We start from the raw sequence: 69,745 nt of genomic DNA, 5'->3' as shown, positions 1-69,745 counted from the left end.
GGCAATAAAAGCTGAAGAGCCCATCTTTGAGAGTGCTTGCAGGCAGCGTTGCTATTTGGCTGTATGAGTCACACTCTGAAAGTAGAAAACACCCTGAAATCTTTTTCTTGTCCTGTTACTCACTTCTCCGTTATTTCAGATCACCTGTGAAATTAAAACTTCTCTACTTACTTCTGTAAACAATCTGGGGTCACTGATCTTCCATACATTGGCAACCTGAGGCACTTTAATTGCCCAGAACCAAGCACAGTTTAAAGGCTCCAGCTAACAAATGTCTCTGCACAGAACTCAGCAGAAGGGTTGAGTGCATGGAGCTGGCAGCTTTATTTTTAAGTACTGAAACCTTGCAGTCGACTTCTCTGCAGCTTGGAGGAAGGCTGTATGGTTCCCAGGAGCAGGCAGAGGTGGGAAGAGACCTCATGTATTGCACAACAGACAAATGCAGCAAAGATAGCAGAGATGGGGTTTTCTTGCCTGAGTTTGGGGAATGAGGGGTGAGCTCTGCTGAGGTGTTGGGAGCAGTTCTATTCCAACCTGGCTGAATTTGTACTGGGAAAGTCTCTTAACCTCTCTACAGAACGGGAGAAGAACCTTCTTTACATAGAAGTGACTGTTCTGTGTTTCTGGGTCACAACAAGCAAATTCCTCCTTGTATCTAAGCATCAGGTACTGGAAACAACTGTCTCTTATGGAGTGTGGCCTGGCTTAAAGAGAGTAGCAAGACACAGTCGAGTTAGTGGTACCAGCTGTGCTCTGCTCTCTTCAGGGTCCCTTCTTGTGACTATGATCCCTCAATTCAGCCTCCTTTGCCCTCTTGCTGTACAGCCATCAGTATCATAAGGACTTTATAAGCCATCAACATGCCTTTGGATTTTACAGAACTTGAGAAAAGATGCCGTTTTGATAAAGGAGCAGTGAGGGTGAGCCCCAGCACATGCTATGGGCAGCACCAGCTGGTATCAGTACTGGGTAGGCTCACTGCAGCTCAGCAAATGTAGGGTCCTTCCCAGCTCAGCCAGCAGCAGACCTCAACAGCAGACCTGAACAGTGGATGCAGAAGCTGATAAAGTGCAGGGATGAAGCAAGCAGGGAGAAAACCTGTTAATCTGGGTAGAAGGAGAGACTTCAGTTTCCTGATCGGATAGAGCAAGTTATCTTGTGTTCTGGTATGAGCTGAGGGAGTGGGAGGGGGATAAAAAAAAAAAAAAGGCTTGTTTATTGCTTCTGTGCTTGTGCAGATGTTCTCCTCAGCCACCGCAAGCCCCTGGGACAGCGCCGCAGGCAGAGCCGCACAGCGTTGTGTTCCAGCTGTCACTCTGATGCTAGTTTTGCACTGGCTCATCTCACCTGAGACCCTGTGGCTGGGAGGATCAGCCAGGTAGAGGACATAGAGTGGTAGCACTAACAAGGTTTCCACAAAGGACCTTCCCTTCTCCCCCTTGTCTTGGGCTAGCGGCCAGTGATTAGACTCCCCGAGATTAGCGTGTGTGTAATGAGTGTCTTGCACAGTGTCTGTGCTAATCTCTGTGTGCTATCCAGTCAGCCAGAGCTGAGAGGCACTAACAAAGGTTGTATTAAATGTGTTCCAGGCCCACTTGCCGTTTGCAGTGATTGGGAGCACGGAGGAGTTGAAAATAGGAAACAAAATGATGAAAGCTCGTCAGTACCCTTGGGGCACAGTGCAGGGTGAGTCAAGATGTGAAAATTTCATGACATGAATGGTGACATTTCCACTAGGAGGCAGTGGACTCGCTCTTGTAAGAGCAGTAGGGACCTACTGGACTTTAATTTCTCTTGGAGGTTATCCTTTGTGTCCTTGTAATAGTAAATCCTTGCGTCAGGACAGTAGCAGCAGTGTCCTCTGTTCAGAAGGGCTGTTAAATCTACTGGGGGAGTGGCCCAGCGGGGAATGTGAGAAGAGACCTTTGTTTCTATCCCTTTCTTACCTTTAATGTCTTCTTACAGTGGAGAACGAAGCTCACTGTGATTTTGTGAAGCTGCGGGAGATGCTGATCCGTGTGAACATGGAAGACCTTCGTGAGCAGACCCACACACGGCACTACGAGCTGTACCGGAGGTGTAAACTGGAGGAGATGGGTTTCAAGGACACTGATCCAGACAGCAAGCCCTTCAGGTGGGACCCCTGGAGTAGGAAGGAGAGCTTGAGGGAGGAAGCATTGCTGGATGCATTGAGTGTTTGTGTGTGTCCTTGGGAGAGCATATAAAGAACCAATGTGGCAAGAAAGCCTGCCTGGTCAGATAAGTCTAGACTTCAGCAAAGGTGTCGGCTGAGGGGGAGAAGGTGAAAGCACAGAGAGCACGTGCAGGACTTACTGAAATGGCAGACGTAACAGTGTCAGTGCTGCAGGGATACTGAGGTGCCCATCTGAACGAGTGTTTGTTGCCAGCTGGTCTCTCTGAATTGCCCAACATTCAGCATATAGGGAAAGTACAACAGCTTACATACCTTGGAAATGATTGGATAAAGATGACTTTGAGCATACATGGGTGGGTGGTAGGAAAGCAGTATTCATGGTGAAAGCCTGATTTGAGAGACTTGGGGAAAGTAGAGTTTGTCTTCAGTTGTATCACAGGGCTTTTCTTTCTCTTTAGCTTGCAAGAAACTTATGAGGCCAAAAGAAATGAGTTTCTGGGTGAACTGCAGAAAAAGGAAGAGGCAATGAGGCAAATGTTTGTCCAGAGGGTCAAGGAAAAAGAAGCAGAGCTGAAGGAAGCTGAAAAAGAGGTGAGCAGTACAGTACTTGTGTCTTTGTGGCTATGCATGATATACTTCCAAGTAGGCAGCTGCTGCCACATACACTTCCTGCAGTATGGTTTAAGTTTAGTTTATTAAAGTTAGTTTATTAAGAACTAACAAACAAACAAACAAAAACAACTAAAGTTTAATGTGGTACATTAATGTACTTGTCCTGTAAGGTTGCCTTGTACAGCTTAGTGTGCCATGAAAGTGCCATATACTTTGATTCTGACTGACAGCTTTGGCATGCCAAAATTCAAGGAGAGAAACGGAACCCCTGATACAAGCTTGTAATATAAAAATTATACCCATACAACTTTCTTAGAGCTGGGGAGGGACATGAAAACCCACTACTGCATTTTAAAAGAAATAAGGCCAACAACTCTGTTAAGAAAATGAAGCGGATTGATTATTTATTCATTAGTGATTATACTCTCCCAGTCCTCTGCTGTTAGTCTGTGCACTGGTTCCTCACTAGAATAGTGCTTGTTGTGCAGGATGCTTTGGAAGAAGACTTTTCCTGCCCTTTGTCTATGCATTGTTGGTCAGGGTGCAAGAAACAATGTAAAGACCAACAGAGATTTGTGGGCTGAGATCTCATGAGAATCCTCTGCCTTTCTTCTGTGAACAGAGTGGCTGGTAGAGTTCACCTCTCTCTTTTCTCTCTAGCTCCATGAAAAGTTTGATCGTCTGAAGAAGTTACATCAGGATGAAAAAAAGAAGCTGGAGGATAAGAAGAAATCTTTGGATGATGAAGTTAATGCATTTAAACAAAGGAAGACAGCAGCTGAATTGCTCCAATCTCAGGCTCAGCAGGCTGGAGGATCACAAACTCTGAAGAGAGATAAGGAAAGAAAAAAGTAAGTTGTTAACCTGATGGTATTTGCTGCTCTTTTAATATTTTCTGGGTATTCGTATCTCTTTCCCAACCTAGCCAGTCCTTATCAGGGGAAGGTCTGCAGACAGATATAATCCCTAGTAAGTCTGAGTGGTAGCTGGATGTATTTTAGCTCCACATGTCATCCTCAGGAGCAGGGAGCACAGTACCAGCCTCCCTTACTGGTTGCTGACAGCATGGAAGAGAATGAACTTGGTTCAGTTTGCTGGGATTCCCTGCCCTTCCTTTGATCTGTCAGTGTCTCTAAGGAAGTAGGAGGTTAGGTGTGGTTAGCAGGAGTATCCTGCTACCTAGAGATGAGTGTGTCCTATTTTAGGGTCTTGAATAGATTTAGAAGAAGCTTTGGAAATTGTTCAGGGAACATAATAGTATTGAATTCTTGAATCTGCAAAGAGTAAGTCTCTGAAAGCAGTGGTAGTCTCTACAGCCTTATACCAAAATTTGACCTTCCCAGAAGCAGTGAGAGATAATGCACAGGTTTAGAAGAGTTCCCCATGCAAGGGAATGGCGTGACAGGATCTGCAGCCCCTTGTCAGTGTCTCATGCTCTGGGATATCTTAATGTTCTGTGGTTCCTCAATAGCAACCCAGCTGTGCAGCTGATTTACCTAGCAATGAGAAGTGGTACATAATCTGAAACGGAGGGCTGTCCCACTTTAGCATGTGTACAAAGAGCAGCGTGCAGATAGATGAGTGTCTGTTTTTTATACCATTGTTGTATCATCCTCTCTCTGCACATTCGTGAAGCAAATCCATAGTAGATCCTGCCTGTACAAGGCAGTTTTAGTACATGGGGAACTGCTGTTAATATAAAGAATATGGCACATGCCCAGATAGCTGAGAGGACTGCTTGTCAGGAAAAATAACCCATAACTGTTATACTTGGAATCAAGTGAGACAGGAGAGGAAAGACCCAACAACCAGAATCAGATCCTGTTTTAGTCATTTTAGTTTTGAGCTGGAACTGCTACAGTGTCAACATTCTTTTGCAATGAGCAATTAGTGCTCCTGCCCTTTTCTCATTGTCCGTTCCTTTTTCCAGTGCGTATTTTGATTTGCCTTTTTGAATTACCTTCAGGGGTTTTTGATGTGTTTTTGTACTGAGGAGCCTGAGACTAACTGGGCCAGACTTTTCTCCCCAGCCTTTGGGAGGAGTACACAGCTGTGTTTTTTTCATGCTTACAGCTCTCAGATGTCTGCATGCTGAGGACTGCAGACTTCTGAGCTGAGATTAGTCCAGGTCAGGAATGCCCAGAAGGGAGATGACATGCCCTGTACTATGAGCGCTCAGTAGCTGTGGTCCAAGTCACATACTTGTTCCTAGAAGCAGTTCTGGTCTCAGAAGCACTCCTGACATGAAACATACTCCTATGAAAATGCACTGGTACCATCCTTGTTGATTAATGCTGGGGCAGGGTGAACTCTGTGCAAGTGGTAGATCAGTGCTTGATTCAGGCTTGGGAAGAAATTAGGTTGTCTCTCCCTCCTCCTGGAAAGCAACAGTGTTAAAAATGGCAGAGCTTTCTTCACTCTAACCTCTCCAGTTGCCCTTAATGATTCATTTTTGTGTTTAGATCATAAATCTCTGTAACAATCCATGAATTTCACAAGCCAGTAGCTTAACTGTGTCTTGTTCAATAGTGGCTGGCAGTACAGTAGTCTTTTTCTTTCACAGATTAGTCTTTTTGACCAAAGCTCAGTAGTTTGCACTAATCATGGCTTGGTTTCTTTTTATTATTTTTACATCATCATCATCATCATTAGCTCTTACATGTATGCTGTTTTACAGTTAACTGCTGTTTGGCTGCATGGTGCATGAGGCACGTTGTCCTGGTAAGCGTCATTAACATATATAGACCTCACAGTGGGATCAGTTACAGTTCCTGAAAAAGCAGACCCTATGCAACTCCAGAAGCCTCTAAGTGTTATCATCTCTGTCTTATTCTGCTTTCACCTTTACTGTACGGGCTTTTCACTCTGTTTCTATAGAAAGCTGTAGAACAAGGATGCCATGAAGCGTGTCTTCAAAAATGTGGCAGAGTAAAATGCAGATGGAATCAATATCTGGACATTAAATGTGCAAAGATAAGGATTAGGTCCTCTTCCTTATAAATGTTTCCAGCAGTTTGCTGTCTCTATCTTTCTGACTCCCTCAGAAATAAATGAGATTCTTAATCACATAGGCCATGTCGATACTATGGCAACAATTGCTATGGAGATGTGATGATGGAGCCCAGCTAGCCTGCAGATCCCTTTCCTTCCTTCTCCTTCCTTTGCTCCCACCCCTTCAAGTCACAGGGTTAGCTTGGTTACAGTGCAGGATACAAACTAGTTTCTATTTCCTCCACTCCCAACAGATGGTAAAGTCTGCCCAAACTAGAGTTTTCATTTATCCTAAAGCACCAGAGAAAGAGTGTGTGAGTACTGTCGATTGACTGTAGTTGATTTTCTAAAATCATGAGAGATGTGGAGTGTTCAGCAGATAACGGAAAGCTCTGAACATAGACTAAGACACTTTATGACATTTTCAATGCTCCAGCGGGCTGCCCTGTGGATGGATATTCACTTGTAGCAGGCGCATGTCTGGGAGTCATGCCAAGTGTGTGTGGTTTGGGTAAGGCTAGTGGAAGGAGAGGAGAGGGCTGTGCTCAAGCTGTGGCCAGAAAGCCTGCCAGAGCGCTTTGCCTCTGATTGAGGCCAGCATCTGAGTCTCTGATGAGTTTTGCCAGGGCACAGAGGGTTCCCACTGAAGCAGAGCTCTGTCAGCAGGGTCCCACTGTGAGTCTGCCCAGAGTGTCTTTGTCTCCACATTAGTAGGGATATGAAATGACTAGATAGTCATTGGCAGGCTTGTCGAACAGAGAAGGGTGTCTGAAAGGGTTTACAAACATAGCCATAAATAAGCATCTGCAGTGGGAAGTGCAAAGTGAAGGCTAATTTAAACAAAGATGTCTAAGAAATGCACCTGCCTGGCAGGAAAGCATAATTATTAGCTAAACTGCTAATGACAGTGGGTCACTTACAGCTGTGCTGAGTGTTTTTAAATGAGCCTTTTTAATTTGCTGTTGATTCTCTGGTGAGAGGAGAGGGAAAGCTTTTAAGGGAATGTCTTGCTTCTTGACAGAGCAACAGTATCTATTACCCAGTATGAGGACAACAGCATCCCCAGCCTGAGCACAGGTTTCCCTGAGGTGGGATATGTTGGAGCAGCAGCATTTAATTATAAAACATCCTGACAACTCAGCTTCTAGGCCAGCTTTCCCTGCACACAAACCTAGGATTTACGTTTTCTATCAGACAGAATCCTAACTATCTTGTGGTCTGCCCTCAAGTGGGGAACAGCTGATTACCCAATTCCATACCTCTTGTCTCCACCAAGAGAAGTTGAAAAGCGAGTACACGTTATGCTGTCAGTGAGAGGTGTTTGGGTTTAATTTCAATGGGGCAGAAGAGCTTCAGAAGGGTCCTGCACTGCTGTCGTCTTGAGCAGTCTGGTAGAATGAATGCCTCTGCTGCCAGCATAACTGTAATACAATGAAAAGAACAATTCTGTGCCTTCCAGGGTCTGAATGTGGACAAATAAACTCAAAGAACATCAGTGTTCATTCTGGTGCTGAGTATGAAGGCACAGCTAAAGTGGAGTTGAGAGTGAACATTACTGATTTCTGTTGGGATTGGATTGCTTTTGGCAGCCCGTGTAACTGTACACTGTTGTGTGTTAGGCTTGGAATCGAATAAAGATCTTTGTTTCCACTATACAAACGCAGACAGTGCCTTTTTCAATGGGCATTTGTCCTAGTTGAATTAAATATGTATACATGGTACTTTTTCAGAATTCAGAATAATACTCTCAATATTGATCCATACAGTATTGCAGGCCCCAGTGTTTTGCAGGGGTATAAATAAGTCACCATTGAGGAGTTCTGTAGCTTGCAAAAACTGTGAAAGGATTGTTTTAGAGAAGCAATGTGGTTCATCCCACTGCTGAGTGTGTGTGTGTGTCTGCATAAAGCATGTTTTGTAGTCAAATTAAACTTTATTAACACATAGCAACATTTCCTGTTTGTGTGCGTGTGTGTTAGGAAGCATATTTGTGTTTTTTTTGTTGGTGTTTTTTTTTTTTTCATTAATCCATAAAACCATTAATCTGCCTTTTTCTTTCATTTTCAGTTCGGGTTTCCTGTAGAACCTTTCCCTTCGCACCAGAAGCGAATGCCCCCACATTCGGTTAACACGCAGCCATGCCATTGTGCCTGTTTGCTCACCTTTACTCATTGCTCCCTTCCTGTGCTCACCAGTCTGTTCTAAGCCACAGTCCGCACCCTTGGCTGTTCTGGGTTACAGTTGTTTCTGTGAAGAACTCAGCAACAGCCTCTGTGGAACTGGCGAGAGATGCTTGTGGCTGATAACTTCCCCTCTGGTCCATAGCAGCTGCCAGGCGCTTGTAGCATCACCACTTCTCAGTTACGCAGCTTTTTGTCTCTCCCCTGTTTTGTGCGAGGCTGCATGGTGGCAGCAGCTGCTCAGCCGCGTGCTTTTCGTGCCACCAGGGGTCGACTGCAAACGCAACCCGGTGCGGTGGTGTCCAGAGATGGGCTGCCCTCTCACCTTTTTAGTTTGCAGTAGCTAACCTGTCATTGCCCTGCTGCGCTGTCATGTGCAAATCAAATCATCTTAAAGGACTTTTTGCCAAACTTTACGTCCTCGCAGGCGTGACGGCCTGAATCCAATCCTCAGTTCCCAAGCCTGGGGGATTTTTCAGACTTGGATCCATGGTTTGCAACTAAGTGTTCTCTGAATGCTGCAGGGGTCACGAAGGATCTCCTGCCTTGTCTTCTTCTCAGTGTGCTGGGCTGGATGCACATCCTGGATCCAATCTCAGGGAAAGCTGGTCACCTTGCTGTACATACCAGTGCCTGTGAAGAAAGATGATGACGTTTCTTTGCCTTTCTTCTCAGTGATTCCAAAAATTTTTCAGTTTAATGCAAAAAGTATCACCTTTAATTTTTTTTTTTTTTTTACATCTGTTTAGAGGAGTGCAGATGTTGGCAAGTTGCTTCTTATATTTTCTATTCAACAAAAGCCTTGTTCTAATGCAAGATTTGCACTAAAAGAGAAGGTGTTTGCTCTTTGTGGCCAGGAGTTCACCCAGTGGCCGAGTGCAGCTGCAGTTTGCCTGCAGGTGTCTTTGCTGTGTATTTCTGGATGAGTTGTTTGTTTGTTTTTTAAATAAAGCCTTCATCAGACAGTGAATTCTGGTTAACATTTACTTCTTTTGTTTTTCTTTTTTTTTGTTTTCTTTGCCCTTCTTTTACAGTAACCCATGGCTCTGTACTGAGTAATTATCCCTGAATACAATGGGCTGGAATGGACCTTCATTTACTTGTTAAATCACAGGGTCTAATAAAACGTGACAGCATTTCAGCTGTAACCTTTCCATGGTGTTACTCTTGCTCTCTGCTATACTCTTGTTGTGAACTTGTCTTACTATGTACTGGTGGTTATTGCTTTATTAAATAATATAAAATGAGTCCTAACGAGTTTGGGACACTGCAGCTTTAATTTCTCTCTCTCTTTTTTTTAATCCATACAGTTAATAGCCTTCCCCTTTCTCTCAGTCCCTCTCTATCCAGAAAACGTAAAAATAAGTTCTGTGAGATGAGTTATTTTTGCTGGCAAAATAACAACACGGTTTAAGTGTATTTATTGGTGACATTAAGATGACACCACCACCTTAGTTTGATTATCAAATAGTCAAGAGATTAGAAAGTTTTCTTCACGCTTGGGGCCATTTTCATGACATCGTTTATCCTTTACTATTTTTATTTCTGCATAATACTATGTAAAGACTGGCATTTAACGGGTGTTTCCATTTCAGTCTTGCTACTTGTGTCCCTTATCCTCCAGTTGCACTGTGTGCAGGCAGGGGGAATCCACATGTCCTGAAACATCAGGGTGTGTGCTGTTGGAACTGCAACAAAAACCCTCCAAGCCCAGAGGTTTTTGAAAGATAAGCAGGTGTCAGAGCTAGCCAGGATAGGTAATGCAAGCCACTGCTGAGGATTTTTCTAGGAAGGTGTTGTTTGGGATGGTGCTAAAACCTCACAGGCTTCATTTTGTGTTAGCAGGCTGGCTGCTCATGCTAACAGGCTGCAGCCTGGCCTTTCGCTTTGGGGCAATCAAGGCAGCTAGAACTCTTGATTGCAATGTGTTGTCTCAGTTTTGCTATGAATACAGTTTTATTTCCTGTACAACTCGTGTTGGGTTTTTTTTCTTTTAAAGCAAGTTAAACTAATTTGAGTGGTTTGCTTCATTCTTCACTATTGAGTGCCCCCTTCCAAAACCAGTCAGAGGTTTCAAGATTATCTTTTAAAAGAAGCATTTAATGCAGGTTTTTTTCTTTAACCCATACTGCAAGTTGCTGGTTGTTCTTCCTGAACATTTGCCTTATTAGAATGCAATTAAAAGTATTTTAAAAGAAAAAAAGTGTTTTACTTGTGTGATTTCCATGAAGGTGCCATGAGATACATGACCTCACAGAAGGAGGTTCCGCTCTCCTGTCAGCTGTTTTCATGTTGCATCTCTTTTCTCTGCTTTTTGAATGTCTTTCTCTTTTTTGCTAATCTTCTGTTGTTTTTTTTTTCTCTTTTTTCCCCTTTCTCTCTCTGTAGCTTTTTTTAATCTGTCTTCGCCAGCTGCACGGGGTCTGAGGGAGAAGATTGCCACTTCTAGAAGAGGTTAGGGGTCCTCTGGCTGGGGCGGGGGGGACAAATTTCAGTGTTAGTGTCGGGGTAAGAAGCTCTGTACTGACTTGCATGGTATCTAAATGAGGTGTCCTGTGATCTGTGTGACAGGATAGCGGGGGGCTGGTGGGTTACCCGCGGGTTTGGAGAACACAGATGTGATGTTTGGACTAATGATGTAGCTAATACATTTTCAAATACTGTTAGGAGCTTTTTTTTTTTTTCTTCCTAATTATGTCTTTAATAATATAAATGTTGCGGGCTTCCACGGGGCTTGGAGCTGGGGGGTATTTTCAATCCGCTGTCGTTGGGTCGGTTTGGGGAACTGCGCAAATCTAAGGGAAGGTGAAACACGGTGCGACGTGAGATGGTGGCAGCGACAAAGTATTTAATTTTAACAGAGAAATAAAGTCACAGCTGTGTGTTTTCACTGGTGTCCGTGCCCTTTCTGCCCAGCAGCCTTGCTCCCACGTGGGCGGTGGGGTTATCTCACAGCACCGCTGTGGGGCGGTAAGGCCCATTTCGAACAGCAACTACGGCAGCCCGCGCTGTGCTGCGCTCTGCCATCGCGCGGGTAAGCTGCCCGCTGCCCGCTGCCCGCTGCCCGGCTGCCCGCTGCCCGCTGCCCAAGGTGAGCCCGGCGCGGCGCGGCGCGGCGGCTTCCCGACAGGCGGCCGTTCCGTAGGCGCTGCGCACTCTGCGTAGCCGCACGGAGCGCCGCGCGCTTCCCGCCGCCGGGCGGCGCCCTTCCGCCGCGGGGAGGGCTCTACGCTCTCGTGCCGTCTCGCGATGTTTCGCGCGGCCACGTGACACAGAGGCCGCCGGTGCGCTCCGCGAGAGCGGGGCCGGGTTCGGTGTGGAGAAAGGAGGGGGAGGAGGAAGCGCGCTCCCGCCGGGCCGGGCCGTGGGGAGTGGGGCCGGGCCGGGCCGGGCCGGAGCGGGCCGGGTCGGGCCGGGCCGGGCGGCGCTCCCCGGCGTCCGGCGGCGAGGCGCGGCCCGGGCCGCACGTGGGGCCTGCTCACCTCCGGGCCCGGGCCGCCTTCGCCGCCGCCCGGCCCCGTGCCCGGCGGTTGCGTTCCCTCCTCGGCGGGGCGGGGCCGCTGTGCCTGCTGAGCGATGTCCCCGCCGCCGGCGGAGGCGGTGCCCGAAGCGGTGCTGGAGCGGTGGCGGCAGTACAGCGAGAGCGAGCGGCACTGGGCTGCGCGCCGCCGCTTCATCCTCCGCCACCTGCACAGTTATCCCGGCGCCGCCATCGACCGGCTGCTGGCGCTGTCCGTCCTGTGGAGCAACCACGTCTTCCTGGGCTGCAGGTGAGTGGGGCGTTGCTGAGCTGAGGGGTGAGGAGCCGAGGGGAGGGGGCCGCCCGAGGTGAGGCCGTGGGGAGCTGGAGTGGGAGGGGGACCCCGAGGGCTTGGGGAGCTCTGAGAGGTGGGCTGGGGGGGGGTCTGCATGGGGGTGCGATCCTCGGGTGGGATCCCTGCTGAAGGGCGGCGTGCCGGGGCAGCAGGAGGGAGAGCGAGGTGCTGCAAGGTGAGCGTGCGCTTTGGGAGCGGTTCTTGATGTTCTTCTCCCGAGAGCTTTTAAAGCACGCGGTATCGCGTTCTGTGAGTTAGCTGTGCAGGAAGTGTCCCTTTAAGCGTAAATCAGCCTTTGCGCTCCATTCAGAACTCGCAGTTTGTGTTCTCTGCGAGAACGGCCCGGTGAATGGAAAAGTTTTCCAACCTCCGTCTGATCGCTGCTGCCAGCACTGGGACTTGTAGGGCGGGGAGGAGCCTCGGGCACACCCTGACTGATCTGCCTGGTGCTCGGACGTTTTTTCAATGGGACGTGATGCTCTAAAGGCAGGAGCGGCTGCCAAATAACTAACTGCAGTAATCTGTGCTGCGGCCAAAAGGGACTTGTAAACCCTGAGTGGCACGTGGCTTTGCTTTTGTTGGCATTGCTGTCCCAAAGTCTTAAGGGAATATCCTGCATTATCTGTATAGATCCAAGTCAGCTTCTTCAGGTGTAGGCTTGCGTGTTTTCCTCTTTCTTTCGGATCCAAGTACTGAACTGTTATGCTCCGTGAGCATCAAAATTGAGCTTCATTTTGAAGTGGAATTCTAAAGCGTGGATTAGTGTTTCAAAATCAAGGCTGTTGTTCTAGTTTCTCTGGACCGTGTATAAGCTTTTATGCTATCTCAGTAGAGGTGATGGTGCTTTTGGGAATTGCAGTGTTGTAGTATGGATATAAGATGCTGATCATAAGAGCTGTGTGGCGATATCTCCAATCCTAAAAGTGATGTGAGTTATGTCTGTAAGTGCCTGTAGTTTCCCTGATGAACATCTTCAGCAGCACCTCTGAGAGAAGACACAAGCAGCAGATTGAGGCGTGATGTGCAGGGCTCATATTGGTGAGGCTATTTCCCCAAAGCTTGTGTTGTGCTCCAGCATGAGCACGGTGCTGGAGAGCAGTGGGGAGCTTCACACAGAGAAGCTTCCCTGGGAAGGGAAGGGATGTATGGCTCAGCCGCTCTTCGTCTTCCCTTCTGTACCCTTCACCATATTTGTAGCCCTAAAAGTTCCTTTGATGAAACCCACCAGAGTGTTGATTTGGAAGACTGCCTGCAGAACATCCAGAGGCTTAGAGAACATGACATGTGAGGAAGGAGTTAAATAGCAGGGTGTAATTAGTTCAGAGGTTGCTGAGGGAAGATGTGTGTTTCAGATATGTTAAAGGTAGCTGTAAAATGAGGAGGAAATAGTACAGCCTGCTCCACAGCTGCTGGAATCAGAAGAGGTAACAAACTTCAGTTGTAACGAGTGGAGATGTGGGGTCCTCTGCCTTCACAAGCAGCCTCCACGAGGTGAAGTTTCAAAGACCAGGTTAGACAAGCTGATAGCAGGACAGGTTGGCCTTCCTCCAGGCCATACCCCAAACGAGACCATCTGTTGTGAGGAGTGACACTCCCAAAATGCCGTTTGGAAGCCTGCTAGAAGAGGGCAGCACATTTGATGCCGCTGTCCGAGGCAACGTGCTTTTCCCTCTGCAAGATGCAGACAGCCAGCCGGGCTCCCATCCCTGCTGTAGGTGAGGGCTGCCACCACTGCACCGCTCCTCCCATCTGTCCCAGCATTTCTTCCCGCGCTCAGGGGAGTGGCACAGAGCTGGGTGTCAGTGGGTGAAGCAAACACTGTGCTGCTGTGTGCAGATCTCTCAGGATTGCACATGGGTCTCGTTTCTGCCTGGTTCTCAGGAGCAGGAAGGCCATTTCCCGAGTGAACAGTGAACAGATTAACAGAGCCTTTGGAACAGGAGTGTTTAAAAGCTAATTTAGGTTACTGTTTCACTGGCTGCTGTCTTGAAGATGAGCACTTCACTGCACACGTGCAAGATTGCCTTTTCTCCTTTCTGAATCACAGTGCAGAGCTGTCAGAATATCGTTCTGCGCTGTATTTCTAAGTTTTCCTTGCCTTTTTAAGAAAAACTTGCCTTTTTATCATTCAGCTTTGGACTTGCAAATGATTTGAAAACGTGTCAGGTCCCAGGAGCGATGGAAAGCTTAGATGGTCAGGGCTGTACAGCCGAGTCGGATGGGGTCCTGCCCACATGCTTGCAGCCACCTCACCTTCTCCATGGCTCAGGGATTTAAAACCCTCATGCACAACTGCCAAGCTAAAAAGGAGTGTGGCTTTTTTTAGAGAGCAGTCAATAAAGGCAGAGAGCGTCCTTGTCATCTGGTGTCCGTGACTTCACTGCTGGTGACATGTGCCTGTGCCTGCTCTCTTGCTCTTCTGTTGGACCACGTTCTGCATCTCAAACATAAATGACCTGGTTTTATTCTGTGCTTTGTGCGAGGCTGAGTTGTCTGCCTGGGGCGGGCCTGAAGTACTGGAATCCTAGCTGACACAGAGACTGTAGGAGTGATTTAGGCTTGGAACAGGTGCGGGGGGGTTGGTGGTGGGGCCAGGTGCCCCTTGTGGGAGCACTCCTGACAAGGTTTGTTTTTGGATCCACACAGGTATGGCTCGCAGGTCATGGAAAAGGTTCTCAAGATGGCAGAGGGCATCGACATCGGGGAGATGCAGACGTTTGAACTGGTCCCCAGCAAGAAGCTGAAGAGACAGCGGTCCCCACCTGACAGTGAGTGCATTGGTTGTGTGTCATGGGGGTCTGGCCCTGCTGCTGGGTGCAGGCTGGGCTGCAGGGAGCCTGGCAATTGCAGGGTAACGTGGCAGGCTGGGGAGCAGCGGCCACAGTGAGCACTGCAGGACTTCAACTCTTCTCTTCCTGTACCATGTCATCAGGCGTATGTAATTCAGGCAAAGTTCTTTTTTTGCTTAAGTAAACTATAATTGTTGTTTGAAATTGCTATGTAATAGATTTTTGCTAATTACAATGTTAAGGAATTGGACCTGCATTAAATACCACCGTATGTCTGTCCTTCTTTGATGTAGTGAAGTGATGTTCTGAGCTGAGAAGCAGTTATTGTACTGGTTTTCAGATAGGACCTGCCTGGAGCATGGATGTTGGGTGTTTTCCTTTTATTTCCTACTTGGCCTGGAGGAGTCGCACGTAGCTCAGCAGACCCTTGTTCTCAGGGATAGGGGTTCAGCTGCAGCTGTTCCAGAAGAGGAAATGCAGTGGGCAAAGTGGGCTGGCTGTGTGGCAGCTTCCTCCTCTGGCTCTACTCCACTCCAGTTGTCAGAACACTTCTCAGGAGGGAGGGCACAGGGAGCCACTTGTGCCTGGTTGTGGATGTAGCAGCAGGCCTCTGCTCTGTGGGGCAGTGTTGGTTAATAGTGTGGCTTCTTAAAATGCAGGTGCTTGGACGTACAGGACTCCTCCCTGGACCTGGATGCAATCCCTAGCTCTGCCAGAGTTTCTTCTCTTTCTTTGATAATCCAGTCATCTTTCTGGGCTTCCCTGCCCCATCTGCAAAATGAAGAAAAATCTGCTTTATCCCTGCTGTGTATTTCTTTTAGGCAGCAGCTCTGTGGGAAGGGTTCCTTCCCTGTTGTGTGCCACACACAACAAAGAGCTCTTGTGCTGGGAAGAGCCTTTAGATGTTGCTGCAGTGCAGTCATCAAAATACCACGTTGAGCAAGAAATGTAAACTTTGCCATAATTCATCAAAACAGCGACGACTGAAGGATTTAATGCTCATAAGAGCTTTGCCACGTGATTTGAGTGTCTGCATAGGAAGGACTCTTTTTCAACTGCAGTGAACTAGTTCATGATAAATATGCTGATAGTGTGATGACTGGACAGATGTTACCAGACCTGTATTACAGCTGCACGCATTGGCATTGGATCAGGTTCATTCCAAGGTGCTGAGGTGGCCCTTTGCTCCCCTGGTGGAGTTGCATGCATGTGCCACTTCAGTGCAGAGGGAGGGGGCTACACCGTACAGTCTTAAAATCTCTGAATCTTAGAATTGTTTGATTTGAAAGGGACCCTTAGAGCTCATTTAGTCCAACTCCTCCACAGTGAACAGGGACATCTGCAGCTAGATCAGGTTGCTCAGAGCCCAGTCCAGCCTCATCTTGAATGTTTCCAAGCATGGGGCATCTACCACATCTCTGGGCAGCCTTTGCCAGTGCCTCACCACTCTTAAAAAAACCCAACTTCTTCCTACATCCATCTCCCCTGTTTTAGTTCGAAACCATTTTCCCTTGTACTTTTACAACTGACTGCTCAAGAGTCTGTCCCCTTCTTCTTTCAGCCCCTCTAGATACTAACAGGCCGCTCTCAGCTCTCCCCTCAGCCTTCCCTTCTCCATGCTGCTCAGCCCCAGCTCTCAGCCTGTCCTCCTAGGGAGCTGTTCCATCCCTTGGATCGTTTCTGTGGCCCTCCTCTGGTCATCTCCCTCTCTTCCACATGCCTTAACATAGTTACCAGGAGTTTTAGGATCTTCCCTAACACAGAGGTGAGGCTGACAGGTCGGTAGCTCCCTTGATTATCTTTTCTGCCCTTCTTAAAAGTGGGTGCTATGCTGCCTTTTTTCCAGTCACCAGGGACTTCAGCTGATGACACGTCTTCTCAGATACCATCGAAAGCAACTTGGCAACTATGTCAGTCAGTTCCCTCAGGACTCTGGGATGCATCTCATTGGAACCCACAGACTCGTGGGTGTTCTGCTCCTGAGGTGGCAGAAGTCTTCACAGTAGAGATCTTGTGTAGCTATCTTTTAGACGTAGCATCTTTGCTTATCAGCTCTTTGTCATTTTCTGCAGGAGCTCTGTATATCAGGATATTGTTCCCCATCTGCATTTCTTCTGGTTAATATATGGGGTCTGCCATTAATGTGGACTCACTTCAGAAATGAGTGGATGGGTTCAGTGGGCAGTGCTGTGGGGCAGAGTGAGCGAGTCAGACCTAAAATCCTTGTAACTGAAGATGTAGTGATTTTTGAATGCTAGATGAGAAGCTGGAGGTAGCACAAAGTGACCTGCACAAGGACAAACGCTCTGTTCTGATCAATTGCAGACATTCAGAAGGAACCATTTTGGTTTGCGTCTCAGAGGTAATTCTGTGCACGAATTCTGCATGCTCTTTCTGGAGATGACTCTGAAAGCATTTCTCTCTGTCACTGCATGTATTTATTGGTGATCTTGTAATTTTCTTCCACCCTTTAGGTCCAGAGCGGAAAGAGGTTCCTGAGCCTCCCCAGAAGGTCCCTAGGTTCCGTGTGCGGCCACGTTTTGAACCTATCCACTTCGTAGCCAGTGCTGAGAAGGATGGCAAGAAGGAAGATTCTCTGGACAGCCAAACACAGGAAATGCACCAAGAAGCAAATTCAGACGGTGTGACACGGCCAGCTGAAAACTGTATAGATTCTCATTTTGAGAATGCCCAGCGAGTGGATCCCCACATCTCCAACTCAGCTGGGTTTGGCTTTGCGAGCCAAGCAGCGACTCCCAGTAAGGCTGTGAACAGTACGGACGTTGCCACCAGTGGCACATTGCAGGTTTCTGTTCCTCCCTCAGCTGTCCAGTCTGTATCAGAGACTTTCCCTCCATCTGCTATAGTGCTGAAGCAGAGTTTTATTGAGAAACTGTCAGCAGCTGTTTGGAAAAATCTTGCTAACCCAGACACAAACATTGGGACCGATAAAATTAACTATACGTATCTCTTGACACGTTCAATTCAGGCATGCAAGACAAATCCTGAATATATTTATGTTCCTCTGAAAGAAATTGCCCCCGCCGACCTCCCAAAGAGTAAGAAGCTCCTAACAGATGGCTTTGCTTGTGAAGTACGATGTCAGAATGTCTACTTGACCACTGGTTACGCCGGCAGCAAAAATGGATCCAGGGATCGAGCCACAGAACTGGCAGTCAAGTTGCTGCAGAAGTCTGTAGAAGTTCGGGTTGTGCAGCGGAAGTTCAGGCACACCTACCACGAAGACCTGGTGGTGTGCCAGGCAGGTGTGAGTAGCCCAGATTTCCCTCCTGCTCTCAAACCTCACGAGGAGTTTGTAGTAGCCAACAGGGACTGTGTCCCAGCACAGCCCGGCGCTGAACCCGCCAAAGCTTCCCCTAACGCCAGCAAGCACTGGACGAGCTTTGTCCTCACTGAGAATGCCAGCGACGCAATAGGAATACTTAACAATTCTGCCTCGTACAACAAAATGTGTGTTGAATATAAATATGACTACATGCCCAACCGCATGTGGCGTTGCCGAGTGTTTCTACAAGATCACTGCTTAGCTGAGGGATACGGCACTAAGAAGACCAGCAAGCATGCTGCAGCTGACGAAGCGCTGAAGATTTTGCAGAAGACGCAGTCGAATCTAACAGCCATCAAAATGACCCAGGTTCAGAAAGTGGGCCGCTCATCGCAAGGCTCTGGGAGGAAGAAGGACCTGAAGGACCTCGTGGTTTATGAGAACTCCGATAACCCGGTGTGCACGCTGAACGACACGGCTCAGTTCAACAAGATGACGGTCGAGTACGTCTTCGAAAGGATGACGGGCATGCGATGGAAGTGCAAGGTGCTGCTCGAAAATGAATTCATCGCAGAAGCAGTCGGAGTGAAGAAATCTGTCAAGCATGAGGCAGCAGAGGAAGCTGTGAAAATCCTCAAAAAGACTCAGCCAACTGTTGTTAACAATCTGAAAAAAGGCACCATTGAAGACGTCATCTCCAGAAATGAGATCCGGGGGCGATCGGCAGAGGATGCTTTGAAACAGAAAATCAAAGAAGATAACATTGGGAATCAAATCTTAAGAAAGATGGGCTGGAAGGGTGGTGGCCTCGGGAAGGATGGCGAAGGAATTAGAGAACCTATTTCAGTGAAGGAGCAGTTTAAAAGGGAAGGGCTGGGGCTGGATGTGGAGAGGGTAAATAAAATCGCTAAAAGAGACATTGAGCAGATCATTCGAAACTATGCCCACTCAGACAGTCACGTCGACTTGACATTCTCTACAGAACTGACCAACGATGAACGGAAGCAGATACATCAGATCGCCCAAAAATATGGTCTCAAAAGTAAATCTCATGGCCAGGGCCATGACAGGTACTTGGTGGTAAGCAGAAAGCGGCGCAAGGAGGATCTGTTGGACCAGCTGAAGCAAGAAGGCCACGTTGGGCATTATGAGCTTATCATGCCTCAAGCAAATTGAGGTTCACTGCCCGATTTTACTGGTGAAAATTACAAAAGACATTTCTAGATACCTGGTTGAAGAAAAAGATGCTGCATTTCTTGTTGCGTGATACGTTAACGTTAAAATCTTTTACTTTGCTCATATGATTTCTAAAATGTTGCTAGACAATTAGGACTGGCCAAGTTCTATTTGAGCACATTAGCACAACCCAACAGCCATCAGTAGTGCTGTTACTGTATGTCTTTGATATTACTTGTTCCTTCACATTTTAATAGTTTTGTAATAGCAAAAACACATGTCCAACCAGAAAGAATTGGACGCCATTTAAAATTATACTTCCCTTACTCTCCATAACCTTTTTGACGGAGAAAGGAAAAAATGCCTTGTTTTAAAAAGGATAAAAAGCAAAGGAAATGCAGTTTGGAGGAATAAATCTGTATGTAAAGTTGGTATTGATGACAATAAATAAAAATACAGCTTTATTTCTGGAAAAAAAAACCAACAAACAAGTTTGTCAGCTTTTGTGTAAAAAGAAACGTGTGAAAACTGCATTTATTCTTAAGAAAGGTGTATGGAGCAAGATGTCTGTGCTGTGTACGTATGTGGAGAAATGTCCTTACCCACTGTAACAGTACGGCTTTATTCGTAGGCTTTTACCTTGAGCCCCCCATACTGACAGTCACTGAATGCACCTTACTCACCAGTGTACAGGACTTAGGTAATTCCAGTGGATTTTAGCCTTGGAGCACTGCCTGACGTGTGTAAATACCACAGAGGAGTGTGAGATACAAAAACTGGAGGTAACCACGGAGCCCACGTGTCAGATGCTAGTGTAGCTTGTGGGGAATGTTACATAACTTATTTTTTTACTTTGAATATACACTCTTTAACCCAAGCAAAGTTAAATCTGTGCCTAATTATTTCTCTGCTCTGTTAATGTACCTCTGCTTGTGCTATGTCAAGGGCAACTCGCAAGCAAATGTTTGCATTGCTCGGAAGTGCTGTCAAGTGTGGCATCTTGTTGAATTGCTCCTGGAGTCTGGAGTGCTGCTCTGCTGCTCCTGCCTGGGAGGCAGGCTGTGCTGCTGCGTGGGCCGTGCCTCCAGCAGGGCCACGAAATGGAGCTGTGCGAGCCTTGGGGGAGCACCACATCGTGCCTGGAAAGCAGGGAGGTCAGGCAGAGACCCTGGAAGAGCTGAGTGGGAGATCTGTCCAGAGATGCTGTTCTTCTGTCACCAGTGGGGCCTGCTCATTCTCTGTGTGAGGACAGCTGGTGAAAGCACTCCTACTGGGATAATTATTTCCCGTTCTCCTGTTGGCTTATGCCTCAGCTATTGCTTTTGTTCATCTGCTTCCCATATTATCTCTTCATTTCTTTATGTTGTGTTTTCATTTCTTACACTGTTCTTTTTTAATACTGGGTGACTGAGCCTCGCTGATGGAGCAGAAGATCCTAGAGATGTGCATTTGGAGAAACTTTCAGCCAAAAAAAGGAGGAGGTTCTCCTGGAGGACTTCACTTACAGGTAAGACTCGCTTGGGACAGAGAGCATCTCTTCCTGTCTTTAACTGGGTGGCTTCAGCTTGGGCACCTGAAATAAAAACATGCTGCTGCTGCTGCCTTTGAAGGACAGTGGCAGAAAACTCTGAAAGGGTTTTTCTTTATTCGTGCATTGTGCATTCTACTTGTGAATTCTGCTCCCAGGGATGGTGGGTTATAGCAGATGGCAGTGTAGGAGTCTGGAACAAGCCTGCTACTTCCGAGTATTCCTGCAGGCAGGAGTGCAGCTCCCCCTCCTAGCTGGGTTCTGCAGCAGGTCCTTCGAGCTTGGTGCCACCGGGAAAAGTAGCAAGAGCCCCAGGGCAGTGTTGGGCTGAGAAATCTTTCTGCTGAACAGCACGGAGGGGGTGCTGGATGTGGCACCACCACAGCAGTAGTTAGCAGCAGTGAGTCTGTACAAGGCGATGCTGTTTGCCATGCTGGGTAGCATCCCTGCCTCGTGGCTGTAAATCTGTACCGGGTTGGGTACCTCTGTTGCTTCCTGGTTGAATTAGTGGGAGTATTTTTGGTGACCGTTAGAGCTGAAGAATTGCTCTCTGCTCCATCACCTGTGTTTATGTGGCTTGTAAGCTCCCTGGAACCAGCTCTGTATGGTTTGAAATTTAGTGGATGAAGGACTTGCATAGGAAAGCGGTGAAGGTGAGTTTTTTTCATTTCTGGCTGCCTTAGGGCTGATGCCAGCCTTTGTTTTTGAGTGAGTAGCAAGAGATACAAAAATGGAGTGGGGCAGGTGATGCTATGATATGAGACGAACATGAGCCGTTCAGAAAGGTGTCTGCTGTAAAGGCAGAAATAGTTACACAGGCACAGGGAAATGGCCAAGGTACCTCATATACCATCTGGTTGGCTTCAGTCTTCCCAGGCGTTGGGAAGTTTGTTGGGTGTTTGCTCTGCGCCAGCCCTAAGCTTGGTCTGTGTAACTCGATGGTTGTTGCTCGACTGGCTCTTGATTTGGGCAAGTTTTGCACAACAGATGCTTAAGAATCAAGATTACTTGCGCCAGATATACTGTCCATACACTCCAAAGGGCCTGTCAGCTCTGAGCCCTGTGCATGAAATGTAATGACCCCTATCTACCTCTTGCAGTTGGCTTTTTGACATTGCAAAGTAGCAATTACAAGGGTTCAGCTCAGACAGCCCTTTAGGAAAGCTAGCAAGTGTGACTAAGCACAGCTGCAGTGGTGAAAGGCTGCCCTGCGTAAGGCAGAAGGCCTGCCCAGTGCGTGCAGCGCTGTCACACACATGGGCTAATGCCTTTTTTTTTTTTTAAGAACCTATCAGGCTGTCTTAATCGTGCAGCCAAGGAGCAGTACCTGCTTTTGTTAGATGCCAGTAATTTTCATCACGTGCTCCCCTTCAAAAGTATGACTCTCATGTCAGTTAGTTACTGAGCCTTGTCAGCTACTGTTACTAACATGCTATTGCAGGCTTTTTTGCAACAGCTTACTCCTAGGAGTGCTGTCCTGAGCTTCCTGCAGGCACCTGTTTTTCCATCTCCTTGCAAGCTGATCCAGGCCTGTTCTTCCTCCATCTGAAGGGCTCACGTTGTACCTCTGCACTGTGAGCATACAGCTCAGCCCAAGCACAGCTCCTGCCCCAAGCATTTGGAAGCATGCCCCAGCTTTGGTGGTAGATGTTTCCACACAGCCTGAGATGCCTCCTGCTGCCTCAGAATAACCACAGTTACACACCTCTTGCCTATTTATACAATAAGCATTAAGGTTACACTTTATTTACAAGTTTTGAAAAATGTACAGTTTCTTACATGGGTTACTTGTGCAAAGTTATACTTCTTAACTAACAGACCAATGTGCACACAAAAGACACTGGAACATTGGACAACACAATTGTAGGTTTCATCCCACACTGCTGCTTTAGGAACTGTATCCAAATGTACAAACTTAGCCGTACAAAAAAGTGAGTCTGGACTTAACAACTGTTTTCTCAGAGTTGAAAAAATACTTTGATAAAATTGAAGAGAAACTAACTCAAGCATGCAGCAGTAGCTCACATAAACCACAGTAAACTACAAAGATTGGGAACTGCAGAGACTGAAGTGCCTACCCCATACTTTATTCAAACTTTCCTCGAGGCAAAGCTGGATACCCAATAACTTATCTTTCTCAGGTAAAGATAAGGGGAGGGAAGAAGACACTAAAAGGAGAATAATTCCACCTCTGGAACGCTTCAGGTTTTACCCCTTCCTTAATACAGAAGGGCTGTAACTCAAGAGTACCGCAGCTCTATCTGCTGTTGTCCAGTAACACCTCAGTAACAGGACTACAGGACGTCAGTGGAGCAGTCTCCATGGGCATGTCCATTAACACACTACTTTACTTTAAAAAAAAAAAACAAAGAGGTTTTATTTCTCACCCCAAGTAAAGATCAAAGTACCACACCTGAAGTGATTTATGTATATCTGTACATAAATCTCCCCTGTGAAGTGTAGAAGTGACTGGCGTTCTTACAAACTAGTTAAGAGCTGGGAAACCAATGCAAATGAAGAAAAAAACATCTTCACTCAGTACTTACAAATGCAGTGGGGTCTAAACCAATAGTAAACGACCAGCCTGGACAGATCAGCACTTTAGTAATATCAGTTAAAAAATGTGTATGTATATAAACATCCCTTTTGTCAAGCTACACATAAGCATCACTGTGTATAACACAATTACAATTAAAAGCTTAGTGTACACTACAGAAATGCACAATACTGCCCTAAGACTGGAGAGGGACCACAGAAAATGAATTCAGCGTCAGTAATTCTTTTGCAAGTAACCCAAGTACAGTACATTTGACTTCAAAGTGGGTGCTTTATTATGTCCAAGGAGAAGAAGCTTCAGCAAGGGAGGGTGGCAACGGCACAACAGCTATTCTGCTTTCAAAGTAAATGCAGCGATGCTAGGATGAAGATGACTCAGACACTTCATATACTTTCCTCATCACCAGAGTGTTCATTTGCATCATCCTGGGTCAACAATCACGCCAACTCTGTTCTACTATTGCAGAAACCCGTTTTTCATATTCCCGCTTGTTCTCTTGGTATAGTTGAGCTGCCTGGCTGTTTGCTGGACTGTTGGGATTTGGCTCATCCAACAGAGACTGCACAAAAAGAAAAAAGCTGCTCAGACACGTGGACGTACACCGCTCCTGCAATGTATTCCCTAAACTACCCGTGTTAGTAAGGGGGCAGAAGTTCATCCAGATAAGGGCAGGGCGCCCTGCGCTGCCCCAGCTGTAAGTTACTGCAAGCTTTTGGCCATGCAATCCAGAGCTGGCACCTCCAGCAACCTCTGTGCAGCTCTAAGGCTGGTTAATTTACACACAGTAAGTATTCACACTTAAAAATATATCAACATTTAGCTCCTTTACTGGCTCTGAGGAGCCAACAGTGCTTTTCCTGAGTTGTTTTTATTTTTATTTTTTTTTAAAAAGAAAGCATCCTAATTTCATTCTGCCTTTTCATGCAGAGATCTTTTTTACCTGTATGGATGTTAAGATGGAAGAGACATCGTAAGTAGGACTCCAACGATTCTGAAGAATATCCAGACATATACTACCATCTGCATAGACTAGAAAAGGTTCAAGAAGAATGGCTTAAAACAAATTGTACAGCTGCTCAGTTTTCCCTAGTATTGTCTGATCCTGAAAACCCATACACTGACAAACAGGACAGAAGCCAGAACTGTGTGGCAGACTGAACTCCCACAGACAGGCCTGCGTGTAGGAGATGAAGCTTGTCACTGGCAGCTGCCTCAAGCATTCAAGCTCAAACCCTGCTTATTCTTCAATGCCAAGCTTCTCTGTGACACTGCAGCCACCGCTATGGAAAGATGAAACCACCGAGAGATTGAAGGCAAAAATGTTAAGCTTTCCACATGTGATCCAAATAGGGAACACTAAAAAAAGACCTGTTTACATACAAGGTTTCCCCAGAATATATCTACAGCACCAATGCCTAGTCTCATGACAGCTGTACAAAACCTTCCCTCAGTGCGCTGAGCCCACGCAGGCTTACTTGCTATGTGTATGCAGCTTACTTAGCTATCTATACCTGATAAGGTGCAGGTGTGCATGAAGCTAGTATTCCTCTGAGAAAAGGAACCAAGGGAAGGGACTGATTCAGTGATTTACTGGCTGTAGTTGGAAACCAGTACTGCATTTCAAGGTATAGCATTCATACAGGCCCCCAGTTGTATGAAAAAAAAAGACAACTGCAATCACAAGTGTAATTATGTATATGTATGTATAGAGAACAGCAAATAACTTGAAAAGTTCAAGTTCTCTCTTCTGTCTCATGTATCAGCAGACAGCTGAAAGAGGAGCCTTGCAAAACAGTGCTGCACCACCTGCAGGCTAGGAAGCATCTTCTACTCATCTCAAGACTGAGCACAGCTCACACAGTCACCTACACAGAAGCACACTGGAACTGTGCTTATTAGATAGTGGAAACTCTTATAATAAAAGCCTACTTCTACAGCACTTACAGAAAGCTAAATTAAATGTACTGTGTGAATACTTACCATTTGGATGAAACATTTTAGAGACAAATCTAACAGTAGGCGGCTTATTTGGATATTCTTCTGTGAATTCTATTGTAAGTTTGAATGTTCCTGGAGTTGAAAGAGAAATACATTAGCTTTATTTGGAACAGATTTACATGAGATGACCAAGAAGCATTCCTATATAGTCATAAACTGATAGAACTGTGCTTGTAAATCCATTGCTGGGCACGGAATGCAGACTGCTGAGTCCTACCCTGGTACTTCTCTCTGCTATGGCAGTCCCTCCTGCCAATGCTAAAAGGTGCTTAGATTCAAAGGATTATTTTTTTTTAATCAGGTAATGAGATCACAGTGTTAAGCAAGCAGTACTGCAAGCAGCATTCTTACTAGACATTCTAAACAACAATCTGGCCATTGACTTCAGGTTAGCTCCCCTTCTGCTGGGAACGGCTGCTGAAGTCCCAGCCCAACCAGTCTTAGCAGTGCACTAACCTGACTGATTTTAGCCCTTCTCTCCAGGCTGTGGCAATCTGACAATCAGCAGTCTGACACATAAGCAGCCCAAACATGGGTGTGAAGGACTGAGCACTGCTAGTGACCTCTTCACTCTGCCACCATAGTGCAGATGCTGGGATATGAAGTGCCTATGCAGCCCAGGAACACCCGAAGCACCTTTGTACAAACACAGCTCTCCTGTAGGAGGAGCACACCAGACCCTACACTAACAGCCACGGCAAGCTGCTCAGCAGGTGAACCACCTGGCTTTGAAGAGGTGGTCTGACACCATCAGGGACAGCGTCCCTGCCCCCACTCAGTGCCCAAAAGAGAATTCAGGGGCTCAGACACAAAGCTCATCCTCGCTTCCTGCTGGGACTTTCCTGGCACTAACTATGGCTGTTCCCTCATTTGTCTGGCAAGCATACCAACAGCTGGTAGCCAAAGAACAGATTTTTGACCCCTTTTTACAGATCAGTACGGAACTGCAGGAATTACTGGGGATTCCTTCTCTGCAAGGCTGTAAACTATAACAAAGGTCATTGCTCTGATGTTCCAGTTTGCACACGAAGTCAGTACGGATGTCTGACAGCTTTCCGTGCAGCTCAAAGTGGAACAGTTTCTGTGCAGTGGGAAGCCTCAGCTGCCTAAAAACAAGTTTTTGCCTGTTGGCTATTTTTATTAGCAGCTCAAAAACGTAAGAGCACAGAGCCAACAGCATGCCATCCTACTGGAAAGCAAAAGGAACAATAAGAACATTAAAGTTTTTCCAAACAAGAGAAGTCTGTGCATTAAGATCACTCAATGAAGTGGAAGCCTGCAATGAGGCTACTGAGTTTTACTCTTGCTAATCCAGGGGCACAGAGACAGATTTGAGACCAGCCTGAAAAACAGGCTAGAAAGTCTGTAACAAACCGCCAGCTGCAGACATCCCCCAGACCTCCCTTCCGCACAAGGCACAACCCTGGTGATGGGAGAGCTTTAGAACCAACCAAACACGGGAGGAACTCCCAAGTACTGTTTCCCAGCTCTGGTTTGCAGTACCCTCTTCAGGAAGTACTGAAGCAGGCGCTACTGTGGAAGACTGACCAAGCAAGCAGTAGGGTACAAATCAAGCTCAAACCTTCAAATAATGAAGTTCAGTAAATTTACTCAAGAAAAGGAACGCTATTTTAGAACACCCACTGAAGCAAAAGGAGACAGATAAGATGGCCAAAGAACAAATCAAGGGCAGTATGGGCTTAGAATCCATTTAAAACAACTACAAATGGGGAAGCCACCCGTCTCACTGGGGACAGGACAGCATTACTTTGAGTGCCAACCCGAGTGCGTGGCGGGGCAGCCTCCAGCTGCAGTATCTCCCGACTCAAGTCAGGATCCCAAGCAGCAATGGCTCTTTGAAAGAAGTCCTGCAGCATGCTCACTGCTGATCTCTGTTAGCAGACAGTTCCAAGGACTCGGTGAACTGCAGCCCGGGGTCACTCACACAAATAGGACGGGTGTGACAACAACACACTGCTGGGACGAGTCCTTCATTGTCCACAGCATCACCAACCTGACAGCTTTCAACTCGCGATCCTTCCAACCTGTTCTTGACAGCCAAGTTTACAACAAAGGTTTTTGTATTCGCTGTCATCCTACAAATGCTGGGATCATCCTGCTCCCTGAACATTCCCACGTCTGTTCTGCGCTTACCTCGTCCATCTGTTTCTCCTGCCTCAGCTCAGAGGAGCCTCCTCCAAGCCCCGTGCCTGGCCCCGCAGTGCCCACAGCCCTGCCAAGCCTCCACATCAGCACCCATAACGCAGTGACAGCCCTGCCTCCCCCACCTGAGGATACTGACCCCGTATTCCTTTGGTAATGGACAAGCCATACTGAGGGCAAATGCATTGCCTTCTCTGTTCAAGCTGCCTGCACGATGACAGGAAGACAGGATACTGCAGCAGCTGTTACTTAACTCTCCTCACGCCAGGAATCCTGCGCTAACCACAGCATCAAAATTCAGCTTCAGAGAAACGGGTCTGTAGAGCTTGGGGGAGCTTGGGTTTCCATCACAGGGGCAACATGACCAGTTCACATGCCACAAGCACAACAGATTCTAAGAAATATGGTAAAGGCAAAATAAACATCCTTGAGGTCCTGCTGCAGACATCTGCAACTCAATGCTTTCAAAGCAGGAAATGGAAGTTTTGCTGCTGATCTAAATTAGCAGTTGCTCACAGGCCAAGTCATCCTTCAGTTGAGAAGACACCTCGAATGTCTGGAGGTGGAAGGAAGGGAGGGTTGTTATCAGCATTTTGAACAGCACGTAAACATGCATTTGAGCTTAGGGCTTTCAGTTCAGGCAAAGCTATGAAACCTCAGAAGCTGAGACTGAAAAAGGGACTCACCAGAACAAGGATGAAGAACAGCAGTTCCCACCATGCTGAAATTATTAAAGCTACAACAACTGACATTTTTCACAGCCTACTTTCACAACCTGAAGTCTTACAGCACTACCCAGGAGGGACAGAGACTAGAAACAACAATACAGAGGTGCACCAGTGTACCTTGGATCCACAAGAGCACGAACAAAACAAGCCCCAATAACAGCTCCACACTATAAATAAAAGTCTTCTTAATTTTAACTACATTGAGCTCAACTGCATCTGAACTGTGCTACCACCTGTCCTCTCACCGAAGGGAGACAGCAGAGCAGGCACCAGCAGTGCCATATCTCTGGGCTCCACCCAGCATTTGTTATCTAGCACAACATAAAGTACGTCCCAGAGAAGCAGTGACAAACATGATCTGCTTTCCTGAGAGTGCACTGTGAAAAACACTGCTAAGAAAACAGCAGTTCATCACCCACCAAGATTGTAAGATCAGCCAAAGCAACAGGACAGCAGTAGCATAGGCAAGTGGACTTCAGGCTGCTGCAAGAACAAGGTGCCACAAGTTTTCAAGATAAAGGCACAATGCTACCCGAGCACAGACAAAAATCAAACCAGCACAGATCTCTAAAGCAGCCTTCAACCTTCTGCAACTAGGTGGAAATATATGGGAAAACAACCATTATGCTACCTGTTAAACTCATGTTGTACTGGAAGAGACTGACCACAGCAACAACCGGTGCTTTACCACACTGCAGGGAGAGCCTCTCTGCCAGACAGCAGATTGCTGGGAGAAGCAGAACAACAGGAGGCCAGGCAGCAGAAGCAACCCTCAGTGAAGTTTAAGGGAACCCTCAACCCTAAGCTTTCCTGTCTATTGCACAGAGGTTGGCCTAAATAACCTTTAAAGGTCTCTTCCAGCTCAAACAATTCTATAAGAAAGATAACAGAATGCATTTGGTCTACCAGCTTTATGTACAGTGTTATGGAACACGGAAGCTCCAAACACTAGTGCTCTGAAAAGCTCCTCCAGCAGGATTCTTAACTAATCAATTAGAAGTATTAACTGTAGATTTTGGAGTTTTAAGCCTGAAATACTTAAAATATATTAAATCCTCACAGAAAACATCTGGATTTTCAGATGCTCACCCAATGATAAACAAGCAGCTAGTCAAGAACGATGTAAGAGTTGAGAAGTTTTGATTATATTTTTGGCATGAGTCACAGAGATCTAGGATTAATTACAGACTGCACCCAAAGTGTCTTAAAAAATGTATCCTTGATTTCATTCGGACAGCATTTCACATCTAACAAGGTCTCACAGTGATGCTGAAGTGTTCACAACATCAGTAAGGCTGTAAGACGCATCGAGGCCAAACTGAAGCTGCCTAGAGAAGGCCTGGGTCAGAGTCTGTGGAGGCAGCTATAGAAACTAAAAGCTGCTTTCAACCTTTAACCCTGGGTACCACCGACTGCAGCTGAACAGAACAGATGCCAACACAGAATTCCATTCGCACGGGACTTACGGGCAAAGCACCGAAACGTCAGAAGGAACGTATCTCAAATGATGGCACTATGGCAGCAGCCATACACCGGGCTTTGGGCCGTGCTGCACGTATTGCTGTCCCCTCCCGAACACACCCCGGGGCACTGGGCCGTGCTGGACTCCCTCAAACCTCGCTCTCCCCCCCCCCGGCTCCCGTCCTGCTGCCGTGACGCCCAGCCTCCACCCCGCAGCCACACTCACCGTCCTCGAACGGGGTTCCCTCGGGCCTGCGGGGGAAAGAAGCAGAGCACAGCGTTACGGCGGCGCCCGGCCGGCCCCGCGCCCGCCCCCCGCCGCTCGGCACTCACCCGAAGATGACGGCATTCCACACCATGATGTTGTTCTCGGAGGGAGCCCCGCTCACCCCGGCCGGGGGATCCTCCTGCAGCCTGCGGGCACAGCAGTGCGGGCTCAGCGCGGCGCCCCCCCGACCCGCCCCTGCGCATTCGGCGTAGCCCGGGAGGAGAGCCGGACGCCGCTGCGCAAACGGCGTAACCCGCCGCGGGCGGCGCGGCCCGGCGCTACGCAATCGGCGGAGCGCGCCCTGCCCCGCCGCCATGTTGTGCGGCCCCCTCCGCGCCCGGCGGCCCGAGCCCCGCACCCTCTCGCCCCCCCGCTGCCCCTCCGCCGGCGGCCTCGGTACCTCTTGAAGTCTCGCATGAGGCGCCTACGGGCCGGAGTGGACATGGCGAGTCGGGGTTACGAATCACTCATACACCGCCGGAGGGAGGACGGGGCGCCCGGGAACGGCGGCGATCTCCGACCGAGGCGGCGGCGATAGCGAACGGGAGCGGCCGCGGCCTCTACCTCTGAGGCGGGGGCGGGGCGAGACCCCGGGCCGCACCGATCCCTGCGCCTGCTGCCGGGCGATCCCGGCACGTACCAACAGCCGCGGGAGGGGGGGGGAGGCGGAGCCGGATACCGCCGTGCTGCCGGCCCGGCCGCTCCCACCGCGGGAGGAGGGCGGGGGGCGGGGCCCGAGGCGCCGGGCCGTACCAACAGCAGCGGCGGGCGGGGGGGGCGGCAGAGCCCGTGACGTCACGGGGAAGATGGAACCGCCTTCCCCAGCGGCGGCGCTGGTGGGCCGGGCCGTGAGGCGGGAACGCGGGCGGGCCCGGCGGGGGCGCTTCGGGGCGGGGCTGTGCGCCCGATCTGCGTGAGAACGGCGGCTCTGGGGGAAACGGCCTGCGCTGCGTGTGTGTAACGGAGCTCAAGAGCAAACAGCTTCTGTCTCTGCCGGTGGGGGTGTTAGGTGCGGCCCATCTTCCTCAGCTTCACCCTCACGCTTCATTTACGGACGGGCTAAGGAGAGCCCGGCCTGCCCGTGCCGCCGTTCCCGTTCCCCTCTCCCTCCGCACTGTGGACAGTCCCGCCCACTCGGGCCACAGCTCAGAGCTGCCGGAAATCGTGCCGGATCTACCGGAAGTCGTGCCGGATCTACCGGAGGTCTCGCGTAGACTGCGCCTGCGCGCTGGCCTCAGAACTCCCCGTCCCCCGCCGTCGCCATGCCGAAGGTGGTATCGCGCTCCGTCGTCTGCTCCGACACCCGCGACCGCGAGGAGTACGACGATGGCGAGAAACCGCTGCACGTCTACTACTGCTTGTGCGGGCAGATGGTGCTGGTGCTGGGTGAGCGGGGCGGCCGGGGGCGGCGGGCGGGGCCGGGGGAGGTGCGCGGGGCGGTGCCGCTATCCTGGCGGTCTCCTGCCCGCAGACTGCCAGCTGGAGAAGCTGCCCATGCGGCCGCGGGACCGCGCCCGGGTGATCGACGCCGCCAAGCACGCGCACAAGTTCTGCAACGCCGAGGAGGAGGAGACCGTCTTCCTGCGCAGGTTGGCGCGGAGCGGCCGGGCACGGGGGGACCCGCCGGGGTGGCTCGGCGTGGCCGTGACGTCTCCTGTCTCTCCCGCAGGCCCGAAGGCATAGAGCGGCAGTTCAGGAAGAAGTGTGGCAAGTGAGTGAGTGGTTTCCGTTGGCAACTGTTAGCTGGTCTGCTGACTACAAGAGCCTAGAACCCGGGGTTGCTCATGGCAGGATGGGCTTTTATTTCCAGGTGTGGATTACTGCTTTTCTACCAGCACCAACAGAAGAATGCTCCGGTGACTTTCATTGTCGATGGTGCTGTGGTCAAGTTTGGACAGGGCTTTGGGAAAACCAACATATATACTCAGAAGCAAGAACCTCCCAAAAAGGTAATCTGCTCTAGAAGTGAAAGGGCTGTCTCCCCTTTTCAACATGCTGTAAGTGAAATCACATATTAAGGAAGAAAGAAGAATGAAATGGACCTGCGAACCGTAACTCAGTTCTGGGTCTTCTCCCTCTTTGCCTTAAGTTTAGCACTGCAGAGGTTGCCGCATCTGGAAGTCCCAGCACAAAGAAAGCAAAAGAAATTTGGAAATCTGGACTTTGCCTTATTTTGAAGCTTAGTCACCTGAAAGCCTCCATTTGTGAATAGGTCAGATCAGTAATAGGTGTGGCGGTTCTCAAAATCTGGCTTGAAGTGTCAGTGAGTTTGATTCTGATAATCACATCGCTAATTCCAGAAACTGTTGAGGGTATTTCTTTGCCATCAGCTGAGTTCAGGTGATCTTAGTGACTTGCATGAGAAACCTTAAAAGTCTTGGAGGAGGAAATAACCCATAATCTCAAGACTTTTCCCAAGTTTTAACAAAATGCTTTGCTTCTTATCTAGGTGATGATGACCAAACGGACCAAAGACATGGGCAAGTTCAGCTCTGTTACTGTTTCCACAATCGATGAAGAAGAAGAGGAGATCGAAGCAGTGAGTTTTGTCTGCCCCTGGTGGCAGTCGTGCCAATGCTCAGAGCTGACATCTCACTGTTTGGATGAGGTGTTGATGTTCAGGGTTTGCTATTGCAAAGCGATGCTGTTTGTGTTTCAGAGGGAGATTGCAGATTCCTATGCACAGAATGCAAAAGTGATTGAGAAACAGCTGGAACGCAAAGGAATGAGCAAAAGAAGGCTACAGGAGTTGGTGAGTGGTTTGTTTTTAGTGATGAACACAAGGCCATCAGAACTCTTAACTTTGCATACAGGAGCTATTTGCTCTGAATGTAGAGAAGTCCTGGTAAGGTCATGGGTAACGAGCAGCTTTGGGAAGACTTCTTTTTTCTTTACAGGATGAATAGAGATGTTCCAGATTTATTGAATGTAAAATTGTACAGTTACCTACAGAACTAACTGAAGAGCAGACAGCAGAGCTTTTGCAGGGAGATTTGCACAGCCTGTCGTTCAGGGAACACAGACTGGGGGGACCATGCTGAGGCTCAGCCAGTCGGAGCATCTCTAATGCTGTGCTGCCAAGCATGCTGGACAGAGCAGGTCCTTACCTTGAGGTGTCAGGGCAGGCCAACAGCTACCAGCACAAAAGTGTCCTGAAGAATTAGCAGCAAGAACATCACAGCTGATCTTACCTGCTGTGGCAGGAGAGTAGTAGATGGAGGGGAGAAAAGTGTGCAGCTTCCATCTCAGGATGGGGGCCTACAGGACAGCTGGGGAGGGACTTTTTATAAGGGTAGGTTGCAGCAGGGCAAGGGAAAGTGGTTTTAAACTGGAAGAGTGTAGATTTAGACTAGATATTAGGAAGAAGTTCTTTACTATGAGAGTAGTGAGACACTGGAACAAGTTGCCCAGAGGCTGTGGATGCCCCATCCCTGGAAGCATTCAAGGCCAGGCTGAATGGGGCTGTGAGCAGCCTGCTGTCGTGGGAGGTGTCCCTGCACATAGCAGGGGGTTGGAACGAGATGATCTTAAAGGTTCCTTCAAAGCCAAACCAGTCTGTGATTCTATGAAATGGTCACCTGTGCAGTTAGACTTGGACATCTTATGACTTTAAAGGCAGTCCCCTTGTACTGTAGGGGAGGAGGGAGTCAGTAAAGAACTGAGTTACTCTTGTTTCTGGTGTGAGAAGCTTGCGATGTTAGAATAAGAAAGACACAACTCACTGGAGCACTGAAAGGAAATGTTCTGAGATATCATGTCATAATTTTCTTAGGCTGAGTTGGAAGCCAAGAAAGCCAAGATGAAAGGAACACTGATTGATAACCAGTTCAAATGAAGCACTCCACATCTGCTGTGTCTTTGGAGACAAATGAAGCGACCAGAAACTATGCAGGTCTGCCAGCAAAGACAGCATTCAACAAGCTTGGAAGATGACTCTCTCTCTGGTGTAGTTGGTACTCTGCTATGAATTTCAGTACTTGGAACAGCATTAGAAACCTTGTGGAAACTGAATCTCTACACAATGGCAAGCTGTTGCAGCCAGAAAATCTTTGCTGGGTGCCTTTGTGAGTTCAGTGCACTTTTAAGTACTTGTCTTCTCATTTTGATGGTTTTGAAATGTGTAAGAAACCCATAAATGTATTAGACAGGTCAACTGTATAGCAAAATCATTACAAAAGTGAGCTTTGTTCACTGGGATAATTTAAAATGCATCCAAAACGTGCAGCATTCTTAGAGGCATGCCGTTTCAGGGCAGGCTGGAATGGCTCAGGAGGTTTGGGGCTACGAGCAGCAGGCAGGCTGTTGCAGGTAACCAGTACATGCTTGGCCATGGCTCCAATTCTTAGCCACTGTTGAACACTGGAAAACTGCAGCTGTATGGAATTACACTGATGGCTACGGGAACATGAAATCCAGCCCTGTTTTATACTGCTGAAAACAAAACCTGCCAGAGTATTACACCTCCCAGGAGTATAAATGTGTTGCTGGAAAGTACTGATGTGACTGCTGATCATTTAAAGCAGAGTTCACTTGCATCTCTGAATTCACCAGCTGTTGGAATTGTAGAACATGAAGAAAACTGTTTTCAATACATTGACACTTAGAGACTTGGACAAAGACAATGTTAAGAATCGCTGCATGAACTAACTTGTTTGGGAAACAGGTTTTTTTTAATCTTATGTGATGTAATAACAGTGGTCCCTAGCCTGTCCCACTGTTACTTGGGATTAAATGCCATTTGGTGGATCTGAACTAAAATACTTTTTTTCCTGGGGTGTTCTTACTCTCCTGCATATGACAACATGGCAGCTAAGCAATATACAAAATGCTTCATTTCACACAGTTCTTACGAAAGATTCTTTATAATCAGTATAGGTTTTCCATCTGACTTGATAACCTTAAATGGGAAAACTTGGGTCTGCTTAGATTAAGGATGCATACCTCTTTCCTTGGGAAGATAGGATGGGGAGGTGAGAAAGAGCTGCTGCAGAGCAGGCAGCCTGGATGGGGGATGTCTGGGTCAGCTCTGGAAGGCAGGGGCCTGCGTGCTGATTTAATGCCAGGTGGGGTAAGCACATATTCAAGTTAACTTGAGCAGTGCTGACCTTATTCAGTGCTGATCTTCAGCTAATCCAAAGTCTAATTCTAGAGCAATCATAAGGCAGTGGATGTGTAATAATTGGGAAGGGGATGAGAGGGTGCAGCCTTACCCAGAACATTGGAGCTGCCCAAGCCCTAAAGAAAGTGAAGCTGGTCTCCCTCGGCCAAGGAAATGTTTTTCCAGGACCCAGAGAAAGGGCAGAAGAAAGATTTCGTTCTTATATGAAGTGCTGCTGAATTCATCTGCCTGTTCTCTTGGAACTAGGTTTACTTTATGGCTAGCACCTGTATTTTAATGTCTTTATAAATCCAATTTTTTTTTCCAAGTAGGAGCCAGAGATGGACGCTAGCTTTGAAATTTGAAAATCAGTGTTGAACAGTGTGAAGTCTTCTGGGATGCAAACTTCACTGTCTGCAGTTGTCATAAACGATGAGGTGTGGCTCTGCTTCGAGACAGTCCAAGAACAAAAGCCCACTGCAGACCAGTGTTATTTGTGCACCTTCCTGCAGAATCACAGGAGCTGACTGCTCGAGTGCGTTGTTGGCTTGGGTACCAACTGTTAACCCTGGGTTCTCCCTAGACCTATAGCTGGGGTGTGAGTTGGTTAGGGTTGGGAGTGGAGAACTGCCAGTGGAAGTGGGGCTGCCAAAGCCAGGTAAGCAGCAGGGAAAAAAACAGAAAAGAAAAGAAGAAAAGCCACCCTCTCCTAAGAACCTGTTAAATACAGTGGTTTTAAGTCTTGGGCTATGAGTCAGCCAACAGTTCAGTAAAGTTCAGATTTGGGGTTAAGGCCAGGAGTGACAAAACACAGGACTTCAGCCAAAGTGTGTACAGGATCTGCTGGCGGGGCTGGGAAAGTCTGCAATTTGATGAGGCACAAATAAAACCTGGTGACCAGCGGCTCAGCGCAGGTTGTCCAGAGTAGCTATTAACGCTGTCATCGAGTTCTCCAGCTGCAAATCTCAAGCCTTAAAGGCAGTGTTAGCAGCACAACAAAAGTACTCTTTCTTTCTCACTTTTAAAATACCAGGCCATGCACATCAGGTGTTTGTTGCCTTTTTGTAATGACAGCTGTGCCTCCCTCAGGACTCTCACAGACTCAAAAAGAGAACTGAGCATTCTGCCAACCTCACCGACTCTTAGATATTTTTAATGCAGTAGTTACACAACGTGTGGCTGGAACATCTACAGAACAGACTGACACGGTACGTTATTAAACATGCATTTCTGAACAAGTCTAACTCCATCTAGGTCACAACGATTTAAATCAAGCTGAAGTTGCATTTCTAGAGCTAAATGAGCTAAAAGATGTTATCTGACAACAGCAACAGGAAGCAGGGGCTCCTACTTCAAGTCCTCAATTCAGAACAAAAAGCACCTTAGCAGACTAAATAGCTATTCTGTACAGTTTCTTACACCCAAGCAGTAAGCAGCAGTGTTGACATCAGACAAAGGATGGATTTTGTGCTCCTGTGAAAGCTAGCCTTAGTTTTTATGTCTGTGTAAATATAGGTAGGTAACAGTGGTTTGTTTTGGTGGTGGTTGTTATTGTTTAGCTGAGCTTTTCTGTAAGAACTTGTCTGGATGTGGAGGTACTGCAAGGCAGCATGTGAATTAAAAATGGAGGGGCAAATCTGTTCCAAAAGTAATGTAAATCTGTTCCAAAAGTAATGTCACACGTGGCCAATTTCAACACTGATGTGTTTCATGGGTTTGTCTAGTCCAATTTCCCAGAGCCTTAGGAGCAACATGGTCTGAGTTGCCGTGTTGGAACAGTTCTGCGTGGAGTAATGCTGCCTTATTCCTTATGATGTGTGAAATAAAACCCCACAGTTTGCAAGCACTGAGCAGAGGCAGTCACCAGAATTGCTGGTGTTAATTGCAGCTGTACCCGGGAGCCGGGTCCCCTGCCACCACCCTGCATGCTGGGGTGCCAGGCAGCACTCCAGCTTGCTGGCATTTTAAAACTGCACGTTGCTGGGTTTGAGCAGCAGCAGTGCCCACTGTGGGCATGCAGGGGTGGTGCACGCCAAGTGGGTGCTAAACATGGGCAGTGCCCTTCAGCATCCCCCACAGGAGGTAAAAGAGTAACTGGGGAGCCCAGCAAGCTGCAGTGAGTGCTGTTCAGCCCAGAGGCAGCCCCAGGGGCAGCTATGGGGCTGGGTACCACACAAAGCTCAGCCTCAGAGCCTGAAGGAGGCAAATTGTTCTGGAGCTATTAAAATTTGCCTTGGGCTGTGTGGCAGCCAGTACACAGACAGCTTGCTATGACTCCCTGGACTGTTGCAATGGATATTTATAAATGCACACTACCTTTTTGGGGTGACAAGGCGAGTGGCTGTGTAACAGTGCTGGCAGATCAGCCCAAGCCCAGCTACATTCAGCTCCTGACATTGTTATCTGAGACCCATTGGGCTGCACTGGCAACCTCCAGCCCACTTGTGGCAGCCATCCCATTACTGAGGCCAGCCCTGCCACTATGTCACCAGGGCCTGGCCGCTGCTGTGCATACCAAACCTGATTTGCTCATCATCTCTGCCCACAGCACACTTTGGGTGGATGCCGCAGTATCGATCTTCTCTGTGTGACCTAAAGCCACCTCTTCCCCTGCTCCTGTGACCCTTCTCCCTGCCCAGGACAAGCCACACGCCGAGCTGCTGCCAGCCCTCTGCACCATGCAGCACCTGCCAGCTGCTAGCAAATATTTACCACCAGCCTGTGGGCAGCCTGCCTGTGTCAACAGCTCATCAGTCAGGATTTACAGCTGCCAGCAGGGGCTGAGAGGAAAGCAGCCTTGCAGGAGCTCAGCCACCACGAGCCACCAGCAAAGGGGAAGCAGAACAGTATTTCTCACAGGAAAACATTGCTTATAAAGAAGATCCCTGCAAGAACAAGGATCTTGGCCCTCCTGTGACGTGCTGCCATGGGCAGCAGAAGCAGGGCCTGGCTTCCAGCCCACCTGCTGCCACCAGGAAAGGAAATGTTCCAAAAGATCCAGGGGGCTCAGCAACACAGAGCGATAACCTCAGCGAGCCCTCTGTTAATTAGCAAGGGGCTCCCCAGCTTGGCTGCCTGGTGGCCACTTTGGAAGGCGCAGCCCACCATGGCTCACAGGAAAGCTCAGCCTGTTTCCTTTCCGCTCAGGAGCTCAAGGACAGCTGGAAAGCAGCAGGCGTGGCTCTTGCCTCTCCACTGGCACACAGAGCCCTGCACCAACCAGTGCCACCGTCCTCGCACCCCAGCAGCACCCCACACACCCATTCACACTGACCCAACCATGCTGGCTGTGAGCAGCTGGTGCTGCACTTGTGCTCAGCAGCCCCAGTTCTATTTCAGCAACAAAAACTACTGCCCTTTGCCACACAAGTGTGTTTACCTGCCTCAGACAGTGGCTGAGATCCGTTTTGATGATTGGGATCAACCGCTTCGAGCAGGTCTGAGCAGCCAGAGGAGCAAAGAGCAGAGGCAGCATAGTCAGCCCAGTGCAGCCTCCACACTGAGCTGACAGCTGTGTTCTGTGTGGCTTGCAGTCCCCCAAGGAGTCTGGGCAAAAGCCAAGCCACACACATTCCTGAGTCTCACTGCATTTTCCCCAAATTGCCCAATCAGTACGAAGGGATTTCCACCAAACTTGAGACTGGGAGAAGCTTAGCTTGATGGTAAGCAGGCAGTGGGCCTGCAGAGCTATCTCCCACCCGGGCAGGCCCAGCAGGTGCACAGGCATCATCTTTCTTCAACCCAGCAGCACAACACCTCCATGCAAGGACAAGTCTAGCCGGGGGCTTTGCAGAAAGAACAGCAATTACCCACACTTATTTTCTCTGGCTGGGTTTTAACATGTCCAAGTAGGGAGCTCAGTTTCTAAGCTAGAACACACGATGCTGGCTCTGCTTTTCCAGACTGCTGTGGATACTCCTTAATACATTCCTCTGGTCTCCCAGATGTTTAGTCCAATTGGGACAGTTGATGCTTCACAGGAAAAGGTTCTGGCACTTGGCATTTTGAAAAAGAGCTTTCATCAGCCCCAAGTGGCAGACAGCCCCAAGGCAGCTCTGGTGGCACAAAGCTAGCGCATGCCCCTTAGTTACTACCAGCACTCACTGCTGACCTCCTCCAGGAAGGAAACACTTTCTCAGCAGGCTGCACTGCATTCATGTACTGCAGCCCACAGTCAGTGCATCATGCAGGGAGGGCTTCATCTTCCCCTTCCACAATCACTGCACAGAGAGCCCCGGCCCCTCACACTGCAGCTGCTACAAGAACAACCACTAGACGAGTAAAGCTGGCGTCAGATTTTTATTTCTTCGTACTCTTTAAACAGGAGTGACTGAAATAGAAACCATGTTTGAGTCCCAGCAGTGGGAATGATTTGATAAAGATGGGGCAGGAGGTTGTCCCTACCCCATGCCAACCTGTATAAATATCATCCGTTACTGTTAGTAACTAGACAGTTTTCATACAAGTCCATGAATGGTCATAGATAACATTACAACATGCCAGTTCAAAACAAGAAATAACTTATGTGTACTTCTTAATTTCGTCATACAGAACTAAGACAAAAGCACCACCCATTCCTCGGAGCACATTCGACCAGGCACCTTTGAAAAACGCCTTGGAGCCCTCGTCCCGGGCGATCTTCCGCCAGCAGTCAATAGTGCCAGTGTACATTATGTCAGCTGTGGGAACAGACACTGTTAGACACCTGGTGCCTATGACCCCCAAAATCCAGATCAGAACCAACCTAGCATATCTGGCAGTTTTACAACCTCAAGCATCCATTTCTTGGCTTACTTTTAGAGAATGAGATTACCCTATGGTCTCATCCACAAGGTCTGTGTTACCCTCAGGAGAGGCTGGATGGACCAGTTTGAGCAGAAAGCAGCTAATATTTGCTAGACACCAACACTTCCAGACCCAAAAGCTATTGCACAGTCAGCCAGGCTGTGCCTGCACTGAGGGACATCCCTTCTTAGCCCAGAGACATGAGTTTGCTTGCACCCTCAGGCAAATTCTGCCATTCTACCTACTGAACAAACCCAACTTGCATGTTCCCCTTACAGGGATGCCACAGGCTCCAATCTGTTTGCCCCCTACCTGACATCTCTGTGAGCTGCAGGATACGAGGGGACTGCAGAAGCAGAAGGCGACATTTAAAGGCCCTGATGAAAGGCAGCACACTCCTGCCCCCAGCTCAGACCTGCTGCCACATCTTGATTCAGGGATGCCCACCAGCTCCTAACACATGGAGGGAAGGAGCGACTTACTTCCTTTACGGCCGGACTGCATCATCATGCGGCGCCGAACTGTATCAAAGGGATAGGAGGTCAAACCGGCGACCGCAGTGACCGTCTGAGCAATCATCCAGCTGACCACGATGTGGGTGTTCTTTGGGTCAGGAAGCATTCCTGCAGGAGAGAGGTTCTGTGTGAGAGCAGCGGGCGAGCCGGCAGCACGCACAGTGCAGGATGCGGGCCGGCACCTCCACGGGAGCGCCGCGCCACCCCACCTACCCTTCGCGGTGTCGTAGATGCCGAAGTAGGCGGCTCTGTAGATGATGATGCCCTGGACAGATACGTTGAAGCCCTGGTACAGACCCCTGAGGCCATCCGAGCGGAAGATTTTCACCAGGCAGTCACCGAGGCCGCTGAACTCGCGGTCGGCCCCGGCTTTGCCCACGTCGGCTGCCAGGCGGGTTCTGGCGAAGTCGAGGGGGTACACGAAGCAGAGCGAGGTAGCGCCGGCAGCGCCGCCGGACGCCAGGTTCCCGGCGAAGTACCGCCAGAACTGGGTGCGCTTGTCCACGCCGCCCAGGAAGATCTGCTTGTACTTGTCCTTGAAGGCGAAGTTGAGCGCTTGGGTGGGGAAGTACCGGATCACGTTGGCCAGGTTGCCGCGCCAGAAGGAGAGGACGCCCTGCTCGCGCGGGATGCGCACCACGCAGTCGATGATGCCCTTGTACTGCTTGTCGGCGGCGATCTGCTTGCTCGCGTGCTGCACCTGCGAGGCCCGCAGCGCCGTCAGCGCCGCTCCGCGCTCCCGTCCGCCCCCCCACCGCCCCCTTCTCCTTGCGGCGACCTTGGAACGCCCGCCGCCCCCGTCCCGCCGCTCACCTGCAGCAGCAGCTTCACCCGCTCGATGGGGGCGACGGCGGTCTTAGAGATGGCGGCCGCCACCCCCCCGGCGAGGAAATCCTTGAGGAAGGACACGGCCGCGTCGGCCATGGCGGGAGGCGGCGAGGCGAGGCCGGGCGGAAGGAGAGGGGAGGCGGCGCTGCGGCAGCGAGGCGGGCGCGGGGCCGAAATGGCCGCCTTATATAGGGGCGGCGGCGGACACGTGGGCGGGGGCGCGCCACGGCAACGCGCCGCCGCGTTCCGCCCGCCCATTGGCTGCGGGAGGGGGCGGGGCCGCCGCAGCGGGGCGGGGCTTCGGGCCGCCGAGCGGCGCAGGGGGGCGGGAGACGGGCCGGGAGCCCGCGAAAAGGCCGGGCCCGACGGCGGCGGCCGCGGGCTGAGAGCCGCCCTCCGTGAGCTCCCGCCGCGTCAACGGCCGCGGCGCTGCTCCTCGTCACTCGGCCTCGGGCACAGCGGCGGGCCGGCAGGCAGGCACGCGCGCGCCGCCGCCGCACAGCGCCCACGGCTCAGCCCAGGGCCGCTCCGTGACCTCGGTCCCCGTTGCCGCGCCACGTAACGTGCAGTGGAAGCAGGTTGGTTGAGTGCTCCGTGAAATAGTGTTGTTACCTTGCGGAGGGGTTTCTCACAGAATCACCGCACGACCTTAAAGCTCCCCCAGCCCCTGCCATAGGCTGGCTGCCCCCCTGCTCAGGCTGCCCAGGGCCCAGCCCACCCATCCCACTGCAGGCTGGGTGCACACAGCTCTGGGCAGCAGTGCCAGGGCCTGCAGAAAGTTATTTCTGACATCCGGCCACAATTTCCCCTCCTTTATTTTACAGCCCTTCGTCCTATCACTGTCAGCTCCTCTCAAGCACTGTAAGGCTGCAATGAGGTCTCCCCAGAGCCCTCTCTTCTCCATGCTGAACAAGCCCAGGTCCCTCAGACTTTCTTCATAGGAGAGACCAACCTCACCTTCCAAGTGCCTTAACATCTCTTCCAGGAGGACCTGCTCCATGAGTTCAGACTCAGGAGCCCGTGGCTCCCCAGCTCTTCCTTCTAAGAAGATGCAATCACACATGGAGAGGCTTGGCTGATACAAAGTTAATGAACAGAGGTGTCAGTGGCATATCACAAACAAGAGGTACCTTGTTGACTCGCTTGGCTCTCAAGATGTTTAAAGAGGTGAGCAAATATTTATATGCATCATTCAATCTTTAACATCTATTTAGAAATACAACATCAGTTAAAAAAAAACCACACCAAAAAATCCGAGTACTATGCTTTGAACAGATAAGAGCATTGTTCAAAAATCAGTGCTTCCCCAACTTGCTCACAAGTCACGTTTCCTTATTCATACACATCAAATAAACATCAGTATTGCTATGACACTGTGCAGATGGGGAAACTGAGGCACAGAGGAACACCTTCACTAGGCAGACTGATGAGAGCCAGGAATACTTACAGCCTCCACCTGGCTCACAAGCCACAAGGACTGCTCCCTACCATCTTGAGTTTTGCTACCAACACCCGTGCTTCTCTCTGAGAAGAAAACCAACCATCATAGCAGTACACAGCAAGTCCATTGCTGGAGATACCACAAGACCTCAGCTGTGGGGTACATCAACAATCAGAGCCAGGGGCAAAGCAGGTGTTAAAGTTATCTCAGATAATGGTATTACATTGCTTGAAAGAGCCTGGTGAGAGGGCAGTGGCACCAGTGACAACCTGGTGGTTGTGCTGAGTTTCCAACCTAAAGAAGTTCTGCAGAAGTTCAAGAGGGAAAATGAGAGGACGTGTGCACGGTGCTCTTCTGCAGGCAAGTTCTGAGCAGCACAAGGGTCTGTGCACAAGGACTGAGAAGTAGTTTAGCATAAAAATAGAACTTTGAGAATACTGAGAAACATCGTAAGGCTCATGGCTCTGAAATAGCTTACACACTTAAGGTCTGCATTTTTCAGAAGATATTTTAGTTAGAAATTTTCAGGAAAACTTTTTTTCTAAGCCTGAAATAACTCGCGTACACAGGAGAAAGGGAAAAAGATTTCCAGTAAGCACCTACGTTTAGAAGATTGTCATTCCAGTGTGTTACAGTCTATTAGCAAAAACACAATTGCAGCAGCTTATTTTTACTGCTGTGCCAAAGACATGTACAAAATCATTATTCTTAAGGAAGTCTCAAAAATGGAAGAGTGGATTCTGGAGTGTGAATGCACTGAGGATAATTCTGCATCTGCAGAATGCCACGTCCACCCGTTATCACTAAAGAGGAGATTTCAGTAGAATTGCTTGCATTTGTCTATCTAGTCTGCTTACCATTTTCTGATGACTTCTTATCACAGGGTACTTTAAAAAAATCCAATCTGAACTTTCTTAATGTTTTGAAGATGCAATCTGTACTTGTCTCAGTTTTCATTCTCTCCAAGTGGTTTATCTTAAAGTGGCTAACCAGCACTGAGAAGCACCTAGAATAGCGTCAGTTCAAGCTGCAGTAGCATACAGTGTGTTCAGACGAGTTGCATCTCTCCTCCTTGGTGTATGCTTACTACTTTTATTGTGTGCATCCATTCAGCAAATGAGATAAGAGGTTTATTCATCCCCTGCATCCTGTAGTCTCAGCACTACAGCCATGCAACTTGCTGAGATGCTGGTACCTGCAGTTCAGCATGTCTTTCTTGCAAAGTTTCTGAAGAAAAGGCTTCTCCAATGGATGCTCTCCTGTCAGTTTTCAAGAGCCGATTTCCTTGGCTCGAAGTTTTCTCTTCGGAGGCGCTTTAATTCTCTCAGTTCTTGAGGCAGCAAACTCTGATCCACCCCAGGAGTCAGCTTGTAACTTAAAGGAGATTCAATATAACCATTTCTGTACAGACAGACCCGCTTGCAGAATTCAAAGGTGCTAAACATAACACCAAAGTATGGAACAATCTGATTAAAAAAAAAAAATAAGGCAGCGTGTTATACTCACAGTATTCTTAAATGCTTTTATAAAGGAAAACTTCTAGAATTTCAGGTTTGATGTGATCTGCTAACAGAACTGTGCTCATTTACGTGAAGTTAGACTCTCCTCAGACTTGGTTTGCACCTGCATCATGCTGAGGAGTTTGCTACTTGTGCACAGCTAATTCTAGTAACACCGTGAGGAACAAGGTCTGTGCTAGCCTGTAGGTCATCACAACTTCCAAAATATCTCAGCAAATCCTAAGCAACCTCAGCAAATCCTAATAGGAAACATGGACTTAATTCTTCATAAAGCAGAATGACTGAACAATCTTCTTTTTCCCTGTGCAAAATGAGCAGCCCTGGTGCTACATGGCCTTATACCAGCCAAGGCAGGGCCAGCCATAGCCCAGCCACCACTACTAGTTATGCTCAGTTACCACTCATCAGCTGATCAGGTAATCCTCAGTGCAGCACTGTACAATGTATCTATCTAACTAACCTTATGTTTAAGCTATCGTGTTTTATTTCACGTTTTCATCTCTGTAAGGGCTGCATAACTGGTGTGCATGCACTACTAGCTCACTGCAAAATGCAGCTTTTGACTTCTGTGGGAGTGGTTAATGCAAGAGCTATTTTTGTTATAGCTAGGTACAGTCTGTCAAATTACTGGAGCTCAGATGAAAAGCAGAACTCGGTTAGCTGCTTTAAGCACATCACTAGCTGTCCCCCATCCATACTCTGGCTTGCGTGTTAGAAACCTCCCTTTCCTAAGGGCATTCAAATGAACTTGAAAGAAGTCACATAAAGAAGCTGAACTCGCACCTACAGAAATACAACCAAACCTGTGATCCAAGGCTGGCTTATAGCCTGCCTGAGGTTATACCTGCGCTGTGACCGCCTTTGTCATCTATAAGCCACTAATAAGTATGGAGGGTTGCCACATGCTTTATGACTTCAGTTGTGCGAGAGCGTGCCTTAGTTCTGCGCTGAAAACCAAAGCTCACCTTGAGCAGGCTGGGTGTGAGGCCGCTCCAAAGCCCGAGCACACCTTTGTTCTTCACGGTTTGCCGGAAGCAGTCAGCCATGCCTGTGAAATGGACGTCCACCATGCCACAGTGAGGGAGCCACGGACTCTGCGCCTGTTCAAGACACAGCCAGAGGGTTCACAGCAAGCAGAGGAAAACTGGCGTAAAGAAAAATAAATGTCTTCTCCATCCTGGTTCTTCTGTTAATCAAGAAGTATCAACTATTTTGCCTTCACAAACTGAGCAGAGAGTGATTTCACTCTCTGAGAGGTATGAAAGGGAGCAGTAATTTCCACCGGGATTTCCTTTTGTGCCATGTCACTGCTCACATCTGGGAAGGCATTTCAGAACCCTGGCAGCAGAGGACCAGTGGGCTGGAAGCCCAGGGTTGGCTCTGAATACCACTGGGCCTTCCTGTAAGTCTGATAAAGCAGGAGCATGCTGCCTTGACTCTGTCTGCTCAGGCAGCTGACACTGCAGTGAGAAGAGCAAACTGCACTATGCACTGAGGAGCAACAGCAGAGATGGAACACATCTCAGCACAGGCTGTATGAGCCTGCTGAGGGCTGTAGGCAAGCAGCTGGTGCCTGTGTTCTGGCATCTTTGCTACGTGCTCAGCTCGCCCAAACCAGCTAGCATCAGCTTGAGAACATCCTGCTGGACTGATGCTACATTTCCAACTGCAGCGTACACTGCCTTGGTTCACATGGAGGAAGTGTAGTGTGTCATTTTTAACAGCAAAATCCTTCCTTCGTTAATCTCCCACTGTGTTAGCACAGACAGGACAACTTGACCTTGAATAATCCCATCCTCGCCCATCTGTGCACATGCAGCAAGCTGTGGGTTTGTTCTGCATTGGCACATCAGGCTCTCGCTCATACCCACATACCTCACAGGAGCACGAGGGGACCCCAGGATACAACTTGACGATTGGTACATAGAGCTGATCATCACAGGGCAGCAGTTTGCTAAGAACAGGACAAGTACCGCTGATCGGTTGGTGAATACAGATATTAATATCTTCTCTTTTAGTTGAAACACCACATATAGCCTTTCTTCCTTGCTTGGTCAAACTAACCCGCAGCCTCTCAGAGTTGCTAAGCCCGTGATGACAAGCCTCTTGTTAACCGACAAGTGGTGATGAATTTTCTACATGCCTGAGCTCTAGCATTTCAAATACTTGGCAACTTGGATGGTAAAAGTGAAAAGAGATCAAGACTCGTGCTCCAGATATACCAGAGAAGCTGCTAATCAAATGGTTTAAAGGTTATTGTATCCTGTTGCATTGCTGGCAAGTCTACAGCTAAACTTTAGAAGCAAATGAAAAAACAACAACAACAACAAATTCAAACAAGCCAAAAACAAACGGCCTCCCCCACAAAAACTGCACGAGCCTTCTTCAGACTTCTATCCCCCAATATTTTTGTATACAATTAAAATGCATGTGAAACACTCCTGAGAGCAGGTTACAGGTGAAAATATACCATTTGTTCTGATAGGAACACCTTTGGGAGGTGATTTTAGGAAAGCAGCTGTCTGCACTAAGACAGCAGGCAATATGCTTTCACTACATTCTTATCTGGTGGCTTCTGGATCTCCTTGGTCATGTCCTGGCTCTTTTATCCCACACACAAATAGGGCTGAGGATTAATCCGTGGTCTTTTACACTTGAAGCAAAAGGAAGCAGAAGTTCTCTCTGAACTTTTTTCAACAGCGTACACCTAACTTGCAAGAGAGGGATCACATTTCTGGGGAAAGAGCAGCTGAACTGCTCTCATCACTTATCCCCTTTGTGTCTTCCTTGGCTTTTCCATTCCACGGGGCTATCATTGTGTCTGTAATTCCCATCTCTGGTGCAAGTTCCCACAGCCTCTGGTTTATGTTCAGAGAAGCAGATGTGATGGGATTTGACTGACAGGACTTTATGGTATTACCAGCCCTGCCTTTACAGAAAGATCACGGTAACATAGCTACTCTGGTAGCCAAGGTTCATGCACATGTTCACTTCTGCTCCCCTGCTACAAGGAAGCTGTCTGCTTGGCTTTTTCACTTACAGGGTAGTAAGAGTTTAAAAAGCAATAGCTAAATCCCACAGAAAGAAATACAGTAATTGAGAAACTGCTCTATGAAGACTTTCATGACTATATTGTAGAAGATGCTGAATGCTGCAACTGAGATTTCAGGGATCAGTTCCGCTAAGAATGGTGACATTACCACCAGGGATGCTTAGACGAGTGCCCAAATGATGGAAATACCCTTAATAATGCAACAGTGGCCATAGGAGAGCTGGAATCAAAATCTTGTTCTTTTTTCTGGCCTACGAGCCAGTGTCACAAGCTCTTATGGTAAAAGGTACAGGCAGCAACACTGTGAAGGGGAACAACTTTCTGAAAGGCTTCGGGAAAGCAGGAATGCTACTGACGTGGACCTTCCTTCCTTTTTAAGTCCTTTTGTGGTAGGCAGGGCATGACCTGCCAGAATTAACTGCAGGAGTTTAACTTAATCCCCTTAGTTACTGCATACAACGCAAAGGCACATACAGATTGATTCTGATGATGGCACTCCTGCCTACAACACCAGTGCCCGCATTCAGTAAGGGTCTGCGTGCAGCAAACGCAACCAGAATGCAGTTAAAAAGGCACAGGTAAGTCAAAGCCTCAGGTTTCTGATTTGCCCACAGACTGTGATCTCTTAAGAAACTTTCTGAAAGACTGCTTAGAGTAACATTCACTATGGTTACAGCCATTTGCAAGATTTCAGGCCACGGGACAAAGCGCGCTTTGCCAGGCCTCCTGCGTTCTGGGGGCAGTGTGTTTCTAAGAGCACAGACACAGCACGTAAGCAGCAACTGTCCACAGAACTGCAGTCACCTACTGCAAAAAAAAAATAATCTAAAAGTTACATGAGTGCACAGTTAAGGATTCGGTATTATGGAGCACAGATAAATAAACAAAGAATGTATTAATAAAAGACAAATTAAAGGGGGGGGGAGGGGAAGATGTTTCATTTGCCACTGTTTTTAATAATAATAATAAAAAAGATGGCTGTGGGTTTTGGGTGGTTGTGTATCACTTAAGCATGTTTGCAACAGTACAACCCTCACAACCACCCTATGGCAGCAGAGCAGGAAAATGGCAGTAACCAAACTGATCAGACGAGTTTCTCCACCTCTTCTCAGAAACCTACTGTCACATACACAAACAAATCTCATTCCTAAACGATCAGCTTTGAGAGACATTTCAAACCAGACAGCTCACAGCGGCTTCCTTCCCCTCTTCCGACACCACTTGGCACTATGGGCAGCTGAAGAGAGAGCTTTTTGTTACCAACATTTTCAAGGACTTCATTCTAAGCAGACATGCTTCTTTCTTGCTGCAGAAGGTGGGAGACACTGCACAGCTCACTGCACTGACAGCAGAATTCAGGTGTCGGGCAGAGCAGTAACAGGGCTAAGCCACTCATCTTGTTAGACTGATGAATGCTGGGTTGCACTACTGATTAGAACACATCTGGTGCACAGTTGGCTCTATCAGCTCTGAAAAACAGGGCCTTTCAGGATCCAGAGGCCTCCAAGTCTAAGGAGTCACTGTGATCCATGCCAAAGAAGCAGTCTGTTCTGCTCTGACAACCTGTGAGCTGGAGGGGTGCACGAAGAGACCCTTTGGCCCGCACTCAGGTATTTTATTATATTATATTTATTTATACATATTTATTATATTTTTATAAAAACACAAACCATTTAAATAAGGGGGAAGCCCTGCGACAAAACTCTGGCTGAAGTTAATGGTTACCTACAGACTTCTCAGGTCCCATCTCTCCCTCTGTCAGCAGCATGAGCTGGGTGCCAGAACAACAGCCACACTGGGAATTAACCTCACACATCCTTCTCAAGGTTTCTACCTCCACGAGCTACCCCAGCCCCCTACTTCTTACTCCTCTTAGCACTGGACCACTGATGTAGTCCACTGCAGCTGCAATGAGACCTGTGCCACCCAAAGAACAACCATTTTAATCTTCCTGAGGCTCTCAGCAGCAAGAGAGGGATAAAGCAGGATGCAGGCACGTATTCCCCGCCCTCCCTTTGCAGATACAACATTCCTACACATGGTTCAGGACTATTTGGTTTGCACTATCTGAATTTACAAGGTAATGGTGACTATTTGGAAATACTTCTCTTTATTTAACATACTTTTCCCCTTCCTCTTCATGTTTCTAAAAACTTCATTGGTACTGATTTTTTCCCCTTTTGACTGCACAGAACTGATGGCACACTACAGCAGTACTACTATGCAGTGCTACAGCTACCACAGGAGGTATGCTACTCTGATGGCAGATGCACTACAATTTTTGTGTTATTTATACATTTTCAAGAGATTTGGAGTCCTACACGTTTAATCCATTACCAGAAGAAACTCAAAAAGACAGGAAAGCATTTTATAACAGAGCACACAAGTTCATGCTCTTAATCTGAAAGCTATAATAAGAAGTCTTTGTGTTTGCAGCCTGCATTAATGAGGACACTCGCAAGAGGCAAGGTGTAATTGCAGTTCAAAGGAAATTGAAGGACAAACATTGCAGTTTTCATTCAGGTTAATGCTACTACAGTCAACAGAAACTTCACTCAAGCGAAGACTGAGTGCTTATCATAAACAACTCAAATAAGAGATAACTGAGATGTGAACAAGTATTAATACTGGGGGAAAAATGTAAAGTACCAGGCAAGTCAATCTCCCTTCCTGAAAGACAGCCTTACCTGGGTGTGACAGTCTTTTCCGTGCTGTTGGTCTAGTAATACTGACTTACCCCTGCATGGGAACATAAAGTGAAGGTCCCCAGGCATGCAGTAAGGCAAACAATGACCAGTCAGGAGAAGGCAATCATTTCCAGCACATCACAGCAAAGCAGCTGACTGACAGCTTCCTGCACTCTAAGAACATGTTGTCCTTTCCTCTGCAACCTGAACTCGGGCCAAATCTCTCTGCCTTGCTGAAATTATTGGCACTGAGGATGCAAAACAGTTTACTGTCTGCTCGAAAGAGTTTGCCCCAGCTCTAAACATGCCACTGCCGAGCCTGTTGTATCCTGAGGCTCTGTGCTCTGCTGCAGAATCCCTTCCTTGCTACTGGATGCGATCTTCCCCTGCTCTTAACTTCTTTGTGCTAGAAATCTTAGATAAAGAATACAGAGCTCTCTTTCCTCAAGGTGGCAGTGCAAACTCCTCGCACAGAGGCTTTGCGGTCATTTCAAACACGTGGTGATGATTCAGCTCAAGCCTTACAAACAGGAGCACAGATTTCATGTACATGAGCAGTGATTTTCTAAATGGCATAAACCTGCAGGCAGGCTAGCTTGTTTCTACGCACAACACAGCAAAAAGCAACACGAGTTCCTACATCTCCCCCTGTCTTTGTAGGAATTCAGGAGAAAATTAATGTTTCTAAAGGATTGAGGCTTTTCTGTGGACATATTTGCATTGTCCATTACATGGATGAGGTACAGAATAAATGTATCAGAATAAATCGGATACAAAAGAGGAGTATCCACAAAGTTTTAGCTCCTGCATCATTCCAAGCACAGACATGCTGCAAACCAATACAGGGCACTCAGGGGATAAGAGTGGTGGCTGCTGCTCTGGAAACACGGCCATCTCCCTGCTGAAAGCGATGGGGCCACAATAGCCACAGCCCTAACCCTGCCTTCCTCCCACAACCAGCTGGGTACAACGTGCTCTCCTGCTTCCTTCTGGGAGATCACTGTGCTGCACTGCTAAGCTCTTGCTGTAATCCAGCTTGGAGCAAGCATTAGCACAGCACAGCTCCCTGGATGAACAGGATTAAAGACCCACAGCAGCAGCAGGCTGGCCCAAGGCAGACCTGGATGTTACATCAGCGCAGTTCTACTTCTAAGCCTTATTTACCATTTCCCCTCTTATCCAGTTTTTCCACTGGCACTATTCAGCATTTTGGCTTCACAGGCAGCATGCCTGCATTTCTCTCCTAGGGAAGTCTGAGGATTGGAGAGAAACATGTTAGAGGTTAGTTCAGACGGACAAAAGCTACCTGAAGCTGTTACAGCATGCAAGGCCCGCAGTGCTCTCATGCAGCTGGTCTCAGGCACTGTCTTGCTGTGTATTCCAACCAGCACTTCCCAAAGCAGCAGGGCACTAACCCTGCAATACCCTCAGAGACCGTGGTGTGAAACATCTTTGTTGCAACACCAAAACAATAAAAATGCCAGAAGCTGAAAGCATTAGGGGCAGAGGGGGAGAAGGACACAGGGACAAAGGAAGGGATTTTACCAAAACCAGAATCTGATTTTTAGTAACTACTGGTTAATAGGGGAGCCAGGCAGGTCCTAAGTTGAAGTAACACCCAGAACATGCAGTCCTGAACCCTGGCAGCAAGGGGAAGAGGAGCGTGAGATCATGGGGAGAAGAAAGGCAGGAATTCACATTGCCACTTCCCCCTCAGGTAGAAGAGTTTTGGAATTCGATTTCTATCTATGCACTCGCTTTCACACAATCTGAAGGAAATTAGTATCAGTGAAACCTCTGTTGATTTGAAATCAGACAGCAGGATCAAAAGTTACCAGGGGCAAGGACCAACAGCAGAATCCTTACTATAGAAGCCTTACTTCAACAGGAAATCATAACTAAAGGTGGCAATATTGCTCCTTGCTGCCTCACACACTACGGAATTTGTTCCCAAATCCATCTCTGAACATTTTCAAGACTCAGGCTCCTGTGCAGTTCACTGCTACACGGTCTCCCTGCACAAAGTCTCACAGCACGTATGCTTCTGAGATGTCATGTGAACCACATGACCCAAAAGGCACTTTTTATTTTTAAACCGGGTCATGGCTCCAATAACAAATTCCCATCTGAGAGCACCACAGATCTCACACACAGCAGGGTAAAGCAGCTTGCGAGCTCCCCGAGGCTGCCATGCCAGCACCTCTGATTTTTTAGGTTACAAAGAACTCGAAGCATTTCCATCATTTACAACAAATTTCACACCTGCATCCTGTGTTCCAAAGGAGCAAAAAAAATAAACAAATCCCAAGCCATTGACAACCTCTCTTCCCTTCCTGTGCTGCAGATTTACAGGCAGCTGAGGTCTGACTGATCCACTTCTGTCTCTGAACAGAGGCCACTTCCTGGGAGATGCATGGCAGCACTTTATGCTAACCAAGAACAACAAACCCGCTTGTTTACAGCGGCAGAGGGAATTCACAGCCTGGATTTTAGAACAGGAGGATCAGACATACTGAACACCTTACACTGAGAGATGTCCTCAAATGTGCCAAATCCTTTAGTGTAGTATGTTTATTTTATTTTACAAGAGTTTGATGGCTGTCCCTGAGTAACATCTACTGCAAAAAAAGAGAGTTCAGACAATTTTTAGTTACAGAAATTAAAATAAAACAATACCAGCAAAATACAAGCACAGGACAGAACTTCTGCAATGCATGCAAAGTCTGTTCACATAAGCAGGTGAGAGGTACCTGTAACAGTTGATGACTTACAAGACTTTAGGGCCATCCTTGTGCATTTTGCCTCCCCAAACCACCCAAGTCACACATCAACGTGTAGTGAAAGCTGAGAGGTGCCAGCCAGGGGCAGCTGAGCCTACCACCGAGGCCACATGCAGGGAAGGAAAGGCCAAACTTGAGTATTAGGTTTGCACGGCCCTCTAGCATGTTTATAGATACTCAGCTCTGCACACAGCCTAGGGCTGCTGTCAGTCTATTAATAATATTCTGCATGGCATGTGAAGAGCTCTAAATCCAACCTTCTTGGCTGAAATACCAGAGCTCAGTGTACTGTGCACTCCAGGAAGTCATCACAGACAAAAAGATGACGTGGGAAAGGAGAAGAATATTGCCGGTGCTTCCCTAAGGCACGGGCTCCTTTACAGGCAGGTATTTCCAGGCTTAGAAGTTTTCTTGTATGCACTTAAATAAGCTGACAAGGTAAAACTAAACAGCGCTTAAGATACTGTGAAATGAGAAAGGAAAGGCAAGAATAACAGTCAGAAGGATACACAGGTCGTAAGTTTTTCATCAGAAGCTGAGAAAGCGTGAATCAGGAAAGTATTTACTGCAATATGTCCCTCTGAACAACCCTCTTCTTCCATATTCCCCTTCTACAGATGCACAACAACAGCCGTATTCCATGCTGAAACATGCACACAGTACCTCTTAATTCTCTAGCTTCCAATCAGGAGCAAAGCAAAAAAAGGAAGACAAAGGAATAAAATTAGGACAGTCACAACAGAGAGCGCTCACATTCAGTAAGGCTCAACCACATTAATTAATGTCTCATTTAAGAAAGTCAATCAAGCTCATTTACCAAACAAAGCATCTTTGGAGAAAAAAATAAACATGATAAAGATAATTCTAGCAGCAAAGAAGGAAGAAAGCATGGTTACAGAGAAAAACTGACATCATAAATCATCATCAAAGCAAAGAGAGAGAACCGTCTGCTGACGGGCCGATTCTGTTCCCACAGATGCCAATGACAGAAGCTGCTGACATAAGGACTGTAGGAGTCAGATACGTAAAATGAGAAAGGATGAAGCAAAACGATTGCAACAGAGACTAGAAATAGTACTTATGCTTCCTCTCATAGCAATATTATTTTGCATCTTTGCAAACAATTCATGCTTTTCTAGACCTGGAAACACATGGAGCCAACTCTTCCAAGACTGCCAGCACGTCAGGTAAAGATCTGAACTGCATGTTTTGGGCTCAGGCTTGTGTTCAGTGCCAGTATCAGACAAGACAGCCTAGTTTCTGAAGCTCCTGAGACTACCTTGTAACCTGCTTCTTCATCACCAGTGGGGTCACTGGAAGTTGTCTTTGGCTATATGCTGCCTTCATCTACAACCTCTACAACATGCAGGGTTCCTCTCCATACACAAAACTAGCGTTTATGGCTTCAAAACCAAGCAGGAAACTCATACGAGTTTCAACAGTGGCTAAAGGCTTTGGGACACCCCTCTTCTTATCAGCCAAAAAATGGAATTGTTGAATGGAAGCTGAGCAGAATAAAATGGCTGAGGAAAACAAGAACTCAGAGATATGTGTTCCCCTGTTCTCTATGGAACGCTGAAATGCCTCAAAGCTCTGTTTTTCCCTGCTTTATTCTCTCCTTTCTCATGCCCCTTTGCATGATACCCATCCTGCTGCTGCTCTGATCATTCCTGCTTTCTGACCATCTCCCTCCAGGCTGAGCAGACCAGCACGCATGCACACTGAAGAGCTGACCCTTGCAAGGCTGAGCAACATCCTGATGCTAACCATGAAAAACACTTCTTGGATCATGTTACAGGAGATCCATACCCTGCTTTATATCAGCTTGGGCACAGTTTTCAAAGGATCTCATTTCCAGACAGGCCTACGTGAGTCACCTTCAGTACCAGATGAGTTATAGGCTGCCACATCTTGACAGCTGCATTCTCCCATGCTGTCAGAATAAACTGCTGGACAGGTGTTGCCTCTTTAAGCTTGGGAAATCACTATTCAGTTGTTGCAACACATCTATGAGGAAAAAAGCTCTCTGTCACTGAACATTTCTTTGCTTCGGACAGATTTTAACATATCTATTTCCTACATATTTAGGAAGTTAATCCAATTCCTTATTCTGGAAATATCAGGCGTTTTAAGCATCCCATTGGCAAAAGAGCACAGCCTAGTGGCAACAAGATGAATGATGCCCCCCTTGCCTATGGAGACAAGGCTGGACACAGAACATCACACCACTCACTCCTGGAACTGCTGAAGTGATTACGAAAACCGAGTAACTGAACGTTTAAGTAACTGAATATCAATAGAAAAAGATTAAAAGGGAAACAGTTACATGTTTTCTTCTTCAGTCAACAACACTGCTGTGAGCCTCAGGATTAAGAGAAAAGGAAGAGTTGTAGGAGGCAACTGATTTTCGTAGACCCATTTATACAGCTGAAAAAAGAACCCATTTTCATGACCAGAACCTGCTTCTTACCTGAGATGTTTTATGAGATACTCGATGGGCTCAGCTTAAAGTTTACCTTTTGCACACATCACCTACAAGAGCTGGTCTCAAAAAAGACTTCTGCTGAAGTCCTTTTTTACAAGGTGGAAAGAGGGAAACTGAATGCTTCTGTGATACTGGATCTAAGCTCTGTCTGAAAAAGGGAACCCTGGAGAAGAAGAGGGGAATTCACAGCCTCGACGACCTTTTGCTAGCTTGTGACTCAGCCACCAGGGGATGGGGGAAGGGAGATTCTAAAATGCTGCCACACAAAATGACATTGTTTCGGATAAGAATACAAAAGCTTTCTGTTAAGTTTACAGTTCCATGAACTGGGCTGAAAGAAGGAATTCACATGCCATAGCCAAATAGCCACCAAAGAATGACAGCTATTCACTGGCACTCTACTGGTGAAGCTCTAATGAAAAGATGACAAAGATGACAGCATCAAATGAATTATGGCAACGAGACAGAAGCTGTAGGATGTGAAGGTTTTTGTTTGGTTTGGTTTTTAACCATTATGACTAAACTTTCAGGAAAAAGAAGCAGCAAGATAATGGGAGCAACTGTGAAGTTCCATTAACTACAGAAGTCAGAAAGAAGAGTCAGGATGGTTCTGATCCTTCAGATTTAATATGTGCTGAGCAAGTTTCTTCTGATTACCCACACCTATGCCAGGCATAAACAAGAGCCACACCAAAACTGGAAATAGCCTGGATCTCATTCATCCTAGCTAATACCAAATGAATGAAATGCTTGTATTAGACAGAAGATTTGCCAGTTCTGAAGGGTGAGAATTTGACAGAACTATATGAAGAAGTAATAATGCTAGTGACAGAGTCTGAAAGGAAACACAAATCACATGGCGTACTAAAACCTACATTCAAAGTGTAACAACAGTCTCAAAACAACGAATTTTCAGATATTTAAAAGCAAAGAGAAGACAAAAACACAACCCACCTAAACCAGAGCATCTGTAGCCTATGTGGTACGAGAAACAAGGCAGTAATGGCTATCCTCATCCCAAGCTCCCGAAACAGGCTCCTCTAACAAAGTACAGCAACATCAGCATTTTGTACCTGCATTTTCCTCTTGACAGTCTCAAAGGGGAAAGAAAGCGTCTGTGCCACACCAGCTGCTACACAGCCATTTATGAAGTTCTGAAGGGGAGTAAAACAAACTACGGGTTCTCGCCAGATTCTGTCCAGATTGATGTAAACAAAGAATGAGCCCACGGAAAATGGGACGGCACCTAGAAAGCAAACCACGCAGAGGTTGATATTAGCACACTGCGCACGAAGAAAACAGCTCTCGTTACATAGCCTAGATGGACAGTACAAACTGCTGCCAGCCTACCGGTCACACTGCTCAAATTAGATCAATAGTTAGAAAATTGCCATCAAACCCTCACAGTTTAGCATCTAGGCATGGTGACAGAGGTACATATTTGCACACTAAAATTGTCAAGTTTCACAACAGGACAGCTCTTCTGCAACAAGCTCCAAATGTGGTCCAACATTGGATTGTATGGGTAAACAGAGCTGCCTCTTCTGTCAAGCAGATGAAGAACGCTTCTGTCCTCTCCTGCTTGCTTTGTGCTCTCCTAAATTTCACAGTGCAATTCTACATTATAACTACAGATTTTTTTTTTAGACATTCCGTTATGAAAAAGCAGATTAAATCCAATGGCATTTTAAAAAGTTGTTGAGAGAAAATAATTAAATAGCTGTTTCATGTAAAGAGAAACTATCACTAATCTTCATGTTGATTACATACTGCTGCTCACAGTGGTCTCACTAAGCAGCCAGGGAGACGAACCCTGACAGGAATCACAGATATGGCATGCTTACATTTTCTGAAGAGTTAAACAAGAGAAATCCTGCACCTGAGGCACAACTGCATTACCTACAAAAGGAAACTATTTTGACAATGCTTAACCATACAGAAATGCAACGATTTGGGTCATAATTTGAAGGAATAAAACAGCAGCAAAGATCAGTATTGTTGTGCCTTGTAAACACACATGCCTTCCATGGAACAACACTGCCATTTGTTTTGAAATCAAGTGAGCAAGCAAACACATGATATAGCTACAATAAACAGTGTGCAATTAGGTCATTTTCCCCAAGATTATTTTACCTAATATAGCTGGCGTAACACCACGATAAAGTGCAAGAAGTCCTTCTTGGTGATAAATTTTGTAAAAAGCATGAAGAATTCCTTCATAAGATGGCTCCAGTCGGTTCTGCACAATAAGCCGGGTTTTAATTACATCGGTAGGGTAAGTCACAACAGTTGCAACCATGCCAGCCAAACTTCCTGCTATGATAGCTCTCCAGTGGGAAATATGGCCCAACTCATCCGTGAAAAGTATAACAAGTCTACAGTAAAAGCATAAAAGAGATATCATTAACGGCAAATGGCAAAAGAAAGAAAGAAAAAACACCATGAAATAAGAAGGCAGATCATTCTTGATACAATTAGAATCGTAGAATACGATCCCATGTAATTGTTCTGCTCACAAGCTCCTCCAGTAGCAGGAGATGAAACCTCAGTAAGTACCGAATCCAAGACCTCCCTGTCTTCTCTAACACCATACAAGCATCAGCTCTCTGTGAATCAGAACATAGGGACGGAAAACACAAGCGGAATAAAAACAACATGCCAAAGAGCTCACGCAGAAACACAGAAGTAGGAGTCAACAGCAAGGTCAGAGGCTGGAGTGCACAGCTCCCACATGCCATTCACTTTACCTGCAGCCTTCATGAGCTCAGATGCTTCCAGTATCTGAAGGAGCTTTCTGAGGGCAGCTCGTGTAGCTCCACCTGCACCACAGTACCCAGCACACACTGAACACACAGAGACTTGCAATTTCCCATTGTGGAGAACCAGAGCACCAATTCAACAACAACAAAAGCTGCAAAGATACAGCGAGGAGCCACTTCCCCCAGTTTACTTCTTTGCTTGGCAAGAGATTTCCAAAGTGCTTTTCATCCACAGAACGCCAGTTTATCTACAGGCTGAAAATCACCGTAATGGAGAAGCAGCCCGTACGAAAAGCTCTGCCACCAGCTGTCCCACAGAGACGCGGGTCTCCAGCTTTTCTCACAAGGCATCCATCACAGGGCCTTCTGAGAAGCCCCGTGCCTGCTGTTCTGTCTCTGAAGCGCTAACTTTTTTCGTTCATCCAGGGCGAAACAACCGACAACAACATACAAGCCGCTGCTCGCTCAGCCGACGCTGTTCCACGTGTGCTGCACTTTGCGCTGCGTGCCGGATCCCCGCAGCTACCCGTCCCGTGCCTGCAGCGCTCCGCCTGCACGCAGCCGCCCTCAAAAGCACAACGGAACGAGAAACGAACCGTAGCGCTGCGAGCGGCAGAACCCCCAGCTCCCGCAGGGCCCGAACCGCCCCGCGACCTGCTGCCGAGTCAGCACCGGCACGGAGACGTTAAAGCGAGTAAGGCGGCGCATCACCTTCAAGAACGACGGGAGCCGAACAGGAGGAGAGGGAAAGATCCGAATCCCGACTTCCTTTCTGATGTCCGGATGACCGAAGCGCCGCACTGAGGAGCGAGCAGCGCTGCAGCTGCGCTCCGGGCGGCCCCAGGGCTCAGCCGGACCCGGCGGCACGCACCGCACGCCTCCAGCAGCGGCCCCGCGGAGCCCCGCGCACAGAGCGCTCCCAGCGGTGCCCCCCCCAGCTCCCTCCGAGCGCGGCGCGGCCCGGGCACCCTCTCCCCGCTTACCGGCGGGAGGCGGCGAGCTGCAGCGCGCTGTAGGGGTAGAGCCGCAGGCAGGCGGTGAGGTTCCCCTTCCACAGGGCCCGCACGCCCTCGGTGCGGCACAGGCCGCGCCCGGCGCCGAGCAGCCCCCGCTCGCAGTGCCGGGTGCCCACCTGCGCCAGCACCGTCAGTAGCTCCAGCGGCGCCGTCAGGCTGAGGCTCAGCGCGCCCGCCAGCCCCGCACAGCACAACCGCTGCGGGCCGCTCAACCGCCCGTCCCGCCGCCAGGTGGCCATGGCCCCCGCGGGGCTGCGCGGCGCCGCCGTCCGGAGGGGTGCGGCCTCCGTGGGGCGGTGCTGCGGGCTGTGCCCGGTCCGGCTTGGCCGGGCGGAGCGGAGCGGAGCGAGCACAGCCGAGCGAAGAAGGGGGGGCTCGACGAGGGCGGCTCACGGCCGGCCGGGCGGTGCGGGGCGGTGCGGCAGTGGTAGGTTCAAGTTCTGAATGAGAAGAAGTCGTTCAAAGAATACGTCCAAAAGAGTAACGGGTAACGCGAATCCCCGGTGAAAACGATAATCACCCAAAATGCACTAAAAGAAACCTCAGGGCAGATTGAGGCAGAGACGTCTCGCCACTGCTGGGACATCTTTGTAGGGTGTTCGCCGATGATGTCAGAAGCGTTGGACATGTTAATCTGGCCGTTGTTACTTTACTGCTGATAGTTCCGATGTTAGCAATTGCAAACTGTTTCTATTGGTATCAACTTAAGGGACAAACCCAGAAGGCTCGGGCACTGCCAGCAATCATTAAGCGTGAGCAATATGAGATTCTGCCAAAGTATTCCCAAGCTGACTGAAAAAGGGGGAATTGGTTTGAAGAAACAGGCCTCACTGTATTTTGTACGTGTTTTTAGAAATAGCTGATTTGAAAAAGTTGATGTGCCGTATCTTTTAGTATTTTTAGCATATTTTAGCATATTTTTAGAAACATGGTTGTTGAATTGTTGTATGATGCAATTATTTCTTGCTTGCAAACTGTATTAGTTTTTAGTGTTGCAAATAGTTATGGATGTAGGACCGCAGACTAGAAAGCGTGCTGTAAGGCTGTTTTGACAAGAGAGCTTCAGCAACAAAAACACAATAATGAAGCCAGGGCCTCCACACAAGGCTGCGTTGTCTCACTCTGGGATTAGGTTGGGACACGACAGGCAGACGCCAAGATACCCCCTCTATCCTCCTCATCTTCCAACACCCCAATATATACCACCAAAAAAGAGGCTGCACCCCAGTATATCTCATTAAAAGAGGTTGCCTAACTTCTCTCTATCCAAGGACGAGCAGATGTCCAGAAATAACATCCAAGTCCTGAGTAAGCAAATGTTACGATTTTGGTACCTATGAATTACTTCTAATAGGCATTCTCCTACTGAGTCTCTGTCAATGAAGAAAGTTTGTCTAGTAGAGAAGCAAGGAAGACCACTGCATGAAGTAAAAGGCTGTTGGTTGGACAGTCAGGATGCTAAAAGGATGCTGGGCGGAAGAAGAGACCATGGAATAGAGGACTGGAAACCTCATAAATCACTACCTCAGATAGGTGTGTATATGTTAATTGTCTCACATGTAATTGATGAATATGTACTATCTGTGTAAATATAATGGACTCTGAATCATGTAATCTTGCACTTGTGGTGCACATATGCCTAATGCTTCCTGGTGCTGCTAATAAAGAATACCTGACTGAAGAGCAACAAAACTTTGCAATTAAGTTTCTATGCATCAATTTCTTGGATTCAGAAGGAAGGAGCAGGAGGCAGAGAGCAGGAGGGGAGAGGAGACGCGGGCAGTGCCTGAGGGCTGTGCAGTCGGGCAACAGCAGTGACTTGCTTGAGAGTGGCCCCTCTGCTCCGCTTCTGCTCACAAAACACACCAGAACCTTGATGAGGCTGCGTTTGCTAGGACTTTCCTGTGCTTCTACCCAGCCGCTTAAGAAGACGTCCTCTGCCTGCTTTTGGCACAAATGCTCTGCTGCTAATGGCAGAGGCAATTTCCAGGTCTGCATGGGAGCTAAACTACACGCCGATGGTTGCCAGGAACTCCACTACTTATGGTTGTGTATTTCCTCCGTGGGAAGACAGCAGCTGATCTGTGGGTGCCCAGCCTTTTGGCTTGCCCGGGCTGCTCCCAGGCAAGAGGGGCTGCCTCGGTTTCCCGCAAACCAAGGTGTCACTCGGGCTTGATGGCCATCTCAGCAGTTCTCAGGGAGCTCTCGAGGTGCTGCTCAGAGAGTTTAGATCAAGTTTTACTCCTGCTGTGCTTCACCCTTGAGAGCAGCTGCTCACGCAGGCACGTCCTGCCAAGCAGCCATGGCGTGAGTGAGGCGTGACTGTGGAGCGGGGGATGTTTCTCTCCGGTACAAGAGACCTGATCAAGTTTTTGAGTAGAACACCTGACTGCAGCTCCATGCGCTCTGCTCACAGGTATTGCATTTCTGTCGACTGGGCACTGAGAACCAGAGACAGGCTGTAGGTACCACCTTCCAGGGTGGACACAGGAAGGGAGGGCGGGCACTGTGATGACCAGAGGGCTGAAGCAGCTCTCCCACGAAGAAAGGCTGAAGGAACAGAGCTTGTTTAGCTTGGAGAAGGATCCAGGGAGACTTTATTGTGGCTTTCCAGTACTGGAAGGGAGCGTACAAACAGGAGGGAGAATGGCTGCTTATGGGGTGGATAGTGACAGGACAAGGAGTGGTTTTCAACTGACACAGGGCAGGTTTAGGTTGGATCTGAGGAGGAAGTTTGTCACACAGAGGGAGGTGAGGCACTGGAACAGGTTGTCCAAGCAGGCTGTGGATGCCCCATCCCTGGAGGCATTCAAGGCCAGGCTGGACGTGGCTCTGGGCAGCCTGGTCTGCTGGTTGGCGACCCTGCACACAGCAGGGGGTTGAAAGCAGATGATCACTGTGGGCCTTTCCAACCCAGGCCATTCTATGATTCTTTAGCAAGACATGGCTTGAGAAGGTGGATGCTAGTCCAGACATGGGGGCAGACCCCCCATGTGGGACAGTGGGAACCAGCAGCTCCAAGAACAGGAATGGAGTGCCACTGGAGGGGCACTGCTGGACGAGGGCAGCACCCTGGTGGTACAGGACATGCTTTAGGTGGAAAGACTTCACCAGCACGGGCGGCCTTGAGAGAGCTGTGCCCAGTCTCGGGTGCCCAGCACATGGCAGTGTCGGAGCTACGGGAGAGCCCACAGAGGAGCACGGGGCTGAGCAAAGGGAGGCATGGCAGAAGAACACAGGGGACCCCGCTGACCCGGGCCTCCCTGTGGGCACGCCAGCTGCTATCCCTAGGGCAGCTGCGAGCACATGGGCCTCTGTGGGCCCACAGCCACAGCCAGGCCTTTGTGATGGCTGGGCGGCACCACGCCCAGAGGCCATTGTGATGTGGACGGTAACCGCAGCAGCGACACCCCTGGCAGGGCCAGAGCCCTCGGGTGCTCACTCCGAGGAGAGCAGCTCTGTCAGGAGGCAGCAGCTCGACTTGGTGCTTTTCTCTGGTCTCCAGACGAGGACATGGAGATGCTGAAGGAAGAGGAGCCTAAGGCTCACTCTCAGCCCAACCAAGGGCTGCCGAGCGGACAGGAGCAAGACGAGGTGAGGCTCAGGGAGTGAGGGAGAGACCAGCAGCATGACAGGATGGTGTGGAGAGCAGCAGGAGGAGGGACGTGGTGCTGGGGAGAGCCGGCCAGCTGGCCCTGAGCTCCTTACAGCCTGAGCACTGCGCTTCCTGACACCTGGGAGCATCTCCACACAGAGCCAACGATGCCTGGGAAGGCCAAGGCCCACGTGGCCCTGGAAGCTTGGAGACGAGGGGCAGAGAGCAGCTTGGCCACGCTCAGCTCTGCCATCCATGGGGCAGGCAAAGCCCAGGCCCAGGCCCAGGCCCAGTGGGCCCGGTGGCACAGCGGGTGCTGTCGGGCCAGTGTGGGCGCTCAATCCCTCTCCTTCTGTTCCCCGCAGGTGATCCGCAGGCCACCTCACACAGTGACAGCGGGCAGCCAGAGCCCAGAATCCTCCCCCCGAGAGGACAGGCTGCCGCCGCTGCCGGCTCCACACGGCAGCCACCAGGCACAGGTAGGGAGCCCCAGGGAGACCAGGTGCTGACAAGCAGGCAGCTGGCAAACAGCAGGACTTGCTAGAGGAGACAGCCAGGCCATCTCCATGTCAGACTGAGCCAGGGGAGAGAGGAGCTGCTCTCTTCCCAGCCAGCTCTGTGATGGCAGCGGCCCATGCAGCTGCGCCACCAGGACAGGATGCAGGAGCATTTGCAGCAGGGCCATGGAAGGCAACACACGGAAGAGCCCAAAGTAACTCGGCCTTTCTCCTTGCCTTCTCTTGCAGGCAAACGATGCGGAAGGCAATGAGACGCTGTCCCGCGGAAGCGTCTTGCAGGGAGACACGGCCAGCGTGCCCACCTTGCCACCTCCGCCAGAGCAGGCAGTGGCTCAGGCAGCCGCAGCACAGCACGTGCCCGCAGCTGAGGCACCAACATCTGCCAGCGGCACCCGCGAGCTGCCTGATCTGCCAGCAGCAGCCTCTGTCTCCAGCTGCAGCGGAAGGGAAAAGGCCTTCGTACCTGAAGCCCCTGGCCATCAGGAGCTTTGTGCAACTGCTCTGGACAGCCTCGGCAAACAGGACGAAGCAGCAGGATCGGGCAAACAGAAAACTGCTCCACCGAGCCCAGCCGTCCCTGACGCAGCAGTGGAGAACACTGTGCAATCCCCCGTGCCACAAGTCCCAGCAGAAACTGTGGCTGTACGCATCACACAGCAGGACCTGACACAAGCTCAGCAAGCAGCGGGAGCAGCCAAAGCAGACGAGGCCCAGAAGGCCGCTCACAGATTTGGGCCTGATCCCCAAGAGCTTACAGCAGCAATGGCTGCCCACAGAGAAGCTGCGCGCGCCTTCTCACGCTGGGGCTACAAGTCAGGGCACCGTGGAGGGCCATGGGCCTATCGGTACCCAGCCGCCATGAAGCCGTGCATCCGGTGCCAAGAGATGGGCGCTAGGCTGTGGCTGCACCATGAGACTCAAAAGCCATGTCGAAAGATCCTGTCAGAGAACACAAAGCTTCTGACAAAGATGGCTAAAAGTTGTGCGGCCTGTACCGGGCACAGCCTAGACGAATACTGGGAAATAAAAAGGCAGGCGAGGAACACCAGGAAGCAGAGAGCAAGGCAGAAACTCCCGTGTGTTCCAGAGCACGAGCCACGGGGCACGGCAAAGGAGGATGAGCTGGAAGAAGCTGATGATGAAGAGCCAAAGATCATAAGCCACTGGGTCAACCCCAGGATCGCAGCCTTCATCCGGGACCCGCAGGCTTCTCCTCAGCAAACGCCCGGCTCTTCCAGCATCACGGACACAGAGGTTTCGGGAGAGTCAGCTGGCCAGGCACAGAGCACGGCTCTTCCTGCCTCAAGGCACGCAGATGCCAAGGCTGCAGGTGATACGCACGATGGCCATGGGATGCCAGCATCCACACCAACAGCAGAAGAGGAGGATGCTCCAGCTTCATCTCTCCTGAGCGAACAGAGCCCAGCGGCGAGGGATGAGAGCCAGAGGCCTTGTCTGCATGAGCCAACAGCCTGTGCCATTCCTCTGCAGGACACAGCCCGGGCCATGGTGAGTCCAGGCGTCGGGAAGTGCTGGAGGAGACAGGTGGGCCGACCCCCTGTCAGACTGAGCCGCACCGAGCGTGGTCAGCTGTCGGGGCATGGCGGGGGCTGCTGCAGGGAGCCCCCAGGCCCAGCAGGTGCCACATGAGGAGCTGCTCTCTTCCCAGCCAGCTCTGTGGAGCAGGGTGGCAGCGGCCCATGCGGCTGCGCCACCAGGACAGGTTGCAGGAGCACTTGCAGCAGAGCCATGGAGGACAACACAGGGAAATGTCCCAACTCACTTCTTTCTTCTTGCCTTCTCTTGCAGGCGAACAAGCTGGAAGACGATGAGACACTGCCCGGCGATGGGGTCCCGCAGGGAGACACGGCCAGCGTGCCCACCTTGCCACCAGAGCAGGCAGTGGCTCAGGCAGCCGCAGCACAGCACGTGCCCGCAGCTGAGGCACCAACATCTGCCAGCGGCACCCGCGAGCTGCCTGATCTGCCAGCAGCAGCCTCTGTCTCCAGCGGCAGAGGAACGGAAGAGGTCTTGGTGCCTGAAGCCCCTGGCCAACAAGAATCTCTCCCGTCTTCTGGCGCGAGTCGCGGTGAGCGCCGGCCACGGCGCAATCTGCTCAGGAGGGCGCTTGGGCGTCTGCTCAGGGTTTGCTGCTGCTGCTGCATCACAAGGCAGGAAGAGTAGCGCTGTCGGGCCACCAGCACCAGGCGACTTCTCAGAGCTGATCTCGCCCAGGCATGCCGAGACTGCGACGCTGGCTCCAAGATGAGACCAAGACCTTTGCCTGAGACAACAGCCCATCTTGCTAGAGGACACAATCCTCTCCACCCATGGCAGGTCGATTTATTGGGGCCCCTCCCTCCGCCTGAGGGGGTGAGATATGCCCTCATCTGCGTCAGTCAGGTCCCTTCCAACCCAAGCCATTCTGTAATCCTACCTGATTCTACAACTGTGCTTTAAAACTTCTCTGGTTGTCAGACCTTCAATCAGATTGTAGCTCTTGCTTGATAATAAATCCACCAACATTTAACACCCCAGAAAGACGTTTGAATTCTCTCGCCAACTCCTTATCTCACGAATTCAAAAGACCTGGGCATAAGAACTCATAGGAACATAAAAAAGCAGAAGGCTCTCTCCCAGCTCTGAATAAGGGATCCAAATTGCCTAACTACATTCAACACAGACCAGAGGGCACTCACACCCCATGTCGTGGTTGCCCCCATCAGCTGTGCTAGCTCCACTCCTGCAGATTTCCAGCTTTCCTCCAGGCAAAATCCCAAGCAAGCCCCAAGTGCCTCGCTTGCTCCCACAGCTGGCTCTGCCTGGACAAGGAACCTTGGGCTCCCAAGACGACAGCCGTTTTTACTCTTGCAGACACACAGACTTTGCAGTGAGTTAGAATTTGCAAGGGTAAGCATAGACCCGTGAAAACATGGGACAGCAAGCGATGCATACATCTGGCAATTACATTTTGGCTACTACTGACTTCTGTTCTTCACAACAGAAGCACCTGAAAAGACAGAGCCGTGGGGGTGACCGTGATTGCTAGGCTGATTGCCTCTGTGGCCAGGATGTTTCTTTCTCATCCGGTACCTCTGGGCAGAGACTTCGAATGCTGTCATTATTCCATGCCTGCAAGACGTGGTTGAAGTTAAGGCATGGATCTGAAAGCCACCCCACAGAGGAGCATGGGGCTGAGCAAAGGGAGGCATGGCAGAAGAACACAGGGGACCCTGCTGACCCGGGCATAGGCTCCTTCCTCTGTTGGTATCTTTCCTAATACTCAAGAACAGCCATGCCTGCTTTATGCTGCTTGACGATCTTCGCCTCCCTGTGAAGCACACATTTCCTTTCTAACTAAGAAGGAGCTTAGGGCCACAAAATAGCCATGAAAAGCGAAAAACCCTTTTTGGATTTTTGAATGCGTATTTCATTAAGCAGATTTGTTCTGAAAAGGATTTAGCTTCGATCAAAGGTTGATGAAAATCATAAAATCACCAAGTGGTTTGGCTTTGAAAGGACCTTCAAGATCTTTTAGCTCCAAAGGTCCTGCTATAGGCAAGGACTCCTCCCACTAAAGCAGGCTGCTCACAGCCCTCCAGCCTGGCCTTAAATGCTTCTGGGGAGAGGGCATCCACAACGATTCTGGGCAACTTGTTCCAGTGTTTCACCACCCTCACAGTAAAGAATTTCTTCCTAATATCTAGTCTGAATATACCAGTTTAAAACCATTTCCTCTTGTCCTGTTGCTACATACCTGTATAAAAGTCCCGCGCCAGCTTTCCTGCAGGTCCCCTTCAAGTATGGACAAGCTGCCTAAGATCCCCCTGAAACTTTCCTTCAGTTGAGGGGCACCAAGTCTTTCAGCCTGTCCTCATACAAAAGGTGCTCCTGAGAGCCTTCTCATTAGTTCAGTTCATAAAGTGCTTTGAAAGTCTCCTGAAAGAAGGAAATTAACTGAATCGTGCATCCATAGCTACGCATGTGCAATGGGGGGGGGGTCTTTGCTCTGCCCTGGCTCCTACGGGCACGTAATCACTGCATTGAGTCTCATGTGCTGTCCAAGCTGGGTTCAGAAGCACACAGTTTTCTCCCTGCGGATGCCATTTGTACAGGCAAGCTGCGAGGGCCTGAATGCTGATGGCGTTCCTCTGCAGAACCTGCCCTGAGGGTCACCAAAGAGGACCCTCGGTCCCTGCTTATTGCCCATCTGATAGCAGGGAAGGAGGCTGTGGGAAGGACACCCTGCATGCACACCAAGGTGTTCCGAGTGCTGGCAAAAGGTGGGCGCTCCTCGGGGACCAGACAGCTATTTATTTTTATCATGCACATAACACTGCCCCAGGCACCGCGCCGCAAGAAACCAATGTCAGCTTCCCAAACCGATGTCAGCTTCCCAAACCGATGTCAGCTTTCTAAACCGATGTCAGCTTCCCAAACCAATGTCAGCTTTCTAAACTATCGCTTGTTTCGGAGCTGCCTCGCTCTCAGCTGCCGGCAGCCCGAGGCAGGTGACGTTTGGAGGCGAGCAGCCGGCCGCAAGGAGCACTTCCACGCTCCGTGCCTCGTGGCGCCACAGGAGACACCCGCCCGGCCCCGCCTCTTCCGGTTTCCCTTGGTTCTGTTTCCGGGTCCTTTTCCGGTTTTCTTTCAGGTCTCCTTCCGGTTGCGTGCCGGAAGCTCTGCGCGGCCGTGTTGGTTTTTGGTGCGGGGTCCGTTTCGGAGCGGTGCGCAACTGTGCGGTCAGGCGCACCCCCAGCAGGATCGCTGATGACACTGAGTGGTGCAGGTGGGACAACACAAGGAAGGGATGCCATCCAGATGGACCTGGACAAGCTTGAATGTGGTCCCACGCAAACCTAACCATGTTCGACAGGGCTCAGTGCATTGTGTTGAACTTGCAGTGGGACAATCCCCGATATGTGCATAGATGGGTGAAGAACCAGAGAGCAGCACTGTGGAGAAGGACCTGGGGGTCCTGGTGTGTGTAAAGCCAAATGTGGGCCAGCAGCATGTGCTCGCAGCCTAGAAGGCCAGCAGTGACCTGGGCTGCATCAGCAGAGGGCGGGCAGCAGGGAGGGGACTGTCTGCATCTGCTCTGCTCTTGTGAGGCCCCATCTGCAGTACTGTGAGCAGGCCTGGTGCCCCCAGCACAAGGAGGATGTGGGGCTGTTGGAGCAAGTCCAAGAGGAGGCCATGAAGATGTTCAGAGAGCTGGAGCACCTCTTCTCTAAAGAAGGGCTGAGAGAGCTGGGCTTGTTCAGTCTGGAGAAGATGAGGCTCCTGGGAGACCACACTGTGGCCTTCCAGAACTTGAGGGGAGTTTATAAGCAGAAGGGGGACTGTTTACATTGTCTGATAGTGATAGGACAAGGGGAAAAGTTTTAAACTAAAAGAGAGGAAATACAGGTCAGATGTAAGGAGGAAATTCTTTATTCAGATGGCAATGAGGCCCTGGCAGAGGGTGTGTGCACCCATCCCTGGAGGTGCCCAAGGCTGGGCTGGGTGGACCCTGGGCAGTCTGAGCTGGTGGGGGTGACCTGCTCATGGCAGGAAACTGGCAATGAGTGATCTTTAACATCCCCTCCAGCCCAAGTTGTTCTGTGATGCTACAATCCCTCAGGTGACCTATGCAGCCACAGTTTTCAGGGCCCACTACAGCCCCAAATTTTGCGAGTTGCTCCCCAGCATCACACAGGAAATCATAGTCATAGAATCACAGAATCTCCAAGGTTGGAAAAGACCCACAGGATCACCCAGTCCAATCCACCCATCACCAATAGTTCTCACCAAACCATGTCCCTCAACACAAAATCCAAACATTCCTTGAACACCTCCAAGGTCGGTGACTCCACCACCTCCCTGGGCAGCCCATTCCAGTGCCTGATCTCTCTTTCAGAGAAGTAGTATTTTCTGACATCCAGCCTGAATCTCCCCTGATGCAGCTTGAAGCCATTCCCTCTAGTTCTATCACCAGTTACACAGGAGAAGAGGCCGACCCCCAGCTCACTACAACCTCCCTTCAGGTAGTTACAGAGGGCAGAAAGGTCTCTCCTGAGTCTCCTCCAAACTGAACAATCCCAGCTCCTTCAGCCGCTCCTCATCAGCCCTGTGCTCCAGACCACTCACTAGCTTTGTCATCCTTCTTTGAAGGATGCGGCCTCACCGGAGCTGAGTACAGCGGGACAATCACTGCCCTGTTCCTGCTGGTAACACTGTTCCTGATACAAGCCAGGATGCCATTGGCCTTCTTGGCCACCCAGGCACACTGTTTCAGCCGAGCATCAATCAACGCCTCCAGGTCCATTTCCTCTATGCAGTCTTCCAGCCACTCCGCCCCAAGCCTGTAGCATTGCTGAGGTTGTTGTGGCCAAAATGCAGGACCTGGCATCTGGCCTTGTTGAAGCTCATCCCATTGGCCTCAGCCCAGCTCTCCAGCCTGTCCAGATCACTCAGTAGAGCCTCGCTGTCCCCAGGCAGATCCACACCTCCAGCCAACTTGGTGTCATCTGTAAACTTACTGAGGGTGCACTCAATGCCCTCATCCAGGTCATCAATAAAGATATTGAAGAGGACAGGCCCCAAAAATCCCGGACGACCGCTCAGCACCGCCGCCCCAGTCCCCTGCTATAAGACCGCACACGGCGCCCACCGGCGGGGAGAGCGGCGGGGTGCGCTCCGCGCCTCCTGTCTGCTCAGGGCGGCGGCCACGGGGCGAACGGATGGCCGGGACCGGGACCGGGTCCGGTCCCCCCTCCCAGCCGCGTCGCTGCCCGGTGTGCGCCGCGCTCCGCCCCGGGGGTGGTGGCGGCAAGGGCGCCGGGAAGCGCGCGGAGCCGGCGGCGGCCGGAGCGGTAAGGGGAGCCCGCCCGGCACGGCCCGCTCGGCGCGGGGCGCTGCGGGAGCGCACCGGGGCGGGGCAGCGCCGGGAGGGGCCGTGCTCGGCGGCTCCGCTCCCT

General features: G+C 49.3%; 6 protein-coding genes across 8 annotated transcripts in view; 3 read left to right on the top strand and 3 right to left on the bottom strand.

Moving 5' to 3' along the window:
* The window catches only part of SEPTIN6 (septin 6), a gene marked incomplete at both ends in the record, with an annotated part of 22,948 nt that extends 13,951 nt beyond the window's left edge, over positions 1–8,997 (top strand). Inside the window, 5 exons of the mRNA XM_079541790.1 lie at positions 1,590–1,686; positions 1,966–2,134; positions 2,614–2,746; positions 3,428–3,618; positions 8,973–8,997. Of these exons, the coding sequence (XP_079397916.1) occupies positions 1,590–1,686; positions 1,966–2,134; positions 2,614–2,746; positions 3,428–3,618; positions 8,973–8,997 (615 nt within the window). The remainder of the gene's footprint in view (positions 1–1,589; positions 1,687–1,965; positions 2,135–2,613; positions 2,747–3,427; positions 3,619–8,972) is intronic.
* A 2,517-nt stretch (positions 8,998–11,514) lies between these two features.
* On the top strand, positions 11,515–19,004 carry NKRF (NFKB repressing factor; the record flags this gene model as incomplete). The annotated part of the gene is made up of 3 exons (XM_079541979.1): positions 11,515–11,708; positions 14,400–14,521; positions 17,017–19,004. 3 exons carry the CDS (start codon positions 11,515–11,517, stop codon positions 19,002–19,004), a joined length of 2,304 nt encoding a protein of 767 aa, XP_079398105.1.
* Positions 19,005–23,504: 4,500 nt separating this feature from the next.
* UBE2A (ubiquitin conjugating enzyme E2 A) lies at positions 23,505–30,151 on the bottom strand (the record flags this gene model as incomplete). Of its 2 annotated transcripts, XM_079541730.1 has the most annotated exons (6): positions 23,505–23,648; positions 24,030–24,118; positions 25,070–25,159; positions 29,666–29,691; positions 29,773–29,853; positions 30,108–30,151. In XM_079541730.1, the coding sequence occupies 6 exons, from the start codon at positions 30,149–30,151 to the stop codon at positions 23,520–23,522; spliced, it is 459 nt and encodes a 152-aa protein (XP_079397856.1). In that variant the 3' UTR covers positions 23,505–23,519. The 2 variants fall into 2 exon arrangements, with proteins under 2 accessions (XP_079397856.1, XP_079397857.1); XM_079541731.1 differs by lacking the exon at positions 25,070–25,159.
* Positions 30,152–30,969: 818 nt separating this feature from the next.
* Positions 30,970–33,542, top strand: STEEP1 (STING1 ER exit protein 1; the record flags this gene model as incomplete). Of its 2 annotated transcripts, XM_079541725.1 has the most annotated exons (7): positions 30,970–31,093; positions 31,179–31,296; positions 31,377–31,418; positions 31,518–31,656; positions 32,157–32,246; positions 32,367–32,459; positions 33,480–33,542. In XM_079541725.1, 7 exons carry the CDS (start codon positions 30,970–30,972, stop codon positions 33,540–33,542), a joined length of 669 nt encoding a protein of 222 aa, XP_079397851.1. The 2 variants fall into 2 exon arrangements, with proteins under 2 accessions (XP_079397851.1, XP_079397852.1); XM_079541726.1 differs by lacking the exon at positions 31,377–31,418.
* A 5,784-nt stretch (positions 33,543–39,326) lies between these two features.
* SLC25A5 (solute carrier family 25 member 5) lies at positions 39,327–41,029 on the bottom strand (the record flags this gene model as incomplete). Its single annotated transcript, XM_079541967.1, has 4 exons — positions 39,327–39,484; positions 40,073–40,213; positions 40,319–40,805; positions 40,919–41,029. The coding sequence occupies 4 exons, from the start codon at positions 41,027–41,029 to the stop codon at positions 39,327–39,329; spliced, it is 897 nt and encodes a 298-aa protein (XP_079398093.1).
* A 2,607-nt stretch (positions 41,030–43,636) lies between these two features.
* On the bottom strand, positions 43,637–58,912 carry SLC25A43 (solute carrier family 25 member 43; the record flags this gene model as incomplete). The annotated part of the gene is made up of 5 exons (XM_079541719.1): positions 43,637–43,840; positions 44,860–44,994; positions 55,972–56,144; positions 57,032–57,273; positions 58,641–58,912. The coding sequence occupies 5 exons, from the start codon at positions 58,910–58,912 to the stop codon at positions 43,637–43,639; spliced, it is 1,026 nt and encodes a 341-aa protein (XP_079397845.1).
* Between the last annotated feature and the right edge of the window lie 10,833 nt (positions 58,913–69,745).

The sequence above is a fragment of the Tetrao urogallus genome (genome assembly GCF_951394365.1).
Source record: "Tetrao urogallus genome assembly, chromosome: 13".
NCBI classification, from domain to species: Eukaryota; Metazoa; Chordata; class Aves; order Galliformes; family Phasianidae; genus Tetrao; species Tetrao urogallus.
The sequence above is the reverse complement of the archived record's forward strand: the minus strand, read 5'-3'. Positions and strand labels throughout refer to the sequence as shown.